This window comes from Papaver somniferum, unplaced genomic scaffold, assembly GCF_003573695.1.
Source record: "Papaver somniferum cultivar HN1 unplaced genomic scaffold, ASM357369v1 unplaced-scaffold_21, whole genome shotgun sequence".
Classification (NCBI taxonomy): Eukaryota; Viridiplantae; Streptophyta; class Magnoliopsida; order Ranunculales; family Papaveraceae; genus Papaver; species Papaver somniferum.
The window spans coordinates 3,424,444-3,496,532 of record NW_020631041.1 but is presented as its reverse complement, the minus strand read 5'-3'; the positions used below and the strand labels follow the sequence as shown (position 1 = coordinate 3,496,532).

General features: G+C 36.7%; 1 protein-coding gene, 1 long non-coding RNA gene and 1 pseudogene across 8 annotated transcripts; all 3 read left to right on the top strand.

Moving 5' to 3' along the window:
- The first annotated feature begins 35,164 nt into the window (after positions 1–35,164).
- On the top strand, positions 35,165–37,061 carry LOC113340328 (protein SRG1-like). The gene is made up of 4 exons (XM_026585532.1): positions 35,165–35,571; positions 35,891–36,138; positions 36,246–36,570; positions 36,692–37,061. The coding sequence occupies exons 1-4, from the start codon at positions 35,287–35,289 to the stop codon at positions 36,950–36,952; spliced, it is 1,119 nt and encodes a 372-aa protein (XP_026441317.1). The 5' UTR covers positions 35,165–35,286; the 3' UTR covers positions 36,953–37,061.
- A 17,498-nt stretch (positions 37,062–54,559) lies between these two features.
- On the top strand, positions 54,560–57,751 carry LOC113340294 (annotated as a pseudogene).
- A 5,352-nt stretch (positions 57,752–63,103) lies between these two features.
- On the top strand, positions 63,104–66,927 carry LOC113339394. Of its 7 annotated transcripts, none has more exons than XR_003355065.1 (6): positions 63,104–63,384; positions 64,004–64,090; positions 64,195–64,288; positions 64,379–64,588; positions 64,893–65,906; positions 66,244–66,927. It is a non-coding gene; the product is annotated as an uncharacterized LOC113339394 (long non-coding RNA). The 7 variants fall into 7 exon arrangements; XR_003355066.1 differs by having other exon boundaries at positions 64,195–64,588; positions 64,893–65,006; positions 65,763–65,906; XR_003355068.1 differs by adding an exon at positions 63,646–63,738 and having other exon boundaries at positions 64,195–64,588.
- Positions 66,928–72,089: the final 5,162 nt, after the last annotated feature.

Below are 72,089 nucleotides of genomic sequence, written 5' to 3'. Positions count from 1 at the left end.
TGCAGCAACGGCCTGCATAGGCACAGATGCTGGTATGGTGGCAGCAGCGAGAGGATGAGAATCAGAGTCTCTGGGCTTTGGTAAGTCATTTGGATATCCATTCAGTTTCCAGCAGGTGAAAAAAATTTGTTGAGGACGCTGGTAGTAGTTCTAAAGTTTTTGGATACCAAAACTCTAGTACCGTCATGGAATCCAACCTAAAATGTACGCCGGTACAAATAACAAAATCCTAGGGTTTTCTGTTTATTAGAAGCTTACTACCGGCGTACTCGTAAAAGTTAAAATCAGTGCCGGTACTAGGTTCAGAAGTGGTGTTCATCGTAAATACAATGCTGAAACTAAGTTCCGGTGCGGTCTTCAACCTAAATTAGATGCCGGAACTGACTACCGGTGTGGTCTTAATCCTAGATTGAATGACGGTACTGATTTCCGGTGTGGTATTCGTACGAAATTGAGTGCCGGAACTACTGAAACTCAACTGTTTCAGTTAGGGTTTCGCAATTTTGACCTAAACCCATAGCTACAAATCGATTGAAACACTAATTAAACAGTTTTAAATGACTTACCTTCTCACAGAAGCCATATTTCTGAGTAGTTGATCTTCCGATAACTCTTCTTCTTCGTGTTCTTGCTCTTGAGCAATCAAAGCAAGCCTTTTCTTTAATTTCTGTTGAGCAATCGATTTTGATTTCGATTGGGCATCCGGTTTCTTTCTTGGAGGCATTCTTATGGGTTGGTTTTAATCGACGAAGAAATTTTTGAATTAACGATTAATCGACAATGAAGAACGATGAAGAAATTTTTTTTTTCGAAACCTAACCCTAACTGAGAATGCTGGAACTGATAGAGAAATGGGGGATATTTGATTTGGTTTTTGATTTTAAGTTTTAGTTGAAAGGGTATAACAGTCTTTTCATAATGTTTTTAATTAATCTAAGGGTATTTTAGTATTTTCGGTACAAAAAACACCCCTTAACAGACACCTTTGATTGGGGGAAGTAATTCATATCCCCCAATTAGTTTTCATATCCCCCAACTGCGTGTTCTTTAAAAATTAGTTTTAAATACATGCAAATTATAATAAACTATATTTCAAATTCTAATATATTTAATAAAAATATATGTAATATTTATTTAGTATTATCATTATTTATTATTTTGTACTTACCTTATCATTTAATAAAAAGAATTATGATTATGGTTTGCATTTAAAAAATATTATTATTGTAATGTTAATTTATTATTTCAAAATAAAAAAATAAATAATAGAAGAATAAAATAGAAGTTAGAAATATAATGACAATTATACAATATTTTCACAAAATTGGTTAAAAAGACCAAAATCAACAATTTCTGGGTGAAAAAGACATATAAAATTTGATACTGTTTAAATGGACGAGAATGTAAAAATAGGTAGGATATAAACAGTTTTATCCTATCATTCTCAAATATATTTTTTTATTTTTAATTTACATCAGAATGCATCCAGTTTCACCCTCGTTTTTTTTAAATTTAAGCCAGGATAAATCCAGTTTCAATTTTGCTATATTTTGATGTCTATTTCACCCATACTGATTTTACACGTTCATTAGAACCATGTTTTAAAAATATTTGGATAAATAAACAATTTTTCGCAATATTTTTGATGTTTGATTCCAGATTTGGCTCCGCTAATACATATGATTGCGAGGGCACATATCTAAGTCGACTTAAAAGTTTCAAGTAACTTTACTATTTAATAATTTTTTGAGGTAAATTCATATGCTGTTGACCTGTAAGGTTCATATAGACATCTATAACAGACTATTATTTGTGTGGATTAAACTAAAACTCATTCGTAGTCGCGTTATCATTTGAATTAGTTTTGGGTTGAAAGCAAAAAGAAAAAAAAAATTAAAAAAAATTAAACATCTGTAGTTTCCAAATATGGATAGAAGGTAGTAGTCGTTCATTGAATAAACAAAAATCTTACCTTTATATGAATCGAAAACATGCCAACCACAACAAATTACATATCATTGGTGAAATCAAAGACATTCTGAAGGAAAGAAACCAAATGAGTACATGCGAATCCAAATTAACAAACCCTGGCTTCCTTTGCAGCCTGCGTCCTACTTATAATTTCCATTACTCTTTTTAACCCCAGACACATCCTTAGTTACCTTTCCATTCTTTACATTTACCCCAATTGACGCACCTGCATTCACATTTGCCACACCGGGGACTTCTCCTTCAGCTTTTGCACCGGTAGTTACCTGGCCTTTCTCTAAGTCCACCTTAGCTTCTGAGCTTCGTTTCACCGACGCCGTTCCATTTGCGATTTCTACATGTTCATATTTTGGACCCTGGGTAATCTCACCTTTCTTCAAGTTCACACCAACACCCCCACCATCATTCACACGGGCTAACCCATTTACTGCAGTAAGTCCTACAATCCCACCCCTTTTTACCTTACCGTCGGGTAAGTTTGTTTCCGTTTTTCCATCTTTTACCAAGGTTCCTAATCCACCTGGGGCGTTCAATACAATTGGCTCCTTCGGTAAAATCTGAGAAACCTTTGAAACCCCTAGCGCCATATCTGTGATATTTTGTGCAACAAGTAGTTAATACTCTGAGTTATGGCATCTTGTAAAAATAATTTATTTTTTTTGATGAAAAGGACCATATATATTAAAACTAGCAAATATAATACAAAAGATTTACAAAATCATTTTTATCAAAGATATTAGAATCTATGCTAGATTTATGAATTTTTTGAAATAGTTTTTTCGACATGTGTTGTAGCCTTTTAATACTTGTCTCCTTAGCGATATAATCCGCTGCTTTGTTGTTCTTTCTCTTTATATACTTCACTTTAATCGTTGTAAAAATAAACTAACAAGAAATGCTTTAATACTCCCTACATGTTGACAAAATGAAAATTTTGATGTTGGAGTGCTGAATAGGTAAAACCTTAGTTAAAAATAAGCAAATATCTTAGAAATTGTTGACATGTTATCTCACCATTTTAAATCTAGGTGCAATAATCTAAAAACCACTTAAATTTTTATAAGGAGAGAATAAATAGAATGAGAAATAGAGGTAAATAAAATATAACCAGGGGGGAAATGTTCGACAACTTACGTGAAACAGACAACATAATCATACCGGTGAAGGCTAAGCTGAGAATCAGACTTGTTCTTGCCATGGTGAATGATGAAGAAATATATCTCAAATTTAGCTAGATGATAGAAAGTTTTGTGCACGACGATGTCCTATTTATAGGAGTGCATGGACTTTGTACCCTAAACAGAAAAATTGTTATCGGCATAGGTTAATTAATTAGAATTATTTAGAAAGTGTTTCCATCGTGGTGGTGGACTCTTCATAATTAACAATAACAAACCACGCTGTCATTTGAATGGTAGAAAAATATATTCGGTTAATCAATTAGATTAATTAATGAACCAACTATTATTATATTTATTAGTGGGAAACCACTCCTGGTTGCTAATTCCTACGGGATAAACTCAGATGCCCTATTTGATCATCCGCAACAAAATTAAAAACCAGCAAAACATTACAATGCAAGCACATCAGGAACATTGATGTTACTGGTTTCTTCACAAATTTATTTTTTCAAAAGTCCTGTTAAAAAACGAGTTTCCCTGCTGCTTGTAACCATCGTTAGCATCTTTTGTAAAGTATACATAATTTATACAAACTGATTCATCTTCATTAGTTATAAACTTGACACCATAAAATCTAGCAGTTCTTGGTTGTGATGATTATTTAGGCTTTCCTCAAATATGTGATCCTGTAAGATATTCCTGTAAGATATTCTGTGTACACATAAATATAAATATCTCCTGGTCTCTCCTTAGTTTTCAAGGAAGAACAATTATACTAAAACTCCTAGTCTGATATGGTATCAAGATAGCCTGTGGTTATCAGTTTTCTTATACAATTTTTTTTTTTTTTACCTACAAATGGCCTCTTCCTTCAATTTTAATCATGTACTCACCATTAAGCTGGATGATACCAACCACCTGCTATGGAAATCACAGATGATGGCGTTCGTTCGTGGCCATGGCTACACAGGATTTCTCGATGGAACGTATCCACAACCACCTCCAACTGTTATGCTACACGTACCAGACTCAGAGGAGACCATCGAAAGCCCCAATCCAGCCTTTTTAACATGGCAGCAAAAAGACCAATTGTTGCTTAGTGGAATTTTATCTTCTTTATCACAAAGTGTGCACACTCAGATGCTTGGAGTCACAACCTCTCAAGAGGCGTGGGAAAGACTGGAACGGATCTTTGCTTCACAATCTCAAGCTAGAATGATGCAGCTCCAGCTGCAGTTGGTAAACACTAAGAAAGGAGCCCTCAATATCTTGGACTACCTTACAAAAATGAAATTTTATGCTGATAGTTTAGCTGCTATTTCTCAGCCAATCTCAGATTCACAACTTGTCTTATATGCTTTGAATGGACTAGGTCCTGAATATGCCCCTTTTGTTACTGCTATGACTACACGTTCTGAACCTGTGTTGTTTGCTGATCTCCAAGGATACTTGCTTAGCCATGAAATCCTTTTAGCTGATCAACATGTTACTGAACTCGCTGCTCCTTCCATCAACAATACCCAGCGACACTCATTCTCTGCTGCTCCAAATCAGAATCGCAGTCAACAACAGCCGATGACTAATCGAGGTGGAGGCTTCAATCCTCGTGGCCGTGGTCGTGGTGGCTTCAACAACCACACTGGTTATCGTTCTAACGCATCTCCTCCCACTGTATGTCATATCTGTAACCGAAATGGTCATTCTGCCATCAATTGTTACAGCCGCTATAATGAAGGAAGCCATCGTGATGAGCAGGCTATTGCAAATGTCGCAGCTCACGTTCCTGGCTATAACTATGCGGATCCATCTTGGTATCCTGATTCAGGAGAAACTCATCACGTTACTCATGATGTGAGAAACATACAAAACCGTGCTGAATACAACGGCAATGATGTTGTCACTATTGGCAATGGATCAGGTTTGCCAATAACTCATATTGGGTCTTCTTGTTTAGATACACGTTCTCGTACTTTTACATTGCGTAATATACTTCATGTTCCTACAGTTAAGAAAAATTTATTATCAGTCCAACAATTTACCAGAGACAATGATGCTTATTTTGAATTTCATCCTGATGTTTTCTATATCAAGGAATGTATGTCGGGGAAAGTTCTTCTAGTCGGCAAGAGTAAAGATGGATTATACCACCTTCCTTCAACTATACCTAATAAAACGAGGAAGGCTTTCATTGGAATTGGGGAGAAAACAACACAACAAGTATGGCATCATAGGCTGGGACATCCAGCACATAATATTGTTCAAATAGTTTTAAATAAGAATAAGTTACCTGTGAGTAACAATAGGAGTTCTTCATTCTGTGAAGCTTGTCAATTGGGTAAGAGTCATCGACAAACACTAAGAATGACTCACTCAATCTCTCAAGCTCCTCTAGATTTAATTTTTACAGATGTTTGGGGTCCTTCACCTACTATATCAACATCTGGCTCCAAATACTATGTCTTATTTATGGATGATTTCTCGAAATATTCTTGGATTTATCCGATCACTTTTAAATCAGATGTGTTTCGTATTTTCGAGAAGTTTAAGGCAATGGTTGAAAACATGTTCTCTCGCACTATAAAATCAGTCCAATCTGATTGGGGAGGTGAATTTCAAAAACTAGAACAATACTTTATTCGGTTTGGCATTGCTCATCGTGTGTCGTGTCCTCATACACACGAACAAAATGGTGCGGTGGAAAGAAAACACCGGCATGTGGTTGATACAGGGCTCACACTTATGGCTCACTCTCATACTCCAACTCACTTCTGGGATCATGCCTTCGAAGCTGCTGTATACCTCATCAACAGATTACCCACTCCTTCACTGCGCAATTTATCACCATTTGAAGTCTTGTTTCAACGAGCACCGGATTACAAGTTTCTCAAAGTGTTTGGCTGCGCATGTTACCCCTACCTACGTCCGTATAATAAACACAAGATTAACTATCGATCCATTCGGTGTATATTTCTGGGATATAGTTCACGGCACCATGGTTACAAGTGTTATGAACCAACTCAAAGACGAATTTTTATTGCTCGGCATGTTGTATTTAACGAGTCTGTCTTCCTTTTTGCAGACACTACAGTCTCTCCACTTACATCACTGCCAGTAACTTCTGTGCAGCTCCCCTCTTTGGTTGTCCATCAACATCCCACTGATGTTGCACCTGTTGTTGACACTGTGGATGACATACCACCGTCTCCAGTTCCACAATCATCTCCCACATCCGGCATAGGCTCTGCATTACCACCAACATCTGATGCTGATCCCCCACTGGATGTTGTCCATCCTACAGTTCCTGTCTCTGCAACATCTTCTCCTACTCGGGGGTTGCACACACGATTCAAATCTGGGATATTTAAAAAGAAGGTCTTTGCTGCGACTCGGTATCCACTGGCCCTTTCTACCGCAGTTACGCCAACTGAGATGGTGCCTACATGTGCCTCCCAGGCGTTTAAATACGTCGCATGGAGAAAGGCAATGCTTGATGAATTGAATGCATTGCTTCAACAGGGAACCTGGATTTTAGTTCCTCGCCTTCCTTCTATGAACGTCCTTGGCAACAAGTGGATTTTCACCTTAAAGCATAATCCTGATGGCACCATAGCTCGTCACAAAGCAAGGCTAGTTGCGAAGGGATTTAACCAGCAATATGGAGTTGATTACACGACCACGTTTAGCCCAGTGATAAAGTTTGCAACCTTGAGAACGATTATCGCACTTGCTGTGTCTAATAACTGGGTGATTAGACAACTCGACGTCAACAACGCTTTTCTCAATGGACATCTGGATGATGAAGTTTATATGCTCCAGCCACCAGGGTTTATCGATTCATCACATCCTACACATGTGTGTAAACTAAGAAAATCCATCTATGGATTAAAACAATCTCCTAGGGCCTGGTACACTCGACTCCATCAGTTTCTCCTCACTATTGGTTTTCAAGGGTCTAAAACTGATCCTTCTTTGTTCATATATAGGACACACCAGGTGGTTGTCTATCTCTTGGTATATGTTGATGACTTACTGGTTACAGGTAATAACTCTGCTACGGTTTCTCGAATAATCTCGTTAATTGGTGGTGAGTTTGCAATCAAAGATATGGGTGTTTTCAAGTATTTTCTAGGTCTGGAAGCTACGACAAATTCACAGGGTTTGGTGATTTCTCAACAAAAATATATTGCTGACCTCCTGACACGTACAAACATGAAAGATGCTAAGCCTCTTTCTTCTCCGATTGCTGCACACACACGGCTCACAAAACACTCAGGGGAACCATTCCAGGATCCTTTCATGTATCGTAGCACTGTGGGTGCACTTCAGTATGTGACACTCACACGACCAGACATTGCCTTTGTGGTCAATAAGGCATGTCAATTCATGCATAATCCATCTACCGAACATTGGGCTTTGGTTAAAAGAATATTGTGATATTTAAAACATACACTCACCCATGGGTTACAGTTTTATCATCATTCTCCACCGCTATTATCCATATTTACAGATGCGGATTGGGGAGGCTCTTTGGATGATCGAAAATCAACAGGGGGATATGCTATTTACTATGGCAACAATCTTATCTCTTGGAGCTCGAAGAAACAGCCTACAGTCTCTCGATCAAGCACAGAATCTGAATATCGAGCCATTGCCAATGCAACAACTGAAGTGGTGTGGCTCAGATCATTGTTTCGTGAGCTCAACATTCCTTTGACATCTCCTCCTACTCTATGGTGTGACAACATAGGAGCTACATATTTAACTGCAAACCCGGTCTTCCATACTCGCAGTCGACATGTTGAGATCGATTTCCATTTTGTACGCGACATGGTTTCTAAGAAAGAACTCCTTGTACGTATTATTTCGTCCCAAGACCAGATTGCAGATATTCTAACCAAGGGACTTTCTACTCCACGTTTTACACTTCTAAGAGACAAGCTCAATCTTGTTGTCACCGACTTTCGCTTGAGGGGGCGTGTCAAGGATACTATGACGACACCGAAGATATCCTAAGATTATAGGTAGTTATGAGAATCCTGTAAGATAAGGAAACTAGTGTAATAAGTATTTAGGCTTTCCTCAAATATGTGATCCTGTAAGATATTCCTGTAAGATATTCTGTGTACACATAAATATAAATATCTCCTGGTCTCTCCTTAGTTTTCAAGGAAGAACAATTATACTAAAACTCCTAGTCTGATAAGGGCAGGATGATGTGGAGGATGTGTTGTTGAAAATGAATGAAAAAAAATAAAAATCGTAGGGAATTTAAAAAGGGCCCTTGGATGTATCCGTTGAGCGGCCCATCTTGGTACGTGCAACTGGAGAAAAATCGTGAAGTGGACGGCTAAAGATGAGCCGCGCGGTTAACTTCGGTCGCTGACAGTTCTTCTCCAGTTGCACGGCCCAAGATTATAGACGCGTGTTCTTCTTATGCCGCAATGAAAAAACCCACAAAATTACCCATTTTCCCATCCCAAAGTGGCATCAAAATTCCCAAATCTTTGATTCGCCAATCCCTTAGGAATTAACCTAACAAGGATGTTTCAATAAAATGATGAGTTGTTTTAATTTGTTGACAATCATTGAATATAAGGGGACAACAGAAGGCAACAAAAAATAGTTTATGGGTGTCCGAAGCGCCAACCTAGCTAACCCCACAGTTAAATGCTCATGTGATAGCATATTGTTGTTAACTAAGAAACAATTTGACAGTCAAATTTGCTGTTCATAGCTGGTGGATGGAAGAGGTTTGATGAAATAGCTAAAGAAATAGGTATATTGTTGTTAAGAAACAATTTGAAAATCGAGTTGGCTGTTCATATCTGGTGGATGTAAGAGGTTTGACGAAAGAGGAAATACACAAATCTATGACTGAAAAGTGCATTTCTTCCAAAAGTGTGACCGATCCCAATATCTTCTAAAAGTGTGACTGACTTTACCTAATGGCTAAGATATCCTTTAACCACTGATATCCACATATGAGAGGGGATTAAGAAATGCACTAATCCGTATATTCCACTGATTCAATACACTGCAGAATACGGATTAGTCCTCACCTAATTCAATACACACCACAATACGAATACATAACCTTGGGTGTATCGATTCAAATTCTCTACCGTATCGAAATAGAACACTCGCGTTCATTCTGGCCAGCGAAGAAGAAATTCGCAGAAAATTTTGGGGAGGGTATAATTTATCAACTCCTTCTCACTCTTTCGATTCACTGGACTCAGAAGAACTCTTAAAAGATATCCAATCGACGGTATCAAAAGCGTCCTTTTAGTCTATTCTGCAATTGATTTGTAAACCCTAGAAATTAGCTTTGATGATGATCAAGGAGAAGAATCAGTGCAAATACTTGAAGATACTTGAAGATTCGATTGAAAGGTATAAACTCTGAGCTCGTTCCTTGTTTGTCGTTTATCTCTAGTAAAATTACTAAAGAGACAAATCAATCTCGATTTTGCAATTGTATGTGTTTTTTTAGTTGAATCATGATGTCTTAAAGCTTGGGTATGTGTTCGATTTTTCTTTTATGACATGATTTCAGTTTGAATTTTGTTTAATGTCATGTTTGAGTCATGAAACATACAATTTGGGGTTTATGTTTTCTGTTAGTTTTCAGTTTTAAGGGGTTTATATTTTTCATGTCAGTCTGGTGGAGAAGGAACTTACAGATGGATATACACTGAAATTGAAGTTTTTTTATCAATTAATTTGATGGGTTTTGTTTAAAGTTGAGTCTAAACAGCTGACTTCATGGTGATAGATACCTACAAGATTAAATGTACTACTAGTTCTAGAGGCTTGAGATGATATTTACTGATGCTTAAAAGTATATCTAGACGTATAAGTGTAGTATGCAAAAGCCTACAAATGATTACTATAGATTATTGTGTTCTGATATTTATTGGGACATATGTTCGCCAATTTGTTATGCTTTGTGATAGTATCCAAAAGCCTAAGTACTTTTTTTTTAAAATTTTTTTATTTAAGGTATATATAAATCTCAATACAGAGTTCTCTCGATATGTGTTGGGTGGAAAAATATGGCTCGGACTCAGTAATCCTTCTTGTGGAGATTAACAACTAATCTTTTCCATTGTTAAATCACTCTTCATAAATGATTGAGCTCTTCCAACTAGTCTGTTTCAGGACCTGTTCATTATACTTAGATATCGCTAGGTTTGTCTTAAATATGAACATCTATTGAAAAGTAACAAGGTCTTTCCAACTGTCCTCATATGCTTATATTTTCATGTGAAAGAAACCCAACTATATCTAATCCTCTGTAAGTCAGCATTCATAAGTTAGTAACTAATTCCAAAATTTGTTGGTACAGTCAATGGGTTCTGGTAGACTGCCCAAGAAGGGGCGCGATGATGGGAATCTGAGTGAGAGTGAGAAATTGAGGGACCTCGAAGGAATACCTATGTAATTTGAGTCGAAATCTGCAGGTCCTGCAGAGGACAGGTATATATGACATACTAACAAGGCAGTTTTATTGCGCTCAGATAATTTTTTCCAACATTGCAGTTTTGAGAACTTATCTAATAAATATTAGTAACTTGTTCAACGTTTCTTTCAACTTTATATTGTGTTTCACAGTAGTTTTGTCTACCCTTCAAAGTACCGGGGACGAAGCAGCGACATAAGCACGTACTCCAGCTTAGGTTCACTATCAGACTTGTGGAGTGTGTTGTCTGAAGAAGAGATGGCCTTGTTCAAGACAACTGCAACAGGGCACTTAACAGACATTCCACGAGATCAAAGTTGGTCTAAAGCCATATTTTGTTTTCTGATGAGTCAGCAAATCAAAGTTGAACCTAGAGAATATTTGAATGATGAGATCCTTTTAAGAGTTAAGGATACAAAATTGTGCTTTGGAAAAGCGGAATTTTCTCTAATATCCGGACTTAGATTCCGGGATTTGAGGGATGGACATTCCGATTTTGACTCTCCACCGAAGATTTCAAGGCTAAAGCATAAGTATTTTTCAGCTGATAACAGAATCACCGGCGGGAACTTGTATGAGTTTCTTTTTTGCAAAACAGTCTCCAAGGAATGGGCAAAGGTTGTCGGAGAAACCAGTAACGCCATTAAAAACGTATCGGATAAAATGTTGCGTCATCGCAGGATATGTGAAGGTGAAGGTGGCATTAGTATATGTGGTACACATGTTCTTGTTGGGGCACTAAGACATCCATGGGATAGAAGAAGATCTTTGGGACTTGGTGGACAACCTTTCAGAGTTCAACAAGTACCCATGGGCCGAAAGGGTGTACGAGGCCACTCGACAAAGACGTAAAAATACAATTAAATCTTCTATCAATCCAAAAGGAATGTCACAAGTGTTGGTGGTAATATGAATTGATTTCTGTTTCAAAAATTCATATCTTTAGGCTTTATGTTTTTTGCATATCCAGTAACTCCTGATCGTGGTTCTAATAGTTTTTGTTTTTATTTTAGGTTTAGTTCCTTATGATGTTCCCGGGTGTGCTTGGCGATATGGGAAAAAAGATTAGTATTGAAGGGTGGCGCCCTCATATTTTAGACATGTTGTACACGGAAAAGGTTCAGCATCATCATCTATGTTGTTCGGTGATTCGTTCGGACGTGAGTGGAACAATGATGTAGTATCGCAATGATCCACAACTGTTAGTAATTTTGGGGGTATCCAAGGGACCCCTCAGTTATCAACAGCTAGAGGATCTCGAGACCGAAATTAAGTTAGGAAAGCAATGGCAAATTGAAGATGAGGTTGTTGAGGGAGATTTGGAGGACGTGTTGAGGATCCTATAGTAGCTCAATTACTTAATGTTGTGGATGAATTAAAGCATCAAATGGAACAGAGAGAAATTCGGGAAATTCATCAAAATGAAATGATAGCGAAAATGATGGCGATGCTCAAAATGCAAGAGGAATTACTCCTGTCGAAGAGACCTAATGTGGGTGGATTTGATTTGATTTCAGAAATCATGTTAATTTGTTATGCAAATTGACGAAACCACATAGATCTAACTGTTTAAAAGCCATTTCCAAACTTCATGTTAACAGGGTCCTGCACAGGAATTGGAGGCAAATCCCCGTAATACAGAACATGAACATTATGAGACTTTTGAGGACTATTGTAGTCAATTCCCTGACCGAGATAATGATAAACATATTATTAATGATTTTGGTGGTGAGTCACTAGCTGATTTTTGTGAAGCTAATACTGGTGTAGAATCTGTAGTTGGAAACAGCGAGGCAGAAATAATAAGCATAGATAGCCCAGATGTTTTACTGGTAAGTATTTCTTGCATCCTTTTTGTGGGAAAAAATACAATCCTCTAGTCATTTGGGTATGGGATTATGGTAGGGATTGTTAATCCTGGTGTATTTTTGTACAACCTGTTTGTCTCTAATTAAAATTCCATTTCAATGTCTCTGACCCTTTGTATATGTAGCTCGTTTAACGAAATCAAGAGCAAGAAAAATAGTCAACATCGGGACAATGAGAATCTTTCTATAGTTGTGAGAAAAAAGATGCCAAGGCCCCTGGTGAAGTCACCATTTACTACTTGCGGAGAGACTACTCCTAAAATCCCTGTTGTTGGGATACTGAAGAAGAGATTTAATATTGCCGCTGACGTTTTTTCCACTGACGAGTCAAATCCAAGGAAGGTTAGGAGTATGGTGGAGTTGAGCATGGATGACGTTGATGCGGAGAATGGTAAGAGAAAGGCTTCCGTGAATTTGGACGATGGGTGTAGCACTTCAACAAGTGGTGCAACCGACGTTCAAGGTCTCGGTGTGAGAGGTGCGAAGAAACGCAAAGCTCCGGTGAATTATTTCAATAACTTCCAATCTGATCGTTTGAGGGTAACGCCGGCTGAAATAAACGGTGTGAATAATTTCATAGACCAAGGGTGAGTGTCCATGGTATATCCTTATCCTTTATATTATTAGGTGTCCTTGTTTATTTAGAAAGTAACTCTAGACTATCGTGTTGTTATTGTTTGCTATAGGGATGACGGTGCAAACGGATCCTTATTAGGTTGTGAGGATTTTAAGAAATTACTAAGGGCTAGGGAGCCTCTAGGGACGGATGTAAGTTAATTTGCATTAAACTTCAACTTTAATGTAAGAGTTTTAATCTCTCGTTTTAAGTATTGTGAGATGGTTCAACTTATGTGTTTTGGATTGTCATGCAGCATATCAACGTCATGTTGCGCCTCATGCGCGAATCAACCCTGGGCATAGATGGCAATTGGACAACAATTGACAGTTACTTTGAAGTATGTTATGTGCCAAAAGAACACAGCTCCGGTTGTAGATTATTTTTATTTTTTATGGTAAAGCATTGTTGTAACTGGTAACTAACCTTCGATTTCTTTTCCTTAGCCTCTTATGAAGGGGGGAAAGAAGAGGACAAAGGAGGTGGCAGAATATAGGAATGGGATTAGGCCGAAAGGCGGGGCTAAGACTTGGGAAACCGTCTCTATCGTATATGGTGTGGTGCATCTTGTCGACAAAAAACACTAGGTCGCTATAAGTATCTACATAGGGGAGCAAATAATTATTATTTATGATTCCATTAGACCGAAACGAAATGTTGATAATGATGGGGTCCATGTAGAAATCAGGAAGATAACAGACTATTTGGAGGATAACTAGCACGATGGGTCTTGGAGAGTCGAGTTCATAGAGGATTGCACTCAACAACCCGATAGGTAACTAATCTTTACCAGTGCAATTAATGCACAATTACTTGAGTATAATTACCTATTTCCCTGAGTTACACATTGCTTAGTTGTATGATACCCAAAACTGGTTGATTGATGCTCTTCCTTGATTAATTTCCATGAATGCTTGATGAACCAGTACTTCACATAGAATTATAAACCCTGAAACATCTGGTATTTTAGTTCGTGTTACTGTGGTAGTTGAGTAAAATCATTGTTTGCTGAAATCGTTGTCACAACCCATCAATCTCTGCAGGACAATGTGTTTTTGTGCATGAAAAGTCTGTTTGCTGTGCATAATCTAGATATCCATTTAATTAAATCCTTCTTCCCAGAATCATGCACTAAAGATTGCTTGGTTAGTATAACATTTTGGCCTACCTGAGCATTGTTTCACTGTGATTCTCTCGATATCTGCATGATATTGCGTCTGTAAAACCAACTTTTCTGAGAATACCTAATCTAGGACTAGAACTGTGTGCCTCCCAAGTCCTCTTGGACTATTTTGCAGCTAAATAGAATACCTTTGATGAGTCGCAATTGGAGTTTACTCATGTCTCTCCATCCATCCCTGAGCATGTCCAGTTTGAGTTAGACCTTGTGCATGATGCATCCCTGAAACTGGTAGATTATGTGCTCAAAAGTGTACCTGTTGAATCCAGGTTTAGGGGTAGCTCAGTTATATCCACAGTCTTTCTTACCCTCTCATGTTATCTATGTTTGAGACTGTTGTTGTTTCTGCGTCCCGTCTTTTGGGTTGATCCTCAACTCTTTAGATTGTTGGTATATGGTGAATCATCATTGTATTAATCATTTGATGAAAATCGTGTTATGATGCAAGTAAAATATATAACCATTTACGTTTCTGATGCAATATGTCTCCATTTATGCATACAATAGACACTCATGCGGGGTTTGTTCCTTGAAGATCATCGAGCATCTAATCAAGGGCACTGATTATAAAATGATAGATCATAAAAAAATTCTCCAGTATCGTCGGGAGATGGTTGTGCAGTTCCACAGGAAAGAGTTCTTCTGCTGAAGTAACATGTTTATCTGTATGTATATGAAGCTTTGACCTGAACATGGGTGGATGCAGGTCATTGGTATTTTGGATGTGTAAATAATATTATGGCAGTGAATACGACTGTGGGCTCGCTTGTGGTGATTGTTTTTCTTAAAGCAACCACACCTACTGTGAAAATACAAAGACATTACTATGAAAACTTTGGTTCTGTGTTATAATGTGAAATGTGCGGAGAATAAACCTTCCTCAATAGCTCTTCATGACGAGTGGTTCTCTTCTCGTTCAAAATATGTGGCCTTTTTTGTAGCTAAATATTATAAGATGTTGAAGAAAGTGAAAGAGGCTACCAATTAAACGATAGTTCAAGGTTTCTCATCCAATTAATGTCTTCTCAATTCTCATGTACAAGTTATTAGGCAAACTCTATTCTTTTTTTCTATTGGGCTTGCTTTATATAATATTCTTTTTGAATTGTAAAGAGTCATCAAATTCTTCATGTGTTGTATCAGGCAGTATGTCTGTTTTAGCTTTGAAGTAGATCTTAATGAACATCTCTTGAATTTTAGGCTCAACATGTTTATTATTAAAGTACATTTTCTTCATATGTTCCCAACCAACTTGACTTTATAGTCATCCTCAAGTCCTCATGTTTGTCTTCTCTACCTTCTTCCAAATACATAATTCCAACCTCTCTGGCACATATTGAGTGCCACTTTTTCATTCTCAGTGTAAGGATGGATGAAGTTTTCATGAAGCTGCAATGTTTTATTCCCACAATTAAGCACCAATTAAAGAACGAGTAAAATTTCAGAGTCTTTGAATGGTGAAGTGTATTATAAAGCTAATGATCAGTACTATACTACTATGAAATGGAACAATGATAATATTGTTCAAGCTGTAGATGAAATACACGACTTCATAATGTTGTTCATGCGGAAAGATAATTAAGCTTGTTCAATTTTACATAACACTAAGCACCAATGTTTGACATATGAGTAGAAAGTCAAGTAAGCTGGTGAAAATGAGATCACCCAATAATTGTCTTTTTTTTTTGAGAATCACCAAATCAAAAAATAAATACCAAAATAAAAGTTTTAGCAGTTCTTTGTTCTCTACCGGTCGCCTCATCCTCAACTTTTTTCCTTATCAGCGTGGCCTTTGTCCTAGGAAAGCCACCTAATCTTCTTTAATGGTGGTGGGTTGATACCGGGTACCTGCAACGATTCGGTAATTCCGGGCGTTTGGTAAATAATGCCGGCATACGATGCCATGTACCTACCAACAGTGAAACACTCGTGAACATATCTGAGAGGAATGATAACAGTGTTAGTACCTAACCTGTAATATAATACAAAATGCACATGAATGATGACTTACTATAAAGGAGAACAAAGTGGTCTTTGCAACGCTGATATAAAGGAGAAAGAAGAAGAGAAGAAAGAAGAATAGAAAAAAGAAGAAAATGATGAATCTGAAAAAGAAATTGGTGGTGGTTTAGTACCAAAAATGTTGGCAATGTTTCTGATTTTGGATATGACTTCGAGGAGGTTGTAAATATTGGAAGTAAGATGCTAATGGATGTACAAGACCATCCCGATTTCCCATCCAAAGTAGATGCATTCACTCATGGAGAAGAAAATAAAGAATGCGAAACTAATGTGATAAAAATTGTTTATGAATCCAATGAGAAAATCCAGGAAGACATTGACAGAGAAGCAGGTTAACCACATACCTAAATGGGCTAGACGACGGTAACTGGTGGTGGATTTCGGTTTTGCTTTTGAACAGGACTTCACTATTAGTTGTAACATAAATTTACTGTGGATAATATCTGCACACTAGATTTGCATCTGAATCGCGTTCAATTTCTTTCGAATTTTTTGTCCGGTTTTTTTTCCCATTTAAAAAATCTGATTTACTGTTTACTCTCTCAAATTGTTGATTGTCAATTGAAAGATAAGAAAATGACGGAAAAAATGATGACAACGAAAAAGATTTACAAAAGGAGGAGAGAATGAATTTGGTTTTTGAATTGTTTTTCTAAGATAAGTATATACAATTAGAGAACTCTGGAGGTATCATGTTGCCTTCGCTGGTGCCTGGAGCTTAAGTATATACAATAGAGCAGTGATGTACCGCGCAGCTGCGCGGGGCGTCAAGATAAGCAAGCTGGCCGTATGCCGTTGGATTTTGTTATCTATGATTATCAATTGACGATAAGAAAATAAATTTGGTTTTTGAATTGTTTTTCTAAGATAAGTAGTTATGAAACTCTAATAAAATTAGAGAAGACTTGTAGAAGACAAATTCATTCTTATACCTTTCTTTTTCTCCCTCAATTTGTACCTGTACCCCGACGAGATAAAGTCAAATTGACATAGTCCAAGTATAAGTCAAATTGACAAGACTCAAAATACCTACAATATTGGTGTTGTGCAAAAGCGTCGTGTATATTCCCAAATAACCTGCACAAGCAGATGCGGGTGAATTAAGGCTTGGACACAAATATTTTGCACAAGAAGAAAATAGGGTCATCCTCAGCCGTTCGTTGGTGGTTTGCATCAGCCGTTAGATTAGAAACTCTAGATAACCCACCTCTTTTTATAGAGTTTATATAAGGACATATAAGTTTGAAAAATCAGCCATTAAGAGACTCAACCATATTGGTCCAAATCCAAAAAAAAAACATTGATTCTGCTAGGAGTCCATAATTTACTTTTGGAGAGATCCAAAAAACTTAACTTACAAAGCAATTGAAAGGATTGGGGTTTAGGTTCATCTAAGAAAATTGTCCGCGACACTGAATTTTAAAACACAGTTAAAACAAAACTTACGACGGGTGAAAAGTACTGCTTGGAAAGCTACTGGTTTCACAATTCAGGACAAGTTTTAACATAATGACCTGGCTCATGGAAGTTACTGCAGGGCCTTTTCTTCCGACTTTTGCCTGCCTTTTCACCAATATAGAGATATTGCTTCCTTTTTCGATGACCCTTTTCTGGCGCTGCTCTGTATAGAGGCAACACTATGAGCCCGTTCTCTGGCACAACCCAGCGTTCTTGACTCAGTACTGGTTTATCGCAGGAGCATACATTGACATCCATCTATATCTTTAATAATAATCTGCACACAGGGAAATAACATTGATCTTCATGGTGATAACTGTTAGAGAATTTCTCGGTCGAACTCGCACGTGTTGTTATTTCAAGCATGTTTGTCAGTGTTTGAACCAGCCCAACAGCCAGTTTCAGCTGATCCTTGGTTTTGAATCTTTGATTCTCACACGGCTCATACCACTGCAATTTCCTGTAGGTTTCGAGAGGTGGAGAACTCCGCACAGGTTTTGGATTAGACGGAGCATCATGTGGGCGGGGTAACTCGATGGCAAATGGTGTGTCCCAAGTTTATTCAAGGCTTATCCTAGCTTTGTAAACATATCAGTCACTGAAATAGAAAAACACAATAGAGATTAGTGAGACTTGATAATGTAGGAATACATCTTTGGAATGACCTATTTTAGGGTCGTGTGTAAAAATATATACACAGATTGCTAGCTATTACCAGGTTGCGTAAGCAACATAACAAACTAACGAGTGTTCTTTACCAGGAAAATACAGTAAGATCCACATGCCAGGATATAGAGATTTGGAAATGATAACAGTATAACAATTAGAGGGAGAAGCAGATAAAATTATTACCACTGCCAGTATGACTTGGGCGGTGCCGTCGTACAATGATGGAGTTATCATTGACGGAGGAATTCACTCTGCTACAGCTGGTAGGAGCTAATGGGGTTGAAGGTATATTCCCAGTTAAAAACACTTGACTAACATTACTGGTAAAGGGAGTTGTGGGAGTGATGAGTGCCAAATATTGTATATATTTATCCCTTTTTGTTGGCATTTAACTCATCTTTTATGCATTAATTCTACATTTTATCCCATATTCTGTATTTTCATTGTTTTCAAGAATAAATATTTTTATTAATTAATTTTGCATTTTTAGGTAATAAATAAAGTCCGGATGAGTCGCGGAGCGAAAAGAGCAGAAAAGTAGTGAAAAGCCGGGAGAAATCACGCAAGGAAGCCGCGAAGAATGGTGCGCACAACCTCATTTTCTACACACAAAAGCGCCTCCGTTCTCAGCCATCAGATCAGTTCTCAGAAGCATCCGATGGTCGCTCCTTCATAGAGCATCAAAATCTGAAGTCTCTGCCAAGCACCACAGCGCTGAAATTCCAAGCCTTCAGATTAGATGGTAGTTGAATCCAACGGTTGATCCCTTGCTGTTCATCAAAGTTTGATATCCCCGCCTTACACTACAGCACCTAACCTAATCTAGCACCGTTCGTTTCGTTGTATCCCTTCATCCGACGGTCGCTCCTCGCTTGCCTCCGAATCACCGTCCGATCTACCTACCAGCTCCACATCACACGGCTTAGTCTCGCTGAACATCAAAAATCGATGAACTCGCCTCACACCCAAGTGCCGAACACCCTAGACCTCAAACAAACGCACCCTTCCCCTTTCTCCATCGAACCCATACTCTCCTCCATCACCCTCCTCTGCAGAAACCACCGTACACCACCACCTTCTCCACCTCTGTCACCACCATCTCTACCACCTCACCTCTGCAGCGCCATCACGTCTTCACCATCATCACCCGACACCACACCATCCCCCTAGCCGAGTTGCTTTAACTCCTCTCACCAACTGACCTAGGTGAGGGTTGATAAAACACCTCGAATTAGGGAGAAATTGACGCAATTGGAGGAAGAGAAGGACCGAGAGGGAAGAAAAGAGGCATGGGTCACCACCAATTCAGCGAATTCGGTGAGCAATTTCGGAATTGAAAAAAATACCTAATTTCTAATTTTAGGGTTTGAAAAATTTGGGTAATTGTATGCTATAAATAGAGAGTGTGTAGAGCAATTTGAAGGTGTTCTTGGACTAGCCAAGTTACCACCCAATTTGGGTTAGGCTCACTTTTAATTTTGATTTAATTTTCAACTGTTAGTGCAATTAGGTTTATGTTAGTTTAATTTTAATGTTTGGTAATTTCTAGTTCCATGTTTGGATTAGCCTGCATCCAGAACTTTCAAGTTCTGTTAATTTCATGTTTCAGTTCAATTTCAGTTAAACTTTAGTTCAATTTCAGTTGTTTTACTTTTCAATTTCATGTCTGTTAATGTTGTTTCTTTTTAATTCAATTTGCTGCTCTGTTAATGCTCCTGTTATTTATAGTTAATGCTCTGTTAATGCTCCTGTTATTTATGTTAATGTTCATGTTCTGTTAATTCCTGTTTAGTGTGATGTTTCTGTTAATGTTTTTATTTTCATCTCCTGTTGATGTTTGTTAATGTTCCTGTCATGTTTGTTTTGCTGTCACAATTGATGGAATGCTAGGCTAGGTATCTGTGAAGCATTGGTGTGATTGTGCAATGGAAGAAATCAGTGCTCATAGCAAGCTGATTATCTTGCCATTCTTGTTGTATGCTTAGGTTGCACTGTGATTGAGCATTGGGAGAAACTAGTGCTCATAGCAAGCTAGTTTTCTTCCCATTCTATTTGTTTGCCTTAGCTTTTCCTTAGCCTTGCTCTGTCAGCTTCACCACAACCCTGCCCTTGGCCTTAGGCCTTGGTTCATCTTGTTTTGTTCTTTGCTTTTGTTGTTGCCCTGTTGTATCTTCCCTTTTGTTGCTGTTTAGTTACCCACTGCATCTGCCTTGTTATTCCTGCTGCCTTTCTCTGCTCCACTGCTGCATTGCTGTTGCTGTTGTCTGCTGCAGCTGTTGTTGCTGTTGCCCTCTGTGTTGCCTCTGCCAAGCTGCTGCTGTGCAGCACTTGTGCTGCTGCTGCTGTTGTTGCTGCCAAGGCTGCTGCCAAGCTGCTGTGCAGTCTTGCTACTGCTGCTGCCTCCCAAAAGCCTCTGAAGCCCAGTTAAGGCCAAAGCCTAGTTCACTACCAAGCCAAAGCTCACTTCAAACTGAAGCCCAATTCAGTCAACTGTGGGCTTAACCAAAGCCCAGTTGTTTAAGACCAAAGCCCAAATTCATTAAGGCCCAATCCAATTCAGGCTTAATCAAAAGCCTAAGTTTAAGGCCAAAGCCCATTTACACTTCAAAGACCAACTGAGCCCAAGCTCAGTTCATTGTGAACAAACCCATTAGCACTCAAAGCCCAATTTAAGCCAAAAGGCTTCATAGCCCAATAGCAATTTAGGAACCCAAATAGCTAGAAACATTCCAAACACACCCGATCTCTGTGGATCGACCCGTACTTGCACGAGCTACAACCGACGACCGTGCACTTGCGGTATTACTGTAGGCCCGTTTTTATTGCGCTTAATTTCTATACCCCTTTCAAGGCCTACCAAGTTTTTGGCGCCGCTGCCGGGGATAATTTTTAGGACCTTTTAAAAGCCTACCAAGTTTTTGGCGCCGTTGCCGGGGATTGGTGCTGTGTTTTATCTGTGTTTTTATTAGCTATTTTTGCATTTCACTGCATAGTATTTGCATCTGCATCTGCTTCACTTCATTTGCTGTTGGACCTGCTGTTCTGAACCTGTGCTGCATTGCTTTCTTTGCTCTGTTGCTTCTAAAAAAATTAAAAAATTAGAAAAATCATAAAAATGGAGCTCATTTACCTTGAAATGTTGACTCTTGTGCAAATATGTAATTATTAGGAGTCTTAGTCTAGATATTTAGGCACCCTGATTCTAGCACAATTCACATGTTGATAAGAAATTTGCACGCGCACGATCTACCAATACATGTATGGCCTCGATCTTCAAGGTGTTTGATAGGAAGTTACGATTGCCAATCACTTTAGAATACTGAACGAAACTTGACTAGCTTGTTCTTTGGTTGGTTGGGATAGAAGGTGGAGGTTACATTAAGAAAGACAACCATCGAATTTAACTGGGTGCATCAAAAAGGGCTACCTCTTGCAAAGTGTCATGTAATCTTTTGTTTCCTTTTGTATATGTATCAAAAGTGTTTCCTTCTTCTATTAAAAAAAAAAAAAAAAAAAAAAAAAAAAAAAAAAAACGATGTATATATTCAGAAAAAAAAAAAAAAAAAAAAAAAAAGAGAAAAAAAATATATCAGAAAAATACAAAAAATCAAGTATTTCAATTCCATCCTCTCTTGTTCCAAAATAAAAAGAGAATAGTCAATGTAAATAAGAGTCATGTAAAGAGTCATCTTTTGTGTTTTATTGTAATAAGCAAGGAAGGGTGTATGCCATTGATGTACAACGCGAGTAATTGTGAAATACCTCCAACTCATTCGCAATTCTCGTAAAGTCCGGACAGCTAGCTAGATTTCGACCTCAGTTCTTAGCCTGAGAAACTATCTCTTGGTGATTAGTAGTCATAACTTCAAATCTTTCTTTACACATGTGTAGATACACTTTACACTCTTATCACATGTCCTTATTTGTTATCAGTGCTAGGATTGTGCCTTCTATAGCTAGATTGACATCTCCATTTTGCTGTGAGCTTAAACTGTTTTGCACATGTCACATTTGATGGAATCTGAGCTTATATTTTGTCCTTAGGTTTTGTAGGCACACCTCTGGTAAACCTTCACGAGACTTCAACTCGTCCACTAGGGACACTTAGTGGTTTAAAAGGCTTAGTGCATACGCTAAATGCATTCGAGAGACCAGCGACAGTGGTATAGTTAGGATTTCCTTAGTTTTGTTTTACTTGAGGACAAGTAAAATTCAGGTTTGGGGGTATTTGATGAGTGCCAAATATTGTATATATTTATCCCTTTTTGTTGGCATTTAACTCATCTTTTATGCATTAATTCTACATTTTATCCCATATTCTGTATTTTCATTGTTTTTAAGAATAAATATTTTTATTAATTAATTTTGCATTTTTAGGTAATAAATAAAGTCCGGATGAGTCGCGGAGCGAAAAGAGCAGAAAAGTAGTGAAAAGCCGGGAGAAATCACGCAAGGAAGCCGCGAAGAATGGTGCGCACAACCTCATTTTCTACACACAAAAGCGCCTCCGTTCTCAGCCATCAGATCAGTTCTCAGAAGCATCCGATGGTCGCTCCTTCATAGATCATCAAAATCTGAAGTCTCTGCCAAGCACCACAGCGCTGAAATTCCAAGCCTTCAGATTAGATGGTAGTTGAATCCAACGGTTGATCCCTTTCTGTTCATCAAAGTTTGATATCCCCGCCTTACACTACAGCACCTAACCTAATCTAGCACCGTTCGTTTCGTTGTATCCCTTCATCCGACGGTCGCTCCTCGCTTGCCTCCGAATCACCGTCCGATCTACCTACCAGCTCCACATCACACGGCTTAGTCTCGCTGAACATCAAAAATCGATGAACTCGCCTCACACCCAAGTGCCGAACACCCTAGACCTCAAACAAACGCACCCTTCCCCTTTCTCCATCGAACCCATACTCTCCTCCATCACCCTCCTCTGCAGAAACCACCGTACACCACCACCTTCTCCACCTCTGTCACCACCATCTCTACCACCTCACCTCTGCAGCGCCATCACGTCTTCACCATCATCACCCGACACCACACCATCCCCCTAGCCGAGTTGCTTTAACTCCTCTCACCAACTGACCTAGGTGAGGGTTGATAAAACACCTCGAATTAGGGAGAAATTGACGCAATTGGAGGCAGAGAAGGACCGAGAGGGAAGAAAAGAGGCATGGGTCACCACCAATTCAGCGAATTTGGTGAGCAATTTCGGAATTGAAAAAAATACCTAATTTCTAATTTTAGGGTTTGAAAAATTTGGGTAATTGTATGCTATAAATAGAGAGTGTGTAGAGCAATTTGAAGGTGTTCTTGGACTAGCCAAGTTACCACCCAATTTGGGTTAGGCTCACTTTTAATTTTGATTTAATTTTCAACTGTTAGTGCAATTAGGTTTATGTTAGTTTAATTTTAATGTTTGGTAATTTCTAGTTCCATGTTTGGATTAGCCTGCATCCAGAACTTTCAAGTTCTGTTAATTTCATGTTTCAGTTCAATTTCAGTTAAACTTTAGTTCAATTTCAGTTGTTTTACTTTTCAATTTCATGTCTGTTAATGTTGTTTCTTTTTAATTCAATTTGCTGCTCTGTTAATGCTCCTGTTATTTATAGTTAATGCTCTGTTAATGCTCCTGTTATTTATGTTAATGTTCATGTTCTGTTAATTCCTGTTTAGTGTGATGTTTCTGTTAATGTTTTTATTTTCATCTCCTGTTGATGTTTGTTAATGTTCCTGTCATGTTTGTTTTGCTGTCACAATTGATGGAATGCTAGGCTAGGTATCTGTGAAGCATTGGTGTGATTGTGCAATGGAAGAAATCAGTGCTCATAGCAAGCTGATTATCTTGCCATTCTTGTTGTATGCTTAGGTTGCACTGTGATTGAGCATTGGGAGAAACTAGTGCTCATAGCAAGCTAGTTTTCTTCCCATTCTATTTGTTTGCCTTAGCTTTGCCTTAGCCTTGCTCTGTCAGCTTCACCACAACCCTGCCCTTGGCCTTAGGCCTTGGTTCATCTTGTTTTGTTCTTTGCTTTTGCTGTTGCCCTGTTGTATCTTCCCTTTTGTTGCTGTTTAGTTACCCACTGCATCTGCCTTGTTATTCCTGCTGCCTTTCTCTGCTCCACTGCTGCATTGCTGTTGTTGTTGTCTGCTGCAGCTGTTGTTGCTGTTGCCCTCTGTGTTGCCTCTGCCAAGCTGCTGCTGTGCAACACTTGTGCTGCTGCTGCTGTTGTTGCTGCCAAGGCTGCTGCCAAGCTGCTGTGCAGTCTTGCTACTGCTGCTGCCTCCCAAAAGCCTCTGAAGCCCAGTTAAGGCCAAAGCCTAGTTCACTACCAAGCCAAAGCTCACTTCAAACTGAAGCCCAATTCAGTCAACTGTGGGCTTAACCAAAGCCCAGTTGTTTAAGACCAAAGCCCAAATTCATTAAGGCCCAATCCAATTCAGGCTTAATCAAAAGCCTAAGTTTAAGGCCAAAGCCCATTTACACTTCAAAGACCAACTGAGCCCAAGCTCAGTTCATTGGGAACAAACCCATTAGCACTCAAAGCCCAATTTAAGCCAAAAGGCTTCATAGCCCAATAGCAATTTAGGAACCCAAATAGCTAGAAACATTCCAAACACACCCGATCTCTGTGGATCGACCCGTACTTGCACGAGCTACAACCGACGACCGTGCACTTGCGGTATTACTGTAGGCCCGTTTTTATTGCGCTTAATTTCTATACCCCTTTCAAGGCCTACCAAGTTTTTGGCGCCGCTGCCGGGGATAATTTTTAGGACCTTTTAAAAGCCTACCAAGTTTTTGGCGCCGTTGCCGGGGATTGGTGCTGTGTTTTATCTGTGTTTTTATTAGCTATTTTTGCATTTCACTGCATAGCATTTGCATCTGCATCTGCTTCACTTCATTTGCTGTTGGACCTGCTGTTCTGAACCTGTTTTTCCTCTGCTGGGACGCCACCAAGGAAAAGAACCAAAGCCCAACTGGGTTTTTGCAACAATATCAGAGCAGCTGGGCTGTGCTTAAAAGGTAACCCATTTAAGAGAACCCGAATTGTGGGCTTCCAATTTTTTTAATTGTGGGCTTGTAATATTAAAGCCAATTTTTGGGCTTTTCTTATTTTCTGTTGGGTTTGTAATAATTTATTTGTGGGCTTGTTTGTTTAATTTGTGGGCTTGTTTAAATTCTTTCATTGGACTTGTATTTTGGACTCTGGGTTTAAACCCAGCTGAGCTTGTAAACGATTGTGGGCTTGCTTCCACTCAAGAGTGGACCTCGAAACCAAAGTTTTAAAACAAACGTCGGGCCTTAACCAACTGGGCCAAATTAAACTTTCAAAATTAAAACTTAGTGTTTCGTGGGCCGCAGCCTTTCCATTCCATTAGAGGACAAACAGTGGGCTTGCTCCCATTCAAAAACCAAATTTTATTTTCCTTTTAAAAAAAAAAAAAAAAAAAAAAAAACCAAAATTTTCTCTCACTCCCATTTAAGTCCAATTTTAGTGTTTTGAAACTTTTTATGTCTCTACACTTTTTCTTTTGGGTTGATCCTCAACTCTTTAGACTTTTGGTGTATGGTGAATTTTTTGTATATAATCCAGTAGATAAACTTTCTTAAAAACCCTTTTGTTCCTTTTGTATATATTTTGCTAAATCCAATATGATCTCGGCTGAAATATGTTGGATTTTTTGCCTTGAATAACGGAGTTTTAATTCTGCTTTCGCCGAAATCGGGTATTCTCTCTCCTTTTACTCTACTCAGCATGTCCCTTTCCATATGTTGCATTTTAATTCTTTCCATATTTTGAAACATTGAGGACAATGTTTAGTTTAGGTTTGGGGGTATAGAGTAGATACCACGATAATATGCTATAACTGAAAACGAACTCCTTCTTCTTTTTGAAAAAATTGAAAAATTCCAAAAAAATTGAAAAATCAAAATTCTAAAAGAATTAGAAAAATCATAAAAATGGAGCTCATTTACCTTGAAATGTTGACTCTTGTGCAAATATGTAATTATTAGGAGTCTTAGTCTAGATATTTAGGCACCCTGATTCGAGCTTCTATTTGATCCATAAGTGATGATTGTGTGAGTGAGGCTCTAGCAGAATGTTCATTTTCACGTTGCGATGAATGATGCATGTATGAATAGTCATTAGGGTTCATGTATTGCGGCTCGGGACTTTGAAAATGTCCATAATAATTCCTATGACTATTGACATCATGGTCCGTGGAAGGTTCATAACGTGGCACATGCCCATAAGCAAGTTCTCTAAGAGTTTTATTTCCATCCCCAGGAGCAGACCAAAATCCAGACATGATTGGCTCAAAAGCTAAGTAACTATGTTACAAAGCCCAAAATTTGGTTTTTTAAAGGGTTTGGATTTTTGGGAAAAATTTGGTTTTGGTGGGAGACATTTGAAAATTTGGTTTTGAAATGGGAGTAAAATAAATAAAAAAAAATTTGGTTTAAAATGGGAGCAAGAGAAAATTTGGTTTTTCTCACTTGCCTTGCACTGCTGCATTGTTTTTCTTCATTTGTTTTTGCTTCACTGCCAGCTCTGCTTTCTTTTCCTGCCCTTGTGCTGCTGTGCACTGCTTGTGCAGCTGCTGCTGCAACCCATCTGCCCTGCAACCCTGCTGTTGCTGCAGCTGCCTTTTCCTGCCAAGCTGCTGCTGCTTTCTCTTCTTTGCCTTGTGTTGCTGCCATTCCACTTCTCTTGCAGCTGTCAGCTACCACTGCTAGTGCTGCTGCTTTCCTTCCCCTGCAGCTGCTGCCCTTCTGCTGCTGCTGTTGCTGTTGTCTGCTGCTGCACCACTGCTGCATTGCTTTCTTTGCTCTGCTGCTGCTGCTTCCTCCCCAAGCCCACAGTTCACTAAGTCCAGCCACAGTTCACTAAGTCCAGCCACAGTTCACTAAGCCCAAAGGCCTAGCTAAACCAAGCCAACTGAATCCAAAGCCCAGTTCACATCAAAATACACTGAGCCCAATTCACAAGTGAACTGTTGAGCCCAAGTTCAGTTCCCTGTAAGGCCAAAGCCCAGAGCAACTCTAAAGACCAAAAGCCCATAAGTTCACATTTAATCCAAACAAACCCACTAAGCCCAAAGTACAATTAGAAGCCCAATAGCAACTAGGAACCCAATTAGCTAGAAAACTCCAAACACACCCGATCTCTGTGGATCGACCCGTACTTGCACGAGCTACAACCGACGACCGTGCACTTGCGGTATTACTGTAGGCCCGCGTTTTTCTGCGCTTCATTTTATACCCTCCCTCGAGGCCTACCAGGGAGTACGATCTACTGTTACTCCCTGAGATGCCTCATTCCGAGATACTATTACGAAAAAAGATGGAACTCCTGGTGCTTCCTCCACATAAGAGTTCAAGGTTTCTTGTATGGTAATCAATATCCGTTGTGTATACCCTGTAACCTGAACCAGTACCAGACCATAAACTTCGAAATCAGGTCCATGCTCAAAACCATGTAGACCCGCTACTTGCTTCTTTATATCCTCTGGAGTAAACATTTCCTGGAAAACCAGATATTGTAAATGGACCTCGGTATATGTATCTTTACTGCTTTTCCGTACCCAATATCCATTGTAGTGCACATGGACTTTCATATCAGGCATTAAACAAAAACACCTGCAGCTGAAACATATAACAAATCATTACAACCCTTACAATATCTAAATATACAGTAGAAAAGTGAAAATTGCACCGAAGGAACGCAAATTCAATGAATTGATCTTACTAATGGCACTAAAAACACAACTTTCCGCACTGTTCTTTTTTCCATGTGCCACTCCAAATTATGAGGCGACTAGTACCCCAGTAAGGGCCTCCACTTCGAAGTAGAAATGCCTTCAATAACTACTTCAATGGTAATTACAGAAAAGGGTGCAACAAAAAGGGTGTTGAATAACTACTTCAACAAAATTTCATTGTGAACTGAAGATAACCCAAATTAATTTTCTCAGTACTGCATAATAGTGCTTACACGTTGATTGACATTTTAGGAGATTGTCTAACACGCTCATCCACAATCTTTAAAAACCGCACTACCAAAATCAAACAGTAGCATTCGCAGTTAGAATCCGTATCCAACCCACTAAGAAACTTCCTATTAACCCCTATTTGAAACCTATTTCATGAAATCAAAATGAAAATTTCGATCCAATTTTACATTATCATCATTTGTTAAAGCAAAATCAATATCGACAAAATACCACAATCAACTATATCATAACCTAAAATGACTTATTTTCGATCTATATGGAGAACCCTAATTTCCGATCAAAACATTTTTCGATCTACATGGAGTTCAAAATCTAAAAAAAAAATTAGAAATCAAATTTCTAGGATTTACAAAATCAAACATTATTTTGATTTCTGAAAACGAGATTTCCCATACCTGATATGTAGATCTTATAGATGAGCTTCACTTTAGGAAAAAAAGAAGAGGAATAATAAGAAAGATAGAAGTCTTCCGAAGGTGTGTGGTATGTTCTGTGGAAGAAAAAGCGTTGGCTCTTTGGGAGAGCTGAAGTCGAAGATATAGAAGTGAAACCAAGATTAAATTAATGTCACTATTAGCCTAATAATTCTTCTTTAATCCCGTATAATTCTTGTACAATACCATATAATCTTTCAGTAATTATGATTAATCTTTTTTTTATTATGATGATTTTTTTTGTTAATTATGATTAGTGTTCGATGTGTAGAAGAAAGAAACATGGTTGTCTACACATACAAACATCATATTGTGCCTAGATTCTGGATGTCTACATATCCACACTACACATCCACGTGGCATCAGTAAAAAAATGGTGGGTCCTCAGTTAAAAATAAACTTACCATAATATTATAAAAACCAAAAAGTAATAATAAAAAAATACGATGTCCACATATCACACGCACAAATAGGATAAAATAAGGTATTTATATCTCGGTTGACGGGTCATGGTCACATTTTTAGAAGAATTTTCAAATTAGTCACACTTTTGGAAAAAATGCACATTTCAGTCCTAGTTTTAGGTAAGTTCCCCGAAAGCTAGCAATATCAGTAATTCGATCAAAACAAAAAAAAAAACAATATCAGTAAGAAGATTAGTTATATTTATAAAATTATAGAGATTAGAGGGGGATCTGTTAATAATGTCATTCACGTAGTATTTCGTGCTACGAAGTTCATGATCCAACGTGAGGCTGGTTTTTTGTTTGCAGGAGAGTTTTTATTTGTGTATTTCCGGACAGGGAATAATTTAGAAAGTCGGGGAATCAAAACCTTAAGGCCAGTCCAAAAACAAACGAATCAAAGTCGTAAAATTATTAATATTCGTTAGGTAGAGAACATATAATTGTAGCACTGAATGATTGAACTAATTAGGTTTTCCTTCACTGTCACACTGAGACGATCATCGAGCAGATAGAATATATTTGTTAACGCTGTTGGTATCATGTTGCCTTCGCTGGTGCCTGGAGCTTAAGTATATACAATAGAGCAGTGCTGTCCCGCGCAGCTGCGCGGGACGTCAAAATAAGCAAGCTGGCCGTATGCCGTTGGATTTTGTTATCTATGATTGTCAATTGACGATAAGAAAATGACGGAAAAAATGATGACAACCAAAAAGATTTACAAAAGGAGGAGAGAATGAATTTGGTTTTTGAATTGTTTTTCTAAGATAAGTAGTTATGAAACTGTAATAAAATTAGAGAAGACTTGTAGAAGACAAATTCATTCTTATACCTTTCTTTTTCTCCCTCAATTTGTACCTGTACCCCGATGAGATAAAGTCAAATTGACATAGTCCAAGTATAAGTCAAATTGACAAGACTCAAAATACCTACAATATTGGTGTTGTGCAAAAGCGTTGTGTATATTCCCAAATAACCTGCACAAGCAGATGCGGGTGAATTAAGGCTTGGACACAAATATTTTGCACAAGAAGAAAATAGGGTCATCCTCAGCCGTTCGTTGGTGGTTCACATCAGCCGTTAGATTAGAAACTCTAGATAACCCACCTCTTTTTATAGAGTTTATACAAGGACATATAAGTTTGAAAAATCAGCCATTAAGAGACTCAACCATATTGGTCCAAATCCAAAAAAAAAACATTGATTCTGCTAGAAGTCCATAATTTACTTTTGGAGAGATACAAAAAACGTAACTTACAAAGCAATTGAAAGGATTGGGGTTTAGGTTCATCTAAGAAAATTTTCCGGGACACTGAATTTTAAAACACAGTTAAAAAAAACATACGGCGGATGAAAAGTACTGCTTGGAAAGCTACTGGTTTCACAATTCAGGACAAGTTTTAACATAATGACCTGGCTCATGGAAGTTACTGCAGGGCCTTTTCTTCCGACTTTTGGCTGCTTTTTCACCAATAGAGAGATATCGCTTCCTTTTTCGATAACCCTTTTCTGGCGCTGCTCTGTATGGAGGCAACACTATGAGCCCATTCTCTGGCACAACCCAGCGTTCTTGACTCAGTACTGGTTTATCGCAGGAGCATACATTGACATCCATCTATATCTTTAATAGTAATCTGCACACAGGGAAATAACATTGATCTTCATGGTGATAACTGTTAGAGAATTGCTCGGTCGAACTCGCACGTGTTGTTATTTCAAGCATGTTTGTCAGTGTTTGAACCAGCCCAACAGCCAGTTTCAGCTGATCCTTGGTTTTCAATCTTTGATTCTCACACGGCTCATACCACTGCAATTTCCTGTAGGTTTCGGGAGGTGGAGAACTCCGCACAGGTTTTGGTTAGACGGAGCATCATGTAGGCGGGGTAACTCGATGGCAAATGGTGTGTCACAAGTTTATTCAAGGCTTCTCCTAGCTTTGTAAACATATTCAGTCACTGAAATAGAAAAACACAATAGAGATTAGTGAGACTAAATAATGTAGGAATACATCTTTGGCATGACATATTTTAGGGTCGTGTGTAAAAATATATACACAGATTGCTAGCTATTACCAGGTTGCGTAAGCAACATAACAAACTAACGAGTGTTCTTTACCAGGAAAATACAGTAAGATCCACATGCCAGGATACAGAGATTTGGAAATGATAACAGTATAACAATTAGAGGGAGAAGCAGATAAAATTATTACCACTTCCAGTATGACTTGGGCGGTGCCGTCGTACAATGATGGATTTATCGTTGACGGAGGAATTCACTGTGCTACAGCTGGTAGGAGCTAATGGGGTTGAAGGTATATTCTCAGTTGAACACACTTGACTAACATTACTGATAAAGGGAGTTGTGGGAGTACGATCTACTGTTACTCACTGAGATGCCTCTTTCTGAGATGCTATTACGAAAAAAGATGGAACTCCTGGTGCTTCCTCCACATAAGAGTTCAAGGTTTCTTGTCTGGTAATCAATATCCGTTGTGTATACCCTGTAACCTGAACCAGTACCAGACCATAGACTTCGAAATCAGGTCCATGCTCAAAACCATGTAGACCCGCTACTTGCTTCTTTATATCCTCTGGAGTAAACATTTCCTGGAAAGCCAGATATTGTAAATGGACCTTGGTATATGTATCTTTACCGCTTTTCCGTACCCAATATCCATTGTAGTGCACATGGACTTTCATATCAGGCATTAAACAAAAACACCTGCAGCTGAAACATATAACAAATCATTACAACCCTTACAATATCTAAATATACAGTAGAAAAATGAAAATTGCACCGAAGGAACGCAAATTCAATGAATTGATCTTACTAATGGCACTAAAAACACAACTTTCCGCACTGTTCTTTTTTCCATGTGCCACTCCAAATTATGAGGCGACTAGTACCCCAGTAAGGGCCTCCACTTCGAAGTAGATATGCCTTCAATAACTACTTCAATGGTAATTACAGAAAAGGGTGCACCAAAAAGGGTGTTGAATAACTACTTCAACAAAATTTCATTGTGAACTGAAGATAACCCAAATTAATTTTCTCAGTACTGTATAATAGTGCTTACACATTGATTGACATTTCAGGAGACTGTCTAACACGCTCATCCACAATCTTTAAAAACCGCACTACCAAAATCAAACAGTAGCATTCGCAGTTAGAATCCGTATCCAACCCACTAAGAAACTTCCTATTAACCCCTATTTGAAACCTATTTCATGAAATCAAAATGAAAATTTCGATCCAATTTTACATTATCATCATTTGTTAAAGCAAAATCAATATCGACAAAATACCACAATCAACTATATCATAACCTAAAATGACTTATTTTCGATCTATATGGAGAACCCTAATTTCCGATCAGAACATTTTTCGATCTACATGGAGTTCAAAATCTAAAAAAAATTAGAAATCAAATTTCTAGTATTTACAAAATCAAATTTCTAGGATTTACAAAATCAAACATTATTTTGATTTCTGAAAACGAGATTTCCCATACCTAATATGTAGATCTTATAGATGAGCTTCACTTTGGGGAAAAAAGAAGAGGAATAATAAGAAAGATAGAAGTCCTCCGAAGGTGTGTGGTATGTTCTGTGGAAGAAAAAGCGTTGGCTCTTTGGGAGAGCTGAAGTCGAAGATATAGAAGTGAAACCCAGTTTAAATTAATGTCACTATTAGCCTAATAATTCTTCTTTAATCCCGTATAATTCTTGTATAATTATTTAGTCTTGTACATCACCGTATAATCTTTCAGTAATTATGATTAATCTTTTTTTTATTATGATTAATCTTTTTGTTAATTATGATTAGTGTTCGATGTGTAGAAGAAAGAAACATGGTTGTCTACACATACAAACATCATATTGTGCCTAGATTCTGGATATCTACATATCCACACTACACATCCACGTGGCATCAGTAAAAAAATGGTGGGGCCTCAGTTAAAAATAAACTTATCATAATATTATAAAAACCAAAAAGTAATAATAAAAAAATCCGATGTCCACATATCACACGCACGGATAGGATAAAATCTGGTATTTCCGTAAAAGACTAGGGCATATATGTCGGTTGACCGGTCATGGTCACACTTTTAGAAGAATTTTCAAATTGATCACACTTTTGGAAGTAGTGCACATTTCAGTCCTAGTTTTAGGTAAGTTCCCCGAAAGCTAGCAATATCAGTAATTCGATCAAAACAAAAAAAAACAATATCAGTAAGAAGATTAGTTATATTTATAAAATTATAGAGATTAGAGGGGGATCTGTTAATAATGTCATTCACGTAGTATTTCGTGCTACGAAGTTCATGATCCAACGTGAGGCTGGTTTTTTGTTTGCAGGAGAATTTTTATTTGTGTATTTCCGGACAGGGAATACTTTAGAAAGTCGGGGAATCAAAACCTTAAGGCCAGTCCAAAAACAAACGAATCAAAGTCGTAAAATTATTAATATTCGTTAGGTAGAGAACATATAATTGTAGCACTGAATGATTGAACTAATTAGGTTTTCCTTCACTGTCACACTGAGACGATCATCGAGCAGATAGAATATATTTGTTAACTCTGTTGGTATCATGTTGCCTTCGCTGGTCCCTGGAGCTTAAGTATATACAATAGAGCAGTGCTGTCCCGCGCAGCCGTCAAGATAAGCAAGCAGGCCGTATGCCGTTGGATTTTGTTATCTATGGTTGGATAAAATCCAATATATCCTTCCTTGAAAACTACGGCTGTCAAACTTTAGATATTAAAAATAGGCCCCAAGAATGTATATTTATCTATCTTATGTCTTCTCCTTTGATCTTGTTTCTTGTTTATTAATCCTTCGTGTGTTTCAAAAAGAACAAGAAAAAAAAAAAATCCTTCGTGGGCACAGACGCACAGTAAGCTGGTCATAGTTTTCTGAAGGAAGAAAATGAAGAGATCTTCTTCCACTGCATACATTAGATATAGACCTACTAGGAAAAGAAAAAAAAATCATTTCTTTCTACTCCTTCTCTGAGAGATTGTTGACGATTCTATAATACGCCAAACTGTTATTTTTTTAATTTGTTTGATAAGAAAACATTAACATTGATACAGAACTGAAGTTGAACGTGAACATGATTTTAGACAAAAAAAATCCCTAATTGACTTATACAATAACATGATTAGATTTTGCCAACTTTCCCTAATTCATCCTTTTTTTTTTCTTTTTTTGTTGTTGCATAAGCACAAAATTAATGTTGCCCTGCATCCCCAAGATCAGATTATTACCCCCTAAGTTTCCCCAACCAGAACCAATATACAAGCCCAGGTAATCGAAAACATGAGTAAATAACATCATAGAGATAGAAAATTTAATGGTCATCTTCATCATCTTCAATTCTATCATTGCATAAGTATATTTATGTGTGATCTATGAGCTTCAATCATCATCATCTTTAATCGCATAATATCTATCCCACATTTTTGGTATTGGTTTGACTGAAAAATACTGTGAACGGAGGAGGAATGGTTTAATTAAGAAGCCATTGATTTTTGGACGATACTTCTTAGAGGGACCTATTTCTAATATCTAAAGTTTGACGGCTGTAGTTTTTAAGGAAGGATAGACTGTATTTTATCCAACCGTAGATAAAAACATCCAACGGCATATGACCTGTTTGCTTATCTTAACGTCTGTGCGGGACAGCATTGCTCTATACAATATGTCAATATACCAAATTGCAATATTACCTGACCATTAATGCATGCAATATAAATTTGTTTATTTTTCGGTTTACTACCCGGCAGTCGCATGATGTTTGCCTAATTATTTTTACATTTTCCATATAAAAACAGAAAGACTTGGGAGATTAATATATCTCTGGTCAAGTGCCAACAACCCTATCTTAGTTTATAAGTAGCTATGGTTTGGTTATGCAAACAAACCATAGAATTAACAGAGTCAGATAATTTCAAACGGCCGGAAGTCATTAATCGATATGATGAGCTGTGGAAGTCCACCTATAGTCGTGCCTTCGGTGTATGAGTTGGTCAAAGAAGAGATCACTGAAATCCCAGATCGATACATCCGCACTAGTGATCTTGATCACACTGACGACTCCACAGCTAAGTACAATATACCTGTTGATCACAGTGACGACTCCATAGCTAAGTACAATATACCTGTTATCGACGTAAAAGGCCTACTATCTGGAGAACCAGTATCAGCAGATTCTGAATTGGAAAATCTTCATTCTGCTTGCCAGCACTGGGGATTCTTTCAGGTAAAGTCTTAAGAAAATTGATTAGGACATACAACTACGTACATGCCACATATACTAAAATTAAGCCTGCCTTTTGTGTTCTTCCACTTGGTCATGTACCCAGTCTTTATGTTAAAACACAAAAAAATCCTACGTGGCCTAAAATATAGGAATTTTTTAAGGTCTCACGGGAGATTCTCTTATATTTAGGTACTTGACCGTTTAATTTACCTTGTTGACTTGGATGTCCTTTCTGTTTCTTACTTTTTGATAATAACTGTGTACAAGAACTGGCAACATATGAATGATTTTCTCAAATTATGTTTTGTTCTGTGTCTAGGTGGTAAACCATGGAATTAGCTCTTTAATCACTGAGAAACTAAAGTCAGAAATACAGAATTTCTTTGAACTTCCAGTAGAGGAGAAAAGGAAACTATGTCAGGAACCAGGAAATACGGAGGGATTTGGGCAACACTTTGTGGTTTCAGATGACCAGAAGCTTGATTGGTCAGACATGTTTTACATAACATCCCTACCAACTGAATTGAGAAAGCCTCATTTATTTGCAGGGATACCGCTATTACTAAGGTATACACATAAATTCCTCAATAATCACAGTTTCACTTTTTGCAAAGGACACTCGTGCCACTTTTGAAGGCATATGCTGCTCCGTTAACCTTAAGTGATCTATGCAGGGAGGCGTTGGAAGCTTACTCCTTGGGATTAAAAAACCTGAACATGATTCTACTAGGAAAAATGGCTAAAGCTCTAAAGATGGATTCTGATGAGATGGAGGACTTATTTAATGATTGTTCACAGAGAATGAAACTGAGTTACTATCCTCCTTGTCCTAAGTCACAGCAGGTCTTAGGTATGTCACCTCATTCAGATGCTGCTGCTTTGTCGATTGTCCTTCAGCTTAACGAAACAGAAGGCCTTCAGATTCGTAAAGATGGAAAATGGATTCCTGTAAAACCCATCCCTGGTGCACTAGTAGTCAATATTGGAGACATGATTGAGGTAACACAATAGTGTTACGAATTTCTTTACACATTTTTCTCCTTATATTGCATTAACCTGACAACAAAATATGCATTAATTCAAATATTTGAAAGACCTAATAATAGTACTTGTTTGGCAGATTCTGAGCAATGGTGCCTATCCAAGTATCGAGCATAGAGTAATGGTAAATCCAACAATAGAGAGGCTTTCAATTGCCACATTCCATTCAATTAATCCAGATGCAGAATTTGGCCCAGCACTTAGCTTGCTCAATCCTCCATGTAAACCAGCTTTATTCCGTAGACAGACTGTGGAGAAATACTATCAAAACTTCTTTGCTTTAAAACTTAATGGGAAGACCAATAACCTAGATTTCATGAGGATTGATCAGTCCAGTTAATTGTTTTTAGGGTAATTGGTATCGGCACTGGTTATCATCTTTTTCTGTATTGGTTTGGCTATTTTAAGTTTAACCCATGAATAAAAATTTGTAGAAATTGGGACTCAAATGAAAAAGCTTACTATCATTACTTGGCCGCACTTTGAGGCATGAGTTGGCATCCCAATTCCCAACAAACAGTCCACCCTTTACATACAATGCTGAGTAAAGGATTTTCTCCTACTCAAAAAATATCGGTTAGAGTTCACATTACAATAAAAAGCCAAAACCTGTTTCACGTGTAAAATGAAAACGAGCCAGTGTTAAGCCAATGATGTATGTGATCGACCTAGTTAAGTGCAACAATAGTTTGAGCCAAAGTATAAAAAAAAAATGGATTACTAGTGTATGCAGAGAGAGTTGAGAAAGCGGCGCAGAACAGGAGGAGGAAGTGAAGAGATTAGGGTTATGGTTGGGTGATCATATCTATTTGGGCATCATACAGTGTAGCAGGTTGGACAATTATACTAGCTCCGACACCTATCCGATTGTTTGAGAAAACTCTAATGGTTATCAACAGCCACGTGTACAGTATCCGTCGACCTTCGTATTCCTCTTGCACGTGTTTCTTAATACATGCTTCACACTCTAGTGAAGACATAGAAAAATTAGATAAATGCATATTTGTCAAAAAAAACAAAAAAAACCGACCGACAACGGTTCAACTGTAAAAAATTAGTAGATGATGGTACAGTGATCTAGCGTGAAATTTATTGGCACTAAATTCTTTTCTTATTAAAAAAAATGGATAAGTATAAAAAAAGAAAATGAATTACAAAACATTAATTTAAGTAAAATTTGAAATTCAATATTTACCATCAACCTCCAATATAAAAGAACAAAATATATAATTAAATGAATTTTTCTTGGAATTCACTTATATAAATTTAAAAAGATACCTGATGAGATCAAACGAATACCTGAGTTGATTAAATTTGACTTGGAATCAACTTATGTTCTTTTTCGATCAAAAAAAAATGCAACCATTTTGCAGGAATGCAAAAGAGTGAAAATAAATTACAAGAAAACGACTTGAATTTGAATTCAAAATATCATCTACCTTCAACGTATATGAACGACATCTAAAATCATATGATCTTTTCTCTTGGAATCAATTTATGTAAATAGCCAAGCATATCCGATGAGGTTGAACGAATTTTGTAAAACAAAAAGAAAATGCACTTGGTCGAATGCTTAGTTATTTGTAAGTATAAGAAATGCTAGGTTTATATTTTTTTTCATTTATGACAAAAGGATCTTAAGCGATTTTGGTCGTTGTATCAGTCCTTATAAATCATGGATATTCTAGTAAGGTATTTCAAGGAACTGATTTATGAATTATATAGGGTCGTATACTTGTCTTGCACAAGTTTTGGAGTTGTATAAGTCTTTCTGCACATTAACTTATGTAAAACTCTATGCGCACCCAGTTAGATTGAACATAATTTATAAGGTCATATAAACTTGTCTTAGACTCGGCTTATACACATCCATTAATCTTACTGAATTTCACGTGACTTCACCTGGATTCCATCAATTTCTCTGATTATTCATCAATTTCACCCAGTGTCACTCTAATCCTCACTAGAATTCCTAGCGACGCCTTACTATATAATTACTAAACCAACCCTTCCTTTGTCTCTCTGATGGTCTTTATTGTAAGGAAACGTGGGTTTCCTAGTTTAGGTTAAATTCTTAGTTTGAGTTAATTACCATATTAAGATGGGATACCTAAATTGATCATGGTTTCCTAGTATGAGTCGGTTTCCTAATCCAAGGAGGCCAACAATAACAGATATCTTGTGTCTGAAGTGCAAGGACATATTATGTGGAATGGGTTTATGCCGGGATATGTCGATTGGATATACACCATGGAGAAGGGGAGGACCAGGTGAGGGAAACTACCGATACTTGAAATGTGGTGCAGGACGACCATGACGGCGAAATGTTTGATTTGCTGCAAGAAATGAACTATGACGCCTCCAATTTTTACAAGTTTCTGAACGATGCACAGGTGTCACTACTTGATGTTAGGACTGTTCTCGCTGCGAAAGTTGAGTTACAAAAACTGCAGCTGAGTTACAAAACTATTCCGACATCGGGTACTTCCCATTTGGGAAGACAGGACAGTTCAAACTTTTAATTTTTGTGAACTTTTAAGTCTTTCATGAATCCTATAATCTTTTGTAAACTTTTAAGAGTGTTTCAAGGCACTCGTTTTCTTGAACCATTTCCATGACAATAGTTTAACCGGAGTGCTATAAGGATTTAAGTTGCACATTTCACTGTGAAAACTTTTGTACATCGCATACCTAACAGTGTCTGCCATCTTAATTTCTATACCTACCGTCGGCTGGTTAAGGAATCTCGAAAGGGAAGAGTAGTAGTCGAAATTCCTTAACTGAAAACAACATTTTCTTGTTTTCAAAACGACTGATCAAGAATGTGATAGCAAATCAAAGTGTTACAATTTAGGAAATTCTTATTAAATTAACGCAAACTTAATGAAATTTGGGAGATATTCTTATCCTTCCCTTGTATTTTCTTTAATCTAACTTTCTTTAGGTTACAAAATTAATACTCCAGATGACTTGTTGTCATCCGTATTATAATACGCAATCGGCTAATTGTCAATGCTTAGTTGCCGAAGAGTGGTTTAAGCAACTAATCTTGCGTTAGTTGGTGTTTTTTGTTGCTTAGATGTGTGAAGCTACTAGGACATTATATGTAGTTGGCATCTCTTTGTTTCCGAAGAGTTTGGAAACTAATGAATACTATAGTTGTGATTGACGTGTTGCCAGACAATATAGAAACTAACAGTTGCCTTTGCCTAGTTCGCAAAGCATTAGGCTACTAGTGTATTTCATGTATTGGCATATATTTGTTACCAAATGATTTCGAAACTAGTCAAAGGCAACTAGTAGTTCCTTAATACTTCGGCTAGATTATAATTTAATAAATTTTCTTGATTTTCATTAGTTTTTTTTTCCTCCCCTTTTCTTGGTAACCAAAAGTTGGTCTAATATTCGTTAACTCCGTTGTTATCATGTTGATGTCGTCTTTGCTGGAGGTTATACATATACAATATACCAAATTCCAAAACAAATATGCAGTCTTTGACAGTTGCATGATGTTTGTTTGATTGTTTTTTTTTCCTAATTTAATAACTTTAATTAATTTTCAAAGTTAATTATAATACCTCGTTTCCTCACTCCTATGCACGTAGTCTGTAGTTGGCCTGCTACCACCAGAGATGCTTATCCATAAACCATTGGATAACACACACTACAAAAAATCCTATCAAAGGCCACTAAAATCTCGCAACTACTAGTTGCCAAATGCTTTCGGAACTAGTCAATGACAACTAGTAGTTCCTATATGCTTTGGCAATAACTTAATGGCAACTATTAGTTTTGTTAGTTTCTGAACATTTTGGAAACTAACATATGCCAACAATATGAAATGCTTTAGTAGCCTAATGTTTTTGAAACTAAGCAAAGGCAACTGCTAGTTTCTGTATACGTCGGCAACAGGTTAATCGCAACTATGGTTTGGACTAGTTTCCAAACACTTCAGCAACAAACAAATGGCAACTACATAAAATACACCAGTGGCCTCAGACATCTAAGCAAATTAAAACACCAACTAAGGATATATAAGTTGTCTAAACCGCTCTTTCAGCAATTAAGCTTCGACAATTAACCAGTTGACTAGTTGCTTAAATTTTCGGAAACTAAAGCCCGCAACTGCGATTGTCAAAGGTTTGAGCATTAAATAACACCACCTATGTAAGAGTATCCTCTGAAAATTTCATTGAGTTTCCATCAATTGAATAAGAATTTAAATAAAGATATTTAACACTTTGATTTGCAATCAGCATCGATCAGTCTTTCTAAAACACAAGAAAATGTTGATTTTAAGTAGAGGAATTCTGACTACTACTCATCATCCCTTTCGAGATTCCTTAACCAGACAGTAGAGAAGGAAATTAAGATGGTCGTCACTATCAAGGTATTGACGTAAAATAAAAGTTTTAACAATGAAATATGTAATTCAGATTGTTCTAGCGCTCGGGTTAAATTATCGTTCATGGAAATGGTAAAGGAAATGAGCGCCCTGAAAGACTCTTAAAGGTACAAAGATTAAAAAAATGAATCATCATATCTTCCCGAGTGCCAAGTATGTATCCAATTTCAGAATAGTTTCTTAGCTCAACTTTCACGGCGAGACAAAGTCCTAACAGGTGGTATATCTAATCGACAACCAAGGCAAGAGCTATGGGAGAGGTAATCAATTACAGGGAACCAAATGTCTATGCTCTAAAGGGAGCTGTGATAGGATTTATGCTCTTAAAAATTAACACAACAAGAGAAAATTTCCAGTATGCTGGGCTGGACATTATTCGTTCAATCTCGAAGATCATCAAGACCTGCACGAAACATTAGCTACTGTCAGGAAAATTTCCAAGGCATGCACCGATGTGTGTTATTGTCATTTAAGAAATTTCAACTAAAATTTGTTTGAACCCATGAAGTGTCAACCAGAATAAAACTACAAGAAAATTTTGTACACACCTCAGGATAAGTCTCCAAGTTAATAAGAAGGCCATTCATGGAGGATTTAACAATCTTCATGAATGGCAGTTTCAGTAAGCGGAGGACTTTTCTGGTTGCACGCCTAATCAAGGTACTTGTATCCACCAGGGTACCAAGAAACTGTGAAATAGGCGAAGTCTAAGATATGAGATAATTGATAGGTCTAACTTATTGAAAATCAACAACTTCTCTTGTTACATGTGTGGCTCCAACGATGTGATCCAGAAATGCAAATACATGTATTATGTTTAATCCACTCCTTGGTTTAATGTATTATACAGATATAAGGACAGGAGGAATACCACATGCATGTGTGCCTCTTGCACCTTCAGACGATCACAGGTCGCCATATGATACATTGTCTCCAATGCTTGCAACCGAACAACCATAGAATGGTCATTCAACATGTCCATTAACAAACTGAAGGCAACATTAGCAAATTGGACAGCGAAAGCTATAAGCTTCCCCAAGGAATTAACGGCTGACCTCCTCACCTTCAACCATAGCAATAAGAACAGCGCAGTGTGTGAGAAAGCTGAGTTCAAGCCAGAGAACAAAGCATATTGTGTTATCATGGGTTTACGCTCAAATTAATAAAACTTCAAATACTAATAGAATTACCTCAGAGATTTGGTCCTCGAACCCATGAACAAAAGCACCAGCGGCATTTGAAGCTGGTAGGTCCAAAATTTTCACATTACTCTTCCCAGGAAATTTTCTTTCTTTTAGGTTACCTATGACTTTCTTTGACAAGGTCTGCAGTAGTATATCTTCAGACACCATCTTCATTTTCCAAATCCAGGCCTCGTCGTAATTTCAATTCCTGACACATCTACAGCAAGAAGAAGCTTTGAGTCCTTGAAAATTGGTCTGATACAGTCTCCACTAGTTACTGAATGACGTGAATTTCAATCAAAATGAAAAGAAAAAAAAAACACTTATGTGTCTACAAGATGAGGGGTTTTAAGCAAGTCAAGCAATGTACTGTGGTTTGCTAGTAACGTTTGATTCAGCTTTCTCTTCTCCAAAATCTGTTGTGCAGAGTCAATGTACTCGGTGCAATAGGATGTAAGCATTTTGAACAGGAAAGCAAAATCTCCGATCAACGACTTCTAATTATTAATAGAACATAAACCATATTAAGCAGAGGTATTGTGTAAATAATTACTCAATATGCTCAGAAAATAGATTTAAAGAAAGAACACCAGTTGTTGCCTCTCATCACCAGTTAAGTTTCAACGGGAAAGCAAACCATGCTAAATAGGTTCTACAAAACACTTGCAAATACTAGTAATTTCTCGAATTTGTGACCAAATAAATGTACCCAAAATACTACAAGCACGGGAAAAACCCACCACTGGTGAAACTTCATAGAACAACAACAAAACAAGTCCCGGTAGAGTCCTTCAACAACATTATGACAATCAAGATCGCGGCTCTTACTTGTGAAGCAGTAATTTGTGACTAGCAGGGAAACAACTTATATAGAAAAAAAAGATGAAAATAAACCAAAAAAAGAAGAACATAAAATAGACACATTATGAAGCCATTAATATAGCTATAGGACCGAACAAACCCTTCCAATAGGATCACAAAGAGATGGAATATCTTTGTTGCATCAATTACACAATGAGTTCACTGTTTAACAAACTAACCTTTCTTTTTTTAACAAAGAATTTTTACCTCTACTCAGATCACTTAATTAGCAGATTCTACAGACATATTAATACCGGGTTCATTTTCGATACAATCTATTTTTCGTCACAGTGTACCTCTCAATTCAATTAACATAAGTCGGTAAAACTTGTCACTTAAAATGCCAATATTCGGCCAAAATTTGTTGCATAATCTCGAGTCAAATTTGAACCTAAAAAAAGGAATTTTAAATTCAACCGTTCGAATTACCACTAGAAAAGAGGATAAAAATTCTCCTAACGCTTAATATCTGACACCATACACCAATAAGTGATAAAGATCAAGCAATCATGTGATATATTCAGTATACCTTGTCCAGCAAATGCAACTGAGCTGGGGATATATATGAACGCCCTTGTACTCAAAGACTTACCTGCAGCAAATAACAAAAATCATATAGAAATTAAAAATATGGGTCAATTAAAAATCAGTTTCCATCGATCAAGTAACAAATAAATTAGACAAACTACACCCAATCAATTGAAAATCTCAAATCAGTTGAAAACACCCAATCAATTGAAAACCCCCAAATCAGCTAGATCTCAGTTATAATTTCAGTATTTGAGATGGTTATTCATAAATTATGAGAAAAAGCAATCAATCTCGTTTCTAACCTTTTGTTTTCTGAAGTTATCCCTATTTCAAACAATCTGATTAAAAATCTAACCTCCATCTGCAGCACAGATCGAGTTCATCAAAAATCAGCTTAACCAAATCTGAGAGAAAATTCTTAGAGTAATTTTTTCAAACAGCACATAAGCATATGTAAATAGCATTTGAAATGTAAGAAACTTAACTTGAGGTCAAACGCAACTGTCAGTAGAGAAGGAAAATTTTCTGATAACTTCCCCATCAAACTTTCTCGTGTTTCGTTTCTTCCCCCATCAAGTGGAAATCCTACATCTTTTTCTCAACATATCATCAACTGTAATTTTCTTAAGTTTCTCCTGCAGGAAGAGAGATTTGAAGTCGTTCGCATAAGTGAAGTAAAAGTTTCGTACAGAGAGAGCGATCTAGACTATACCAAAAAAATAAAGGGTGTTCAGAGACTTCAGGTTTCAATTTTGGGTATTGGTATAGATATTTGTTTGTTCCCCAAATTGTTTGGGTGGGACACAAATTTAAGGCGCGAAAATAGAATTCGCCCGCGAAGTTGCCGCCATACTCCAATCACCCGAACTTTTGGGCGCCAAAGGAAATTGTAGTGCCAAGATTATATTGAACGGTCGAGATGGCAATCCGTGTGAGAATGAACGTACAGAGATGGCGATCCATGTCACGCACGAATACACTCAAAGAACCTAGTTTTCTTTTTTTAACATATGTTTAACTAGATTGAACATGATTAAATAGCTTACACGCTTGTCCTGCCTAATTATATGATTAGCATAAGGGAAAATTATCTCGATAAATAATGCTCACCACTATTAAAATTCCATATCATCGCGGTTGTTATTATCATCAAATTCATACTCATCCTCATCATCAGAGGTGTAACCACAACAGTGCTAAAATATTACGAGATCTTGAACAAGTTAATGGCTAGAAGAACACAAATAAATAGCACGCGCACTCCTCATATGGCTGCACTTCTTTGGTATTCAGCAAAGCATAAAGTTGGATTTGTTTCATCTCTGACTCCGTAAGCTGTCCCCAAGTTTCAGCTCCAACGGGCCTACCGGATTGTTTGAAAACTATTAATCGATCATCAGGTTGTGGCGCCTCATTATCCTCATTCCTTTCAAGTTTATTAAATTTTGTAACAACACTATTCAAGTAACGCGTACAAAAAGTGATACATTCATCTATAAGGTATGCTTCAGCCATCGATCCTTCGGGGCAAGCTTTATTCCGCACATAAGACTTCAACTTACGCAGATACCTAAAGTAATTACAGTAAGACTTCAAAGGATGCAAAAATAGTGATTGTATAAATTAAAATTACAAAATACAAGAAGAGATCTTAGATTAAAGTCAAACCAACAAACAGATAATATGAATCTATAGTATACAAATTTAAATTTTTAGCAACCTATGCAAGTCAAATTAGTGAGAAAAATAGGCATAAGTTAAGGATTGGAGCGCAATTACCAGAAATTCGTCACATCAAAGCCCTTTCCAGCTTAGTTGGAAACCTGGTAGTAGACAAACAAAAAGAGCACGGATCAGTAAAATCAAGAAGGAAAAGTGACTCTTTTAACTAAATTGAAAAGAGGGGGAGATTGATATGAGACTATGAGAGTTATCTCTAAACTCTGAATCCATTTTATAGTTATAGAGAGTCTTGAGGGAGTTAGTTTTTAAAATCTTCAACAATAACATAAATCTGAACCAAAATCACAACCCACACCCAGAAATCAACCACCAGAGGGTTCTATTCAACAATTGATTAAAAATAAAACCATTACCGAAATCGAAATCATAGTTATAAGAAAAAATTACAGAAGACAGTTACCTTTTTCCCTAACTTTTGATGGAATCCTTTGATTTTCAAGTTTCAACAACTTCTTCATCCAATCGAAGTCAGTGAAGAAAAAAAGAGAAATCTCGAAGTCAATGAAGAAGAAAAGAGAAATCCCTGTGAAATTGAAGAAAGAAGATGGGGAACCGAAGGAAGTAGTTGTTGAGATAAATATCAACGAGGTGACTGGGGTATATCATGAAGATGAGAAAGAAACATCGGGACTGAGTAATCTATGTTTCGCCCAGCGTACTATTTGGTGTAGCTGGACTATAAGATAGGAGTACCTCACTGCCATAGATGGAAGCCACCTATCACCATCAAAGAGATCTGATGACCAAATCTTGATACCCAAGATCTTATGGTGAAAACCACGCGCCCCACACACACAAAAATGGGCGCGTGCACTATACGTTCGCCTGGTGTGGGGCGTGGACTATGCCACCGCCTGGTGTGGGTCGGGACTATACGTTCGCCTGGTGGTTGAGCGTGGACTATACCGACTATATTTGGGTTTAGTCTTGGTCCTAGACCAAATATACTTTGGGTTTAGTCGCCCACTGCGGACGCTCTAAGGGTATGCATTTGAACTTCCTATCTGTTCTTCTATTGTCAAATATGCGTAACATACCTAGTTTTAGACTGTATACCTATTTGATTCACGGGTGAGATTTCGAGTTACAATAAAAGTCTGGTAAAAAGGAAGATTTTCGTTCAATAATTGCAAATATTATGGTTTCTAATGCGAATTTTGGATCACTTGATGAATTTTGATATATTATGGTATCATATCCAAACATTCAAAAATAAATGAAGATGGTGGATATATTAGGTGAAATTTGATGCACTTAAGGGAAAATTCAAAAGAATCCGAGTGAAATTCAGCAAAATCGAGCGATATTGGGCTATACTGATGAATACCAAAGAAATTGAAGAAATACAAGTGACGTAGGATAAAATTGACTAAAATCGATGGACATTAGGTGAAATAAACAGATAGTCGAGAAAATGGACGGAATTCCAATAAAATTTGGTAAAATACTTTGGAGACTAATAGGTTATGAAAAAGAAACGTAAAAAGGAACAAATAATAGTTAAAAAAAAAAAGATAAACCTAAAAATTCTACCTAAGCACAAATCCGCGTCGGCGACGCCAATTGATTAAGAATTTTGATTGTGGGTTGTAGTAACGAGGTTCAAACTCTCGGACTTGTGAAGATTAAATTTAAAGGTTTAATAAAATTATATACAGAATTATTAACAATGCGTGCGAGAGGTAACCAAGACACTAGATTCCACTATTATGCAAAATTGAATGATAAATATTTCAAAACTCTATTCAATTCTTAAGTCCTCTTTTATCTTTAATTCACTATTTTTCGTTAAAGGTTAATGGTAAATACCATGCATGATTCAAACTTCAAATTTATTTTTTTGTAAAGTATTGGTGGAGTTAGCATCCCAACCCAACTCAAGAGGACTAAGCTTAAACAGGATGCCATGGCTTAAGAGCGCATACTTATTATAACCAAGTTCGAAGATATATGTTAATTGTGTACACTAAATTGGGTTGGAACTAGCTCGACGGTTAAGACAAATAACTTTGTACCTGCTAACGCAGAAGGCAAACTGATTTTGTAGGTGATGGAAGATTGTTTCTTAGGCATCTGCAGATTGAAAAGATAGAATTGAACAACGGGGTTAGACGAAGAAAATGAATTATTGATTAATAAAACAAATATCTTATTTTGCTGAGGAAAAAAAACTCTCTGGAGATTAAAAAAGCCCTAATTCAAAAATCCATAAAGATGTAGAAAACAAAAAAAGGAAGAAGAAGATTTAGATAGATTTCTAATAATCCTAACTCTGAAATGGGTGGATATCCAAATAAACCAATAAAATTCGAGTGTAATTTAGTTAGGGGTCTTTATAATTTGTTGAAATATTCACCCAGCTCAAGAATTCTTTAGATCTCAATGGATATGCTTAGATATTTACATAAATCGATTCCAAGGAAAGATTATACGACTCTATATAATCTGTTTAATCTCACTATATGTACATAAAAATTTACATAAGTAAATTTAAAAAAAGAACTACGAAACTATATTATTGAAATATCTATCATATAATTTGAAAAATAAAGAGAATACCTAACTATATTTCTTTCTGTTTTTTTTATCCTCTCATCCTAGTATATGTTTTTCCCTTAACCTCACTTAAAAAAACTAAAAATGAGAAATAAAGGACGCTAACTCGACATTATTTTTTCCCCTGTCTAAAGTCATCAAACTAATAACGAAACTTAGACCGATAAGAAAGACAAGAAACATGGATTCACTATTTGACTTAGATCACCAAAGTGCACACATGTATCCCCCTGAGTGAGTTCGACCAATGTTGACTAATGTTGTTATTAAAGTTCAGGTGAAAATGAGTGAGGTCGACCAACATTGAGGTCGTTTTAATTCCCATACTATAATTATTCAAAATTTTGATGAGTCAAATGTTTCTAACAATTCTCAAGTTCATTATTTTTTCCAAGATTCCTTCTCAATTATCGAATCATAGGTTACAGACGAGATTTTTGGTCTAACATGAATGATATGTTATAGTACTGTTCCCCATGTCCACTAGAGGGTGAGGAGGCATGTGCTGTGAATTTACCATGTGTCCATGCCCACGGCACGTGTCAGTGAACTGTATTGACGTGCTTACACGTGGTTGTAAAATAACCATTAGATCTTCCTCAACCTATCAAGTAGGCGACAGAGATGTATAATCACAGTTTCACATCGAAACATAGTTTTCTCCTAGTTTCTTCCAGATCCAGCGTATTTCTCCCCATCTCTATCTTAGGTAGAAAATTTCTCCTCGAGAGGAAATTTTGGCAGAAAATTAGGGTATTGTACTACAGTTTTGGAAATATATCTGCATCGCCGTAGGATGATTGTGTTGATTATATTGATAAGGATTGGAAGAAGATATCAAGTGGTAATAATGTCGGTCCAAAAACTTTCGATTTGAACCCTAACAATTTTTGGGCGGGATGAAAATCAAAAGAAAATCCTTTTGGGCGGGGATTATTCCCGCTTGGTGTTTTGGAAAAGCTATAAATCTCAACCCTAAAATCATTCCAGAGATGTTAAAGAAATTTATTTATTTTTGGGGGAATTATCAGAGATCAAAAACAACAAGGTACATAACTTACGATTTTTAATTTGATTAATTAGTTCATAAATTGATATTGGGATATTTGATTGAATCTGAAATTGGGGTTACATATTTTTAATTTGATTCATGAGTTCATAAATTGATATTAGGCTATTTGATTGAATCTGAAATTGGGGTTACATGTTTTTAATTTGATTCATGAGTTCATAAAATGATATTAGGCTATTTGATTGAATCTGAGATTGGGTTACATATTTTTAATTTGATTCATGTGTTCATAAATTGATATTACGCCTGTTCAACTGAATCTGAAATTGGGGTTACATATTTTGATGGCTAGTGTTTTGGTCTAAATTTGGCCTTGTCTGTAGCTTTTTAGAGCTTCTCTAGTACAGTTTCCTCAAAAAGAAAAAACAAAAAAAAATTGGGGTTACATAGGATCAATCAAGTTGTGCAGAATAGTTGGGTGTATGCTATCCTGCTTAAGTTGGGTGTTCCTTTCCATCAGGTTGTGGAGAATAGTTCAAAACAGAAAATAATGCATCTACAGAGTATCGCAATGACACCCGCACCTATTGTTCAAAACAGAAAATAATGCATCTATAGTTGTGACAGCAATATGTGTTTCCCTATGACATACGACCCACAACCCACCAACAATAAAAACTATGAGTATCGCAATGACACCCGCACCAAGACAAATTCCACCCTCTTTGCCTAGGCTAGTCAATGCAAAAAATCCACCACTACCGCCATCGGTAGAGGTGTAAGGTAGTAACAGTAGTAATAGTAGTAGTACTAAGTAGATGGAACTGAGCCTTTGTATGTTAACCTTTTTATATACTTGTCTCTACATGATTCATCAGGTTGTGCAGAATAGTTGGGTGTATGCTATCCTGCTTAATCCTATGCTTGTCTCTACAGGATTGTTATAGTTTTGTAATATCATTCTTGCTATTCAGATTTGGTTTCGTGACTGATCTTTTCTTATTCCTTTCCATATGTCTCAAACCAAAAAACAACTTTCCAAGAAAAAAATTGAGAGCTCCGACATAGGCATAGCCCCTGGACAATTGAGGTCAAATTACGGTAAGAATTATATTGTCAGATGACGGTATATAATGAAGTGTGTAGCATGTGTTAATTTGTTCATTCATTGTTTTCCTACAAGTAGCGTAAAGAATAGAGGAGGAAGGGCTAGTCAACTCGGTCGTCAACAATCAGTGCGCCATTCATTGGAGGATTTGGTTGAACCACCATCGCGTTCAGGAAAATCAAGAAGAGGATCAATATTCCAACAAGTTCGTAGAAAGAAACAACAACCAATGAATCAGCAACCATCATCTCAAATCGAAGACCATGAACAAGTGGAGGAAGAATACCTTCAACCACCAGAAGAAAGATCAGGAAGAACTCGTAACACTCCCTTGCCAACACGTTCACCACCACCGCGAGACAGGGGTGGACAAAGTCTTCCTATAACACCAAGCAGGTTACCTCTAATTGATGATGATTTTCTTGATTCTCCGAGAAGATCTCCTAGAGGACTTGGTAGTAATCGAGTACTAACCAACAGGTCTAATGATTTTATTAATTCTTTAAGGAGATCTCCAAGGGGACTCGGCAATAATAGGGTACAAAGATCACTTGAGGCAGAGTACAATTCTTCAAATGCAGGACATATGCAAATACATCGTCAAGTCCAACATCAATCAGATCAACTTTATAACACTCAAGTATCAAGTTCTTCTCGGCAACAACCATTGGGATTACAACATCAGGGTAGTCGAAGTTCATCTTCCCAACGACAATCTCAAACACCATCAAATGGCGCTCCTCTTAGAAACCAAAACATCTTGCATCAGAATACTTCACGCTATGAGCCACAACAAAATGATACTCATGAAGATCAACACCTCCAGTGGCAGCATCCTTCACATTCAACATCTAATTCTCCCCAATCAAATGAAGAATGTGGTACTGCAGAAATAACGAGTAAGTATAAATGTATGCATATGTGAAAATAAAAGATGCAGAACACTTCATTTTATTTTTTTGCGCGAGTTCACTTATATGTTCATTTTTAATATTAAACAGCTGTACCATTAAGGAAAAAAAGAGGGCGCAGCTGTATGAAGGAACTTTCCAAATTCAGGGGACAAATACTTGAATTGGATCTCTATGAAGGTAGACTATGTGGTTATAAAAACGAAGTCGCAATCAATTCAGTGTGCATGTGGACTAGGCAAAGTCAGAACTGTCCCTTGAATTACGATGCATTTGATGATATTCCTCCTGAAAAAATTCAGCGGGTGATCAAAAATCTCTATGTATGTATTAGAAGTCACTGTGTTATTCCAATTTTAATAATATTTTTTGTGAAAGCAATAATTCGGATGTTTTAATGTCAATTATAACTCCCAGCTAATCAGTTTTTTCTCAAACAGGACTACTTTACAATCAAGTCTCGCACTGGAGAAGACCCAGAGGAAGCAATCAAGAAAATAATGAGGAATGCATATAACAGGCATAGGCACAAAATTCATAAAGCATACCTAAAGATTCAAAACCTTAGTAGTCACGAGGTAGCTTTGGCCTCCGAACCACCCTTTGAACTGGAGATTAACAAAGAGGATTGGATATATATGTGCAAGACTTTCGACACGCCAGATTTCAAGGTATATACATTCAGTTACATGTGATCTTTTCATCAAACTATCATTGCTTATGTGTTAGATTCTGAATTTACTTGTGGATGCATTATAACCATAAAATTAGATAGCATATGCAATTTTATGTCACCTAGTGATACACCCCTTATACAATTTCATTGCTTCTTTGAAAATTTATTGTTTCTAGTTAGGAGTGTGTTCTTTTCCGCAAGGGTATGCATTTGAACTTCCTATCTGTTCTTCTATTGTCAAATATGCGTAGCATACCTAGTTTTAGACTGTCGCAAATAAAATGAAGTTTTCACTTTCCATGAAAGAGACTCTTGTAGTATGTGTAGAATGTTTAAAATATCAAGCTATAAATGTTATGAATACACTGCAGAGTTGCTTAACCTAACAGATGGTGGAGTTTAAATGACAGAAAAAATCAGACAGAGGGACTGCGGCTGCTAAAGCAAAGGAAATTAATCATAGTGCGGGCAACAGAAGTTTTGCCAGCGTAGAATATGATTTGGTATGCATTAATTGTATCTCATTCTTTGTCTACTGATGTTGGTTCGAATCCGTGTTTTATATACCGTGTAGTGTTAACTTACTTAGTTTGTTTGCAACTGCTTGCTGCTTCAAAGATTGCGGAGAACAAGCCTTGTGATGCAGTGATTTTGTTTTCAGAAACCCATGGTTCTAAAAAATTGGCACCGAAATGTCAGGAGATGAAAGTAAGACATACTACAAATTTACTTAGAATTTTGTGTCTAAATATATCTCTGCAACAGTATATGATCATGTATAGCTATCTGTAATTTATGTAGAAAACAATGGAGGACATGAAAGAAGCAACACTGCGAGGAGAATCTAGTAAAACTCCATCTGACATATATGAAACTGTCTATAATGAACAACGTGGGAGTCTTAACAAACGTGGTCGCAAAGCTTCTCACACTCACAAGAGTTTGGCTGATTTAAGGGAAATAGAAATACAATTGTTGAATGGAAGAATTGAGTCTCTACAGACAGAAAACATGCTACAGAAAAGAGAAACACGTCGGCTTACTGATATAATTAATAGTTTTTTTTCTAAACATTATCCTTCCATGGTTGTACCAGATGTATCAGATGATGAAATGGAGGATGATGCAGAGGTCAGTGGGCGAGATGAGGATCTTGATGTGGAAGGTCAAAATGATGAGGATGACTATGATGACCTAGAGGATGAAAACTACATCCGTGACTATCCTGATATGGAGGATCGAAATGTGGAAGGTGTCATGGATGATGAATGATTTTCTTTATTTGAAAGACTGACGTGGAGGATCCCAGTTCGGAGTGGGCCAGCCAGTGATGAATGAGTTTATGTTTTATTTTGTTTTGTGTTTTTTTTCTTTCTTGTTTTTTTCTAGTATTAGGATATTAGGGTAGGGAGGATGATAACGTGTAGTATGGCTTTTTGAAGCATCCAAGGTGTTATGACTTTTTACTCTTGGTTCTGGAAATGAAATGCACATTTTATTAATTTGTTTTGTCAATGCATACATTATACAAAAAAATTATTAATTAGGATATGATCAAAAATAGTAATTAACTAATTATGAGGTTAATTACTATATTAATTATGATAATTATTTGAGTTTAATTACGATATTAATTACAAGATAAATGAAGATATTAATTACCATATAAATATAATAATTAATTTTGATATTAATTACAATATCATCCATGCATACAACCAAAATAATTACAATATCACAGTTGCGGAGTGATAATTACAATATCACAGTTGCGGAATGATTTGGGAACCATATGCCAACTAGTAAATTTAATTGTTTAACGATTCGATAACTATCAATCAACTTCAACTTAATTGTCTATACCTATTGAAATTATGAAATCATAGTATTTGGCTACCACCAAATTAATTGCTAAATAAATCCACAACAAGATTTTAATTTAGTTGCCATATTATGTGGAAAGTTACTGACAACTACGATGATTATGTTGTTAATATGTTTGGCAACTCTAGAATAACTGCAAAATTTTGTGGTTTTAATTAATTGCATTTAACTAAGTAACGTATTTGGCTCCTGTAACATAAGTTTCCAAATGAAACCATGGCAACTATGTATTTTTAGTAATTGCCTTTACATTTGGAAACACCCCATACGACAACTTAGGCTCCGCAACTACCATTAGTTGCCAATGTGTTTGGCAACTAAAAACTCATATTCGGCAACCAAACTAGCTTGGTTGCCAATGCTCAAGTTTTTTGTAGTGACAGGGTAAGTCTAGGCCACCTTGGGTAAATTTGGACAAGGACAACTATATCAAAGACAACCATCGAGAACGCACTGGGTCTCGGTTGCATAGACGCGGACCCATAGATGCGGACACAATGCGGACGCGGACACTACGCGGACACGTATATACATATTTTATTTATATATTATTTATATATAATCATGTATTTATACAACAAATTCACGTATTTCGACCCTAAAAATTAGAAAATGATGCTATATGTGTATAAATTTCAAAAAAAAAGAAGATAGCGTTTGTTTATACACGCCGAATGTCAAACAATCAGTCACTATTAAACACACGGCATAATCAAAATGCATTCTTAGAACAATAATAATAAAAATAAAGGAAGAAGTTCAAATAAAAATGAAAAAAAAATGCGTGGGACGCGTCATCAGTGCGTCCAAACTAGACGCACGCAGGACGCGCAAATTCGGACACGCGTCGTGTCAGCATCCCACGCGTCCCGTATCCCACACGAGTCGATCACGGACACGGCTCAGGAAATGGAGCATCCGTTCAACCCAGCACTGGGTGGATGAAATGAAGGTTATCAGGGACAGCAGACAGTAAACAAAGTCACGGACATAATAAATAGAAGACTTTTTTGGAGGAATATATCTGAGGTGATGTGCCAACAGCGCCATCTTAGTTTATTCGAGCAAAACATAAACTTGCCAGAGTCAGATTCATATTTTGAAAGCCAGAAGTGATTAACCGATCGTTGACGGAAAGAATAATGAGCTACGGAAGTTCACCTATAGTCAACGTGCCTTCGGTTCATGAGTTGGTTAAAGAAAAGATCACTGAAATCCCAGATCGATACATCCGTGGTACTAGTAATCTTGATCATGAGTATCATCACAGTGCCGACTCCTCTGCTAAGAACAATATACCTATAATCGACTTAGAAAGCCTACTTTATGGAGAATCAGAATCTGCAAATTCTGAATTAGAGAATCTTCATTCTGCTTGCCAACACTGGGGCTTCTTTCAGGTACCAGCTATCCCAAAGTTTTTGCTATTACCAAAACTTCAATTTAGATCTATGGTACTGTTAAATCCGAGGAAATTAAAGAACTATTCATTGTAGCAAACCAATCGTACTATTATTGAAATAGTGAATCGTGTATACACCATACTTATATTTATTTTTGTCGGAAATGACTGATTGATTAGACTAATTTTTGTCGGAAGTGACAATCCCCTCAACCTCAACACAATTTCTTCTTCGTCATTCTTCCTATACTCTTCTCCTCTAAACACTTGTCTTCTTCTTGATTCACAACTAACTCCCTTCAAATCCACAAAATCTCAGTTCCATTTGAGCTTAAATCGATTCGGAAATCCATCTATTGTTCCTGTTGTAAAACCACAAACCCTCTCTCCTCTCTCCCCAAAAAGAAACCCTCTCTCCCGTCTGAAATCTCCCCAGAAAGAAAACACCGTCCGGATCTAGTCAGGACTCCAACTATTTCTCTCTTCTATCACCGTAGTGTTAGTTGTTAATCATCCGGAATGTCTGGACTGTTAAAAAAAAAAGAAAAAAAGGTCAAGTAGACAAGGTTGATTGAAGTTTTCTCTCCCTTTATCTCACTTGAAATCCCTGGATCGATGTTGTCCCCTGCCAATCTCACCTCATCTTAGTTCCCATCTTACTACTTTTTCATCAGTGAAATCCTTGACTAATTTTCATAAATCAAAGCCAATACAAGCACACTTAATCTCAACCTAAACGAAACCTCCATCAACCACTTCTTTATACACCCCATCTCACATCCCTTAAGGACTTCTCATACATCCCCTATCAGCAATCTCTCACATCGGTTCTTAACCAAGAAAGGTCTTGGTTTCCGATGATGATTTGGCTCCCGATCTTCAATTCATAATCAACAAATGTGATGGTTTCTGTTGACCACATAATCAAGTGGCTCATACATCCCATATCACCAATCTCTCACATCAATTCTTAACCAACCAAGGTGATGATTTGGATTCCGATCTTGAGTTCTTAATCAGCAACGATGCTGGTCTCTGACGATCACAAAAGCAAGCGGCGGTGCTGCAATTGTAATGGTGGTGGAAAATGTGACTGGCGGCTTTGGAAAAGATGATTTTAGTTAGGGTTTCATCTGTCTTGGGCCTTCTAACTTTATGGGAAATATCTTGTTTGGTTTCTTGGGCTTCGTTGTGTCTTTTGGGTCTCTTTGACTCCTTACTCTCAGTTGAGGGTATCCCTTGTAATTTTTATTTTTGTGGTCTGTTTGTAAATAATTCATAATTCTCTAATACAATCTCTTTTCACGATCAAAAAAAAAAGTGTGCCGAATGGAAAACATAAACATGATGTTTAGGCTGTTTAGCGTACACTTCATTGTGGTGGGGCAGAACTTCCCCCACGGAGGATCACTGTACACATACTTTTGAATGCAGTTCCCTTTAGATGCACCAGTAAATATGCACGACATGGACTAGGCTATGACTGGCTTTTGAGTTGCAGCAATTGATCATGTCCAGTTTTGTACTTTACCGAAACTTTGATGATACATCCATTTTGATTTGTTTTTTTTGATAGATTGTGTACAAGTACTAGCAAAATATATGATTTTCTCACATGATGCTTTGCTCTGTGACCTCTAGGTGGTAAACCATGGAATTAGCTCTCTGGTGATTGAAAAATTGAAGTCGGAAATATGCAACTTGTTTGAACTTCCGTTGGAGGAGAAAAAAAAGATATGGCAACAACCAGGAAATATGGAGGGATTTGGACAACACTTTGTGGTCTCAGATCGCGAGAAGCTTGATTGGTCAGACATGTTTTACATAACAGCTCTACCAATTAACATGAGAAAGCCTCAATTATTCGCCGGGATATCGCTACTACTGAGGTATACACACATAAGTTCCTCTTTTGCAAAGGCGTAGTCGTGTCAGGTTAGAGAATGTTCTGTACTTCTCCCTAAATCTTAAATGATTTAATTGTCTTTAAGCAGGGAGGCGTTGGAAGTTTACTCCCTGGGATTAAAAAACCTGACCATGAGTCTCTACTGGGAAAAATGGCTAAAGCTCTAAAGATGAATTCTGATGAGATGGAAGAGTTATTCAACGATTGCTCACAAAGAATGAGAATAAATTACTATCCTCCTTGTCCTAAGTCACAGCAGGTTATAGGTTTATCACCACACTCGGATGCTGCTGCTTTGACGATTGTACTTCAGCTAAACGAAACAGAAGTCCTTCAGATTCGTAAAGATGGAAAATGGGTTTCTGTAAAACCCATCCCTGGTGCACTGGTTGTCAATATCGGAGACATGATTGAGGTTCAACATAGTTACAAATTTCTTTCCACATTTTCCACGTTTTATTGCGTTAACCTGACATGAAAAAAATTATGCATTATTAATTTAGATATTTGAAAGAGCTAACAGTTGTGATGGGTTGGCAGATTCTGAGCAATGGTGCATATCCAAGTATCGAGCACAGGGTAATGGTAAATCCAACAATAGAGAGGCTGTCAATTGCTACATTCCACTCAATCAATTCAGATGTAGAATTCGGCCCAGCACTTAGCTTGATCAATCAATCATGTAAACCAGCATTATTCCGAACAGAGACGGTGCAGAAATATTATCAAAACTTCTTTGCTCAAAAACTTAATGGGAAGGCCAATAACTTAGATTTCATGAGGATTTGAAAATGGGCGAGGCGATCAGTCCAATTGATTGTAACCATATGGTATGTTTAATCCATGAATAAAATTTCTAGAAATACTCACATGCATGCACATCTATTTTCACTTTCAGTGTCAAGCTGGTTTGTACAATAAATTAGTGGGCTTTAGTGTTCATTTTACGGTAAGAGCGGATTGTTTTTGCTTTGATAAACACAAGTATAATTTTTTTTTTTTTTTTTTTTTTGATAGTAAAGATAGGATATATTACCAGAAGAAACAAAAAGAGAACAGAAACACACCAAAGAAACATAAGGAAAGGCCGAAGAAGAAGTGTTGTCAATATATCACTTCAGGACAGACAACAAATCTGCAGTAATGCCTGTTACATTTGTATTTCTACTACAACATTCATTAGAGCTACTCCTTTTATCTATCCTAATAAGATTATCTAAGAAAGCCGGTAAATCTTCTTTCCAAACATTAAAAATTGAAGATTTCCTATCCTCCACCGCCAACTTGTCAGCCACCGAATTGCCAGTCCTGTGAGTGAATTCTTAACCCAAGAAATTAGTGCATTCTTCCAAAATCATTGTAGCTTCTTTTACAATCCTTTGATTCCTTCATTCCATCATAGTGTCCTTGCCTTGAATGAAATTTACCAGTCTTTCACAGTCACCTTCCAACCAGAAACAAGATATGCCCTCATCTCTGGCACATTTGGCACCCTGTAAGAGATCTAGAGCTTCAGCTTTTTCAGGGCTCGAAGCTTTGAAGATTCCAGACTTTGCTGCTTGTTCTTCACCTGCATCATCCCATATCCAGCATTTTCAACATCTGATATCCAAGAGGCAACACAAGTATAAATTAAGAAAGCTTCTTTAACTTTGTTGATCAACACAAGTATATCCAAGAGGCAACACAAGCATTTTCAACATCGTTAAATTAAAAGGCAACACAAGTATAAAAATTACAAGTTAGTTTACAGGTTGATGAAATTAAGAACAATAATTAGACAAAAATCAAGATAATATAACTTTGTTGCTTACAAATTTGTTCGGTCTTCGTCTTTAACAGACCAAACAAATTTGTAAGTGACAAAGTTACATTATCTTGAATTTTGTTTAATTATTCTTCTTATTTTCAATTCCAAAAACAAAGCATCATTGACGGGGAGCAAAGAGGTGACGTCGATACTTACAATAAGATTATTGGAATAAGAAAAAGAAGATACATAAGTATTACTATTTTTAGAGATTTGGTTCAAAGCCGAGCAAACAAAATAAGCAGACAATGCATCATTCCAACAAGAGATATTGATTCAAATGTTTAACCAAATGGACCTGACTAAATGCTTTAAGTTATGTAAATAGTGTTTCATGTTTAAAATAATAGATCAAGAGATTTCATTTCTACATGTATTTTATTTTCTGATAGTTTTTTTTATTTAAAATAAAATCCTGAATCAAGAAAATTGTATGAATTTCAAGTTACGCAAAAGAATTTCTGAGGCTTGGGTTCATGCATGAATAAAATTTATGACCAAAATGATAGGTTATGAGGCTTGGGCTCATCTGCCTCATAACTTATGTCCACTTGAAAATTGCACATAAGTTATGAGACTTGTCTCCAAATTATAGTCTCATAACCTATTCAGACATAGTCTCATATTATTTTCAGCCCAAGCCTCATAACTTATATTATAAGTTATAATTTTCTAAACGTATCATTTTTCCAAATTTTAAAAGCGCGTTTGGATGTACATTAAGAAGTTAATTTTTGACTTCCAGAAATCGAAAAACAAGAAGTCAGTTTGGATATACAATTTTAAAACGACTTCTAGAAGCAAAAAAGTTAACTTTTTGTGAAGCGAAATATTTTTGTTTCTGACTTCTTCTTCTGGAGAAGCAAAAGTCAGAAGCAAATTTATATACAAACGCGATATAAGTTATGAGGCTTGGGAAGATGGACCAAGCCTCATAATTTGAACATAAGTTCTAACATAACCTATCATTTTCTGATAGTTTCTTTGTTTTCTGATACTTATTTTGTCTTTAAATATCTTTTCTAGGGCAAACAAACAGTCTTAATAAAGTATTTAGGACCAAAAAAATCTCTTTAATGAAGAAGAAAGTTGATTGTCATTGATTAAGGTAAAATTGATTGTCTTTGATTAACATTTAAGGACAATTTTTTTTTTACTTTTAAGATAAAATCATAAAATGTTATTGATAAACATGTTGCTTTTGGTAACAAAGAAAATTATCTTTGAAAGTTCGTTTTAAAGGTAAAATCAATTGTCTCAAAGAGGATGAGTTTTCTGTTCGAAAATTCTTCCTAAGGTGAGAAGTTTCGTCACTAATAAAATACATATTAGTCTCCAAAAACTAATTTTGAGGGGCTATTTATTTTATCTGGTAAAATAAACTATAGGAAAAAAAAATTGTTCATATTATTATTATTAAAGACAAATTAAATTGACATAAAAAATTCGTTTTTGAGACAATCGTTTTGGTTTTAAATAGTTATCATTAAAGACAAATTAGCTTGCCACGAAATTTATATTTTTGTGACAAATATATTGCTCGCTAGAAAATGCTTTTTGGTGTCGGTTTTTTTCGTCATTAAATTAATATTACAGATAATCTTATTTCGTTGGTGAAAGACATTTTTATTGACAATATATTATTAGTTGTTAATTATTTATTTATTTTCGTGAGGGTTTGTAATTTTGTCGCGATATACTTTCCCAGACGGGGTATTTGAGACAATTTCGCGACAAATATTTTCCATCTGACAATTTCGAGACAAAAAAAAGGGGATTTTCTGACAATTTTTTTGACACTAAATCACCGTACGATTGAGAGTCCGGATATCCTTTAGAGGGGGATACAGAATGAATTCCATTCCGGATATGGCAACGGATGGGAAACATCTGATGAAATTTTCCTTATTGATTCAACTGTGATCTCTAGTGTTGAACTTTGTATTCCGAGATGCTGATTTTTTCCCCTTATCTTGCAAGAGCAAGAGAAAATTATCACAAGAAACTGTTGGTAATAAGATACCAATGGGAAGTACTAGAGACCCAAAAAAACCTAGAAATTGCAGGGAACAACACAAGAGGGCTTGAGAGGGACAATCAAGAGATACGGAAGCCAAGGAAAGGACCTGAAAAGGCAAAAAACACAAAATAGCTAACATGATCTTTTTTATAATTTTTCTAGAAATCAGAACAAAAATCAGTCTAGTTACATGTCTTAAGTTCTTTTTTTTTCTTCTTCTTTTTTTTTTTCTTTTTCTTGAGTCTTAAAGGACTTATCAGCTTTGCTGCTAAGGGAGTTTGAGAGTAAGAAACAGATAGACGGAGGATTAGAGAATGAAATTGATGTATCAACTAGTCTCTAGGCCTATGTTTTCTGGAGTCTTTTCTAACTTTGGGTCTTAGTAACTAGTGTCTAAGTGTCTTCAATATATTCGTTGTCTTCAGAAATTGATGTAACAAAGAGTCTTGGAATCAGATGAAGTGTAGAAAAGTCATTCCAAAGAATGTATGAAGGTTGAGTAACCACAAAATTTAAAGTTCACTCTTCTGAAATCTTAAATTCTCCGGAACTAATAATTTTATAACATCTTAATTGATAGAACTGTTGAATATCATTTAGAGAAAATAGACCAACAGAAAATCAGATCATGAGGTTCCTTGTTATCCGATCGAATGCCGCCCAAAATTTACCGAAGAAGGAGAGTGATGGGAAAATCAGATCATGAGGTTCCTTGTTCAATTTCCGAGCAAAAAAGTTAAATGGAGAGGAGAGAGGGCAGAGCTAATTTTAGTGTGAATGCTAACATCGTTAATTTTAGTGTGATACTTGTAAAACTTAAACTCTTTTGTTATTATGTAATATACCAAATTGCAATATAATACAAAGCGAAACAGCTACTGACCATTTAACGTAATCCAGTATAGATTTAATTATTTTTCTTCGATACGGAAATAGATTACCCGACAGTTGCGTGATGCTTATCTGATCCCATATTTTATTTTATTGCTCCAAATAATACACCTTAATATATTTGAATAAAAATAGAAGCGTTGGGGAATATATATATTTGAATAAAAATAGAAGGCTTGGGGACTATATCTCAGGTCTAATACCAACAACGTACCCCATTTTAGTCTATAGTTTATATAAGTAGCAGGTTTGATTATGCAACAAACTGCAGAATTACCAGAGTGACTCATATTCTGAACCCAGAAAGTGGCTGATCCATTGTCGGAAAAATGATGATCGTTGGAAATTCTATGGTCAACGTGCCTTCGGTTCATGAGTTGGTTAAAGAAAAGATCACTAAAGCCCCGGATCGATACATCCGTACTAGTTGTGATCTTGATCATGAAGTTCATCACAGTCACAGTGATGACTCCAAGGCCGCAAATTATGATATTCCTGTGATCGACATAGAAGACCTACTTTCTAGTCAACTAGTGACGGCAGATTCTGAATTAGAGAAACTTTATTCTGCTTGCCAAAACTGGGTTTCTTTCAGGTAGGTGACCTCTTTGGAAGTCCTCGTGTTGATTGCAATTTCTTCGAGTTTTGATTTTAGGTACTTAACAGTTGATTGACCTTTGTTGACTGTGACATTTAACTTCTGTTGCAAAATTCTTATCTCTAGGTGGTAAACAATGGAGTAAGCTATACACTGATTGAGAAACTAAAGTCAGAAATACATAATTTCTTTCACCTGCCATTAGAGGAGAAAAGGAAGTTATGTATGGAAAAATGAGATACGGAGGGACTTGGACAACACTTTGTGTTTTCAGATGACAAGAAATTTGATTGGTTAGATATCCTCTACATGATAGCACTACCAACTAAATGAGAAACCCTCGATTATTCGCCGAGATACCAGTAGCACTGAGGTATCCCAATATAGATTTCTTAGTAATCACAGTTTTGCTTTTTGCAAAGCCGTACTGTGTCATGTTTGAGGAAGGTCTGTACTTCTCCATTAATCTTAAGTGATCTGTTTGTCTTTACGCGGGGAGGCGTTGGAAGCTTACTCCAAGCGATTAAAAAACCTGACCATGATTTTTTCTAGGAAAAATGGCTAAAGCTCTAAAGACGGATTCTAATGAGATGGGGCGAGTTATTCAATGATTGTTTCACTACGCCAAATCAGAAATTCTGTCACAGAGGATGTTGTCACCGTTTATTTTTCAGTAACAGATATATCTGTATCATTCTTGTAACAGCTATAACTGTTGAGAATTTTTTATTTAAAGAAGTAACAATAATATCCGTGAAGGATTTTCTGTATAATAACAATTATAGATACTTCTCCCCAATTATTTTCCTACACCAAGGATTTGGTTTATCACTACCATGCCAACAATTGACAAATTTAACACTTGCATTAAATTTCTAAATACCAAAATTCGTTTTATTTTTCTAATTATAATAAAACATTTTACTTTTTGTGCACAAGAATAATCGAGACTAGTCAAAATATCATTGACTCGGTGAAAACTCAGGACTTGGACAAAAACCAAGCCCCCCCTTTCTCTCATCGTCCCCCAACAACTCTTCTTCGTTTCTTCATCTCGTCCGCTCCGCCATTAACCTCCTGAGAGAGCAGTAGTTTCAGTTTGAAACTAATCCATCAAGCCAAAGCTTAGTTTGATTTCGATTAGAATTAGCTAGGTTTATGTTTTTTGTTACTCGTCTCGACGATTTGACCTAAATTCTGTATGACGATGAAGAAGATGGAACGTAGCGATTTTTTTATGCTAAATTTCATGCTTTTCCTTCTTCTTTGATGAGGTAAGCGATTATATGTTCTCTTTAACTTATGAATGAATTGATAGTTGGTCCTGTTATATGAAATTTGGGAAAGATGATAACAAAAATTAGGGATTTTGTGGAAGTTAGATATCTAGATATTAGTTAGTTTTGATTGAGTTTAGAACTGGGTTTTTCTTGTATGTGGTGTTATTTTGCGTAGATTCGAAATTGGATCTTGTTAATTAGGGATTAAATTTGTGGTCGTACTGAACTAGAACTGATATTTCCTTACTTATGTAGATTCGAGAGAGTATGTTGTTCGAGAAGGATAACTTAATTATGGAATTTACTTCACCTGGCAGGGTTAGATAAGTTTGTCTGCTTGTTTTAGTAGTAAGTCTTTGATGAAGCTTAATATCAATTAGATAATGGATGTTCTGTGGCTTTTCCTTCTTTTTTTTTTTGTTTTCACTCAGTCAACAGGTTTTTGATACTTGTCAACAGTTCCCTTTTTCATATGCCTGATTATATTGTAATAATATAGTATGCTGCTGCTAATTACCCAATTTAAGGTTGATAAGCTCTATTCAGCATCTCCATACATGACCTCACAAATTAGAAAGTGATGATCATAGATGTTTGTGTCATTCAAATACAGGATATGACAGACTTCTCAAGGGCAAAGTTACCACCGAAGACAAATTGAAAACGGTCCCTGAAGGGTATCACCCTGCTTCTTAACCTTGTAAGTACTCTGTTTGACCCTTCTTCGAAAGTGGAATTAAGTTGGGGCATTGTCACTGAAACTTAATCATTTGTTTTCAAATGGACGACTATGTCAATTAAAAGATGAAGTAGTTTTAGATTGCATCCTGGCAGTCAGATGGAAGGCCACAAAGGAACAGATGGAGTCATATATATTAGTGCAGTTGAAAAAAAATATGTGAGTATATATAGGGGCTAGAAATAAATTGTAGTTCTCGGTATTGTTCTTTAGTTCTATGACTTCCCTATTTTACTTGGATACTGGCAGGAACGGCTCTGCATACGAATTCCATTGACCTGCCATGGCTAGTATAGAACCCTCATATTGGAGAGAGACGAATTTGGTAGTTAATTTTAGTTTGACTTCTCTTACTTCCCTTCTGAACTTTCCTGGAAAAGAAGAGAGAAAAATTGTCCAACGATAAGAGTCATGCATTTTATAACTCAAACAAGTTCTTTGAGATAAAGAAATAGCAAGGTATGAGCTTCATACTGTGTAAATGAAGGTTCTTAATGATCAATCATAAAACTTATAATGTTCTTCTTGTATTAGCTATTTAGAGTGGTCAATCAAAAGTTTCGTACTTAACGAATTATTGGCTTGCTTCGATTCTTAATTTCCATGTTGTTAATGTCGTCTTAGTCTTACTTGCAATGTCCAGGTTTGATGCGGCTACTACTTTGGCCTACATACCGATGGCTTTAGATGAACTTCTAGTATTCTAAAGGTTTTTACTTTTATCTTGCAATTGCACCTAAATCTTGTGAATGTCGTTGTGCAGCTGCAACCATCGCTGGAGCACGTTACTCCTCGTGGTTTGAAAAAGAAGAATGACGTAAAATCTACGATAAAGTCTGAAAAGACAATTAGAGAAGCTGGGCCCTCGAGGACGCAAGTAAGATCTGTTATATCTTTGTTCCTCTTTTCACGATGTTATGAATAAACAAGTACTTTGTTGCTCTTTTGACGATGTTATGAATAAACAAGTACAAGTTGTCCTGTTACTGAGTAGGTCACACGTTAGTGCGTGTTTGCGTATAGCAGTAACTAGATCGTGTTTACATTATTCCCATAATTTAGATCCCGTGTCATGGAGTGGCTATTGTGAACTACAAGCTATTGAAACAGATAGAAATATTATTGTTCAGTTGTATTTTTGATACAAGTTGTCCTGTTACTGAGTAGGTCACACGTTAGTGCGTGTTTGCATGAAGTGTCAAATAATGTGTCATGTGCTTCAAAACTCCAATAGGTCTGTTACACCAGTAGTTGGTAGTCACCAATGCTTTTAACATAACATTAAGGAAGTGCTTTAGCATTTAGCAGTAACTAGATCGTGTTTACATTATTCCCATAACTTAGATCTTGTGTCATGGAGTGGCTATTGTGAACTACAAGCTACTGAAACAGATAGAAATATTATTGTTCAGTTGTATTTTTGATACAGAAAGAAAAAGGCTCCAACTTCCAGGAAGATATTTTAGGAATTATGCATGCAGAGCCATGTTCATATCTTTGTTAAACTTTACAGTATCTTATTTGCAGTCTGCATTCTCTTCATCTTTTCTTTTGTTAAAGTTGGTTTTATGAGTCACAAGGATATTCTGATAGGGATAGTCGATTTGATTTTGTTGAACTTATGGTGTGGCAGACTTGTGGTCTCTAGTTTATGGTCAGGTATATTAAAGACTAGGCAATTTGTGAAAGAGAATATTGGTTTACTGATTCAACTGTGCAGAGGCCGTGGAGTCAAAATTCAAAAAATCGGAAAAGACTGCTCCTTTTGGTTGGGATGGTAAGCTTCTAGTATCCGAATACTTGTTTCTTTTATGTTTACATAGTCTGTGATAATGTTATATGCATCATTCATGTAGATATTAGTCAGAGGAGGATGACTACTCATCCTTATCTGCACTATTTTCTTCTCCTAGTGAGATTTTCTAAAGGCCTAAGTTATATGCGTATATGTCTATCATACGCCAGGAGGTGATAAGGTACCCCACCGCCCCTAAGCAGCTCTTTATTAACCATCGCCAAAAAGGCCCTTTAGAGAAGTAGCTGCTGTTAAACTTAAGATGGAAGAATGACTGAGTTTGTGTTGCTTGAACTGTGTTAAATAAATGAAATTGCAGGGAAGTATGGCTGAAGTACTGTTGGTGCTTGGAGATGGTCAAGACTTGCTTCAGCTAACCGTGTTATGTTGCTGCCGAGATGACAGTTCTCTGGTGATGTTGTTTCTTTGAGCTGAACAGCAGTGACTGTGTTGCAGAAGCTATGGTTGAGCTGAAATTGCAAGAGAAGCTGCAGAAAGTTGTGTATCTATGGTTTGAGGAGTTTGTGTTAGCTGACTGGTGAACAAGAGTGGTGCAAGCAAATGGTGACTGCTGTTGGGTTTTGGTTTGTTTGCTGTTGCAGAAAGTGGTTATTGCTGGTGGTAGTTTGTAGAGTGGTAGTTTATAGAGAAACTGAGTAGCAGTTGAAATGGGAACTGATGTGCAGGGAAGCAATTTGGCTATGGCATGTGCAAATGGCCTAGGCCAAGGCCATTCAACCGAGTCAGAGCAGCTGACTCAGTAACTTACTCAAGCCCCAGACAGTTAACTTGACCATTAGTTTGACCAGTGACTGTTAATTTTCCCGGTTGCCGGAAAATTGATTTCCGGTAACTTCCGGTAACTCAACTTATATCAGCTTTTTTTCCTTTAGTTGGAAAACCGAGTCAGAGAAGTGCATTTATTTTTTTTACCATTTGAAGACTTGTGATATGAGAAAGTTAAAAGATAATAAGTTACAATAAAATTATTTTCGTTCTTATTTGAGTTGCTTGCTGAAAGTTGTGTAAATATCCTTTAAATTTTGTTCCTATTGTGTGAATTCCCTCTGAGTAGTAATCCATTTGTCAACATTAGGTGCAACGCGCATTTAGTGTAAATTTTGTCAATATTGTTAGAATTTTGGACAGTGGTCTTTTAAATTTCGTGTAAAATTTTGTATATTTTGTCAATATATTTCCATTCTTTATTAGTCGGTGTTTGGATTTTAGAAAATAGTCACCTCAGGTAGAATTTCAGTCCAGGGACAAAATGGTCATTTTAAAAATGGCTAAATGAACGTTTCCCTAACTTTCGTGTAAGGGATAAAATAGTCATTTTCATGATCTTTGGAATATCTGTTGCACTTATTTCCGGTAAGGTGTAAAATGGTCATTTTATAAAATTTTCAAATAAGTGGAAAAATGAACATTTGACTAACTTTCTGGCAAGGGGTAAAATAGTCATTTTCACAGTATGGAATATCTACCAAACTTATTATTTCGGATAAGGGGAAAAAATGGTTATTTTATTAGATTTTCAAATAAGTGGCAAAATGAACATTTCACTAACTTTCGTACAAGGGGTAAAATAGTTATTTTCACAGACTATGTAATATCTATTGCACTTATTCCCGTTCAGGGGTAAAATGGTCATTTTATAAAATTTTCAAATAAGTGGCAAAATGAACGTTTCCCTAACTTTCGTGCAAGGGGTAAAATAGTCATTTTCATGGTCTTTTAAATATTTGTTCCACTTTTTTTTTAAAGAAAAGTTGAAGGATTTTCATTAAGCTTAAGACAAACACAGAAGCATTATATGACTCTTTTTTCACTCTCTAATTTAGACCAAAAACATTGAGGGAATTCAGAACTCCATTTCCTAACACAATTATTATTCCTAACATACTTAGCAAGTAGATCAGCTACTGGGTTACACTTCCTATTCCTAAAACACACTTGAACATTGCATAAACAATTAACGAGATGTTGACATTCTTTGATAACATTAGCATCTTCCCATCTTGTAGTAATCTGAGTACCCCTTATACTTTCCATAACCTCTTTGTTGTCCACTTCCACAATGACATTCTGCAACTGCAATTGTATGATCCAATGAAGAGCTTTTAGAAAAACCACTGCTTCAGCTTGGGTAACATCTCTAACTCTTTCTACCAGAGTACAGGCTTCCACCATCCTCCCTGTAAAATCTCTAATGATTAGAGCAATTCCAGCAGTAAAATCATCAGGCAAAATAGAAGCATCAATGTTAATTTTTAGTTTTCCTGTAGGAGGAGGAGTTCAACTATTATTATTGCAGCCAGCCTCATTTCTGTGTATCAAGCTTCTAGCTACTTGACTATATTAGCACTATGATTTATGTGAATTTTGTTGTCTGTGCATAAAGTTAGAATCATGTGTTTTAGGCTGGAGCTTGTGCATCTGTTGTTGTTGAAGATTAGCTCACATCTGAATTTCCATATGAACCACATAGTGATAGCTATAAGATTTATTCTTGTTCTTTTGTGGAAGCATATGTTGTTATCTGGATTGGTCCAGCTTCTCAGCCACTGATGATTGTTTGTGATACTGATAAGCTCTTGGTAAATCTCTGGGGAAACATCATTCCAAACATTTCTTGCATAGTTACATTGGAGAAGCAGGTGGATGATAGATTCTTCCCCTGAGTTGCATCTTTGGCATTGCACTTGCTGAGATTGATTGTATCTAGCAAATCTTTCATTCACTGGGACTATATCATGAGCAACTTTCCACAAGAATAATTGACATTTATGTGTAATCTGCATATGCCATAAACTAAGCCAGAATTTTGCTTCTTCCTCCTTGCTTGCCAGGATTTGATTCTTTTGACATAGAATGGCCTTGTAGGTGGAGTTAACTATGGATTGACCACTTCTAGTTAGGGACCAAACAATCTTATCTTCATGCTGCATAGAAGGTCTGATATGTAAGATTTTGTCCATCTAATCTTGATTGAAGTATTTTTGAAATAAATCCATATTCCAACTCTGAGTGTGTGTGTCAATTAGCTCATTCACTCTCAAATAATAAGGATATTCTTCATAAGTGGAGAAGTTTTGTTGAACCTGTTGAGCAGTAAACCCTTGTATCCAGTTATCCCTAAAAGCATAGACATTCTTTCCATTCCCAATCTGCCATATATGGAATTGTTTCACCCATTTGATACCAGCACAAATGCCCTTCTAGATGTCATTTACATTGTTTGAAACATCATCTTGTAAGATATATTCTTCTTTGAAATGTTTTGCTTTCAGAACTTCAGCCCATTTCTTGTTTTTTTCTTGAACCAGTCTCCATGCTAGTTTATTTACCATAGATTCATTAAAGACTTTCAAATTTTTGAATCCCAGAACTCCCCATCTTTTTGGAATGCTAAAACTTTCCCATGATTTAAAGTATCCTCCTTTTCCTTTTTTCTTGTTCCTCCAATATCTTCTTTGGAAAGCTTCTAGGTTGTATATGTTTTGTTGAGGTAGAATAAAACAACTCATCTGAAACTGAGTATTAGGATTGGTAACAGATTGAATTTGAATGCTCCTACTAGCTTGATTGGTTATCCCAGCTTGCCATTGAATAAGTCTTTTCTACATTTTCTTTTGAACGGTACTAAAGCATTTGGTTTTCTTTCTTCCAATAAAGAGATTGATTCTAAGATATTTCTCTTCCATTGGCATAACATTCATGTTCAGGATATTGCATATTTGTTGTTTAGCTTCTCCATCTAATTTTTTATTGAAGTGAATGCTTGACTTATTGAGGTTCACCATTTGGCCAGAGACTTTACAGAATTTGTTGATGATATACTTGAGATTTTTGATGGAGCTCAAATTTGCTGAGGAGAACAAGATACAGTTATCTGCAAAGTGTGCTTAAGAAAGTAACCAATATCCTTCGAAAATTTTTCCTGATAAGCGCGATACCCTATCGGTCTCGTTCTAGTCAAGTTTTAAGCTTGGGTTCGCGTTAGGTTACGTTTTTCTAAGGCGGGCAAGAAGAGAGCGGTGATGAAATCCGAACCCTTATCTTGTATTGGCCAGTCCTTGCCCTTTACTAAGAATTTAAAAACAGTCCAAATTCGTCATCAATCAATGAATCACCTTAAGGAATACAGTAAACCCGCTAACAGGGGATTCGCGGGTGTTTCGATGGACTTACCTCCCGTACCAGACGGGGGATGAACCGTTGAAGTCGACTCGGGCCACGACTCCTATGTCATGTACGAACCCGAGGGGCCGATTAAGAACTTGAAATTAGTTTTACCCTTATTCTATGATATAGTTATTGACATGGAGCTAATCCTGATTAAGAACTCATTTTTGTTTAGTCAGTTAATGATATGTAAAGATGACATTTGGTCTCTTCAGGTGATGTCAAGGAATTCTAATCAAGGATTCAGATACATACCAAACTCAAGGAATGGGCTTGTAGACCAATCTGTGGTACCTCTGACTCCAATTATGACGTTGCCACTTGATGCTTCTAGTGTACCTATAGCTACAGTGGAAGCACAACGAGATGGACTAGTGTATATTAACACACTTTCGAAGCGGAATTTGGGGGGAGGTTAATAATGTTTGTGCTAAGTTTGAAAACAAAATCCTCTCTTATGTATATGAACTTGATTGTTAAATATAGTTTTCTGATGTGTATCTAGATTATAGAACCACAGGTTGCCATTCGTTTGCTTTTATGATACTAGAAGTCATAAAGAATGGACTTTTTGTGGTCTTTCGTGCACAAACTTAAACATATGGTGATTGGTGGATCATTTCTATGTTTTCCACAGCATGCCCATTTTTGACTTCTATTTGGTCCAAAATATCAGGAAGCCCTGCTCAGCGCAAGGTTACTGGCATGCAACTAAAAATGGATAAAACCGAAGTGCTCTATTTGCTAAGAGTCCCCAGATGCTTTGAAAAAAGTTTCAGAAGCCATGGCCATTTTGGAAGTGCGGAATTTGAGTCTAGGAGGAAGTAATTACTCATCTCTTTTTTTTGCTAAGGTAAACATTTTGTAGATAGTTTACTTGGATGCTTAATATTGTAGAATTATCGTTTCAGAAAGATCTTTATTTTGTTTTCTTTGTATTCTTGTGGGTGTTGTTAAATTGTTATGAGAACTGATCTCTCTAAATGTTTTGTGTAGGATTCATAAAGAGAATAATATCTCAATAATATGCAGCGGATAATTTGGTTGAGCTTATTCACTTCAAACTTCTTTATAAAGGTACTTATTCACTTCAGAATTCGCTTCAGACTAGTTTTCTGTGTCAGTGGTTTGTGTTGGTAAGAGGCTTAGTGTTAGGAGTGAAGCATCACTATGACTGCAGTAGTTTGGCCTTTATTCTTGCTTGTGATTTATAGTTCTTTTTTGTTTTTTGCTGCTTCATATGGACATAGGAGATAATCCCTAACACTAAAGCTGCCGTTCTTCTTCCAAACGAATAATTCTTTCTTTTTTCTTTTCTGTTTTCACTGAATTGTATTGTAGATTGTGTATTGAAAGAAAACTGAAAGAGAACGGATTGCAATTGTTTCAGGTTTAAACGGTCCGCGAGTTATAAACCCAAAGGTGTCACTATCCATCCACAAAAAACCCGCCAAAACAAAAGTAACACAAAAACCCAAAAAAAAAAATTGTGATAAAACCAAAATTTGGTTTCATCATAAAATTTGATGAAACCTCGTAGAAACCAATTTTTGGTTTCATCATAAAATTTCTTGAAACCAATTTTGAAATTTGGGGTTTTTGTATCAATTTTTTAAAATTTTGGGTTTTTGTATCAAATTGTTTGAGGTTTAAATTTAATTGTATTGCAGGCTTTAATTGAGTTTAGACTGTAAACTGAGAGCCCAGGTCCATGACAGAACCTGGGCAGCCTATTTTTTTTTAATTATAATTTGAAGGTTTGTTACAGGTTTAACTGTAACAACAAATGTAATAAAAGAAATACGTGTCGTCATCTAAGATATGTTTCAAATAAGAGTAACGGTTTAACTGTTACAGTAGTCGTAACTAAATGACTGCAACTATTAAGTAACAATTATAATTGTTAGAATAACTGTGGCAAGTTTAACACGTGTCGCAATGACGAAATTAGTTCAATTGTAAATATAAGTTATTATA

Coding starts and splice junctions, on each gene's coding strand:
- LOC113340328 (XM_026585532.1), top strand. CDS start 35,287: ATGATGAGCTGTGGAAGTCCACCTATAGTCGTGCCTTCGGTGTATGAG. Junction 36,139..36,245: donor GGGATACCGCTATTACTAAG/GTATACACATAA, acceptor TGATCTATGCAG/GGAGGCGTTGGAAGCTTACT. Junction 36,571..36,691: donor ATATTGGAGACATGATTGAG/GTAACACAATAG, acceptor CTTGTTTGGCAG/ATTCTGAGCAATGGTGCCTA.